Source organism: Monomorium pharaonis, chromosome 6 (assembly GCF_013373865.1).
Source record: "Monomorium pharaonis isolate MP-MQ-018 chromosome 6, ASM1337386v2, whole genome shotgun sequence".
NCBI classification, from domain to species: domain Eukaryota; kingdom Metazoa; phylum Arthropoda; class Insecta; order Hymenoptera; family Formicidae; genus Monomorium; species Monomorium pharaonis.
Window position 1 is genome coordinate 10,275,941 of NC_050472.1, and position 72,089 is coordinate 10,348,029.

At 37.3% G+C, this 72,089-nt stretch overlaps 3 protein-coding genes and 1 long non-coding RNA gene across 4 annotated transcripts in view; 1 reads left to right on the forward strand and 3 right to left on the reverse strand.

The window, feature by feature from the left end:
• Positions 1-210, forward strand: part of LOC118646141 (putative nuclease HARBI1) — a gene marked incomplete at its 5' end in the record, with an annotated part of 1,150 nt that extends 940 nt beyond the window's left edge. The window contains one exon of the mRNA XM_036288449.1: positions 1-210. This exon is cut by the window's left edge and continues 347 nt beyond it. Coding sequence (XP_036144342.1) covers positions 1-178 — 178 coding nt within the window.
• Positions 211-23,708: 23,498 nt separating this feature from the next.
• LOC118646012 lies at positions 23,709-25,466 on the reverse strand. Its single transcript, XR_004963642.1, has 2 exons — positions 25,148-25,466; positions 23,709-25,034 (listed from the first exon to the last, which is right to left on the reverse strand). It is a non-coding gene; the product is annotated as an uncharacterized LOC118646012 (long non-coding RNA).
• A 326-nt stretch (positions 25,467-25,792) lies between these two features.
• LOC105833405 (nose resistant to fluoxetine protein 6) lies at positions 25,793-28,567 on the reverse strand. Its single transcript, XM_036288199.1, has 8 exons — positions 28,536-28,567; positions 28,099-28,264; positions 27,938-28,017; positions 27,722-27,817; positions 27,530-27,659; positions 27,200-27,377; positions 26,941-27,083; positions 25,793-26,867 (listed from the first exon to the last, which is right to left on the reverse strand). The coding sequence occupies exons 2-8, from the start codon at positions 28,246-28,248 to the stop codon at positions 26,730-26,732; spliced, it is 915 nt and encodes a 304-aa protein (XP_036144092.1). The 5' UTR covers positions 28,249-28,264; positions 28,536-28,567; the 3' UTR covers positions 25,793-26,729.
• A 10,065-nt stretch (positions 28,568-38,632) lies between these two features.
• On the reverse strand, positions 38,633-51,307 carry LOC114255062. The gene is made up of 4 exons (XM_036288200.1): positions 51,026-51,307; positions 45,107-45,351; positions 44,833-45,026; positions 38,633-39,023 (listed from the first exon to the last, which is right to left on the reverse strand). The coding sequence occupies exons 1-4, from the start codon at positions 51,240-51,242 to the stop codon at positions 38,903-38,905; spliced, it is 777 nt and encodes a 258-aa protein (XP_036144093.1). The 5' UTR covers positions 51,243-51,307; the 3' UTR covers positions 38,633-38,902.
• Between the last annotated feature and the right edge of the window lie 20,782 nt (positions 51,308-72,089).

Here is a 72,089-nt window from a genome sequence, read left to right on the forward strand (position 1 = left end):
TGTAGCTTGTTGTATTCTCCACAATATCTGTTTATTAAAAAATGATTTCGTAGATATTCCCATTATTATTAATGAACAAAACGTTGCACAACCAGAGTTAGCAAACGATGATGGGCAAAGAGAAGGCCAGGATAAGAGAAACGCTATTATGTATTTATTACAAAATAATTGTCAATAAAAAATATAAAGAAAAATTATTTATTTTTGTATGTTTGATATTATTTTATTACAGTTATACCTGCATAAATTAAACATAAAAATTGTTTAATTTCTTTTTAATATATTTAAATATATCCTTATATTATTACATATATTATGTATTATATAAACAAAAAATACTTTGACACAATCAGTATTATATAAACAAAAAATACTTATCACAATCATATCTATGCTAAACACAAAAATATAATTTTTGTTTAATATTTCCTAAATTTATAACTCAAAATTATGTCAAATTTTTATTTAAAAAAAATAATTTGGAAAACTTGAATAACTATTGTAGTATCACATGCAACGTATTCTCTAAAACTTAATAATATTAACTAAAAATATGTGCCTATTTCTTCTTTTAAAGCAGTTATTTTTTTGTATCAATATAAATTGTATTAAATTGTTATTTAAAAAATAAAATATAATTATAAAAATTTAAATTAATATTTTAGTATCACATGTAATATTTTAAATCAAAACTTAATAATCTTAGTATCACATGTAACATTTTAAATCAAAAACTTAATATAAAGTAAACACATGTATTCATTTTTTACTTTGTAAGCTAATAATTACTTTTTTTGTAGGAAAGTTTCCATTAAATTTTCAATGCGCTTAAACGCATTCATTTTCTCATTATGCCGGTTCTCTCTAATTTCTGCTCTCTTCTTTCTTTCTTCCTTAGCATCTGTTACAAATTGTTCTATAAATGTGTTTAATTTTTTTTTCTTAATACCTAAAATTAAAATTATAAAATTATAAAATGCTCATATATAATGCTATAATAAATTCACTTCATAAATGTATATAACATAAATTTAATTTTACATGTTTCTCGTGGATCGTCCTTTTTTTCTTTAAAATTTCCTAAAATCGCGACATTGTTTTCGTCATCAATTTCTTGAATTTGAGATCCAGCTACTGCTAATGGTTGCACCCATGGCGTATCCGCAATAACTTGTGCATAACCTAAAGTAAAAAAGGAAAAAATGTTAATTTCATTTTACATTTTTATTTTTAAAATAATGTCTATAACACTTTTTAAGAAAATACAATATATATAGCGAGCATAAAAGATTTATAAAAAAATAAGTTATTAAAAATATATAACACCTTATAATATTCCCATTTCCTGTAATTATTACCACTTTTCTTATTGTGATCTAGAACGACTTTGTATGTACGTTTTAAAGTCTGAAATTTCGTGCAGCATTTTACACCTGTTACATCATAACCTTTATCCTGCATTAGCCTTGCAATTTTTTCCCAGTTCTGCTTTACAGTACATTACTGTAGAACTCCTATTTATATTCCCCATATAAATTTATGAGTAATAAAGTCTCATCTTTACCCCAAATGAGTGCCCGTAACAATCAAAAGTTCGTTATTTAAGTAAGCACAAATAACGGATGTTACAAAAACAGTTTTATATTGTAGTCATTAACATAAAAAATCCAGTTGTAATTATGTACATAAATTTATATAATAATTAATTTAGTAACAATAACTACTTTAGTAAATATTATAAATAAAACTGTTTATTAATAACTATATTTACACTATAACAAATTGTAACATCTGTAACATATATTTCTGTAAATATTATGCAACTAATTTAATAATTTTTGATTATGTAATTTGCGACGTAGCTTTCCGTCGGGAATCGCCAGGTCCGAGGGGCTACGCCCAATTAACAATAATAATTTCTTTAACAGTTCGCGGGTAACGTTTTCTCGCGAAATTGGTAACTTTCGAAAACGGTAGCCTGTTGGAACGGTAACTCCAAAATGCTCTAATTTTCTGGGCGCCAGGCGCGGATTTCCGCGCCACACAATAATTAACGATAAGTCGGTAGTCGGATAGGAAGCGTTACTAATGCCGGTGGCTCTTTTCTCGACGGGGTAGAGGGGCGTGGTTCTTTAGTGTCCAGGGGGGGTGGAGAACTCGGATCGAGGCAGGTCGTAGAAAAGAATCGGTACTCAATTGTCAATTAAATATTAAATTTAAAATATATTTCGTTAAAGATAGAGGAGTACGGTGTCAACGACAATCGTGGATCTTACTCCACTTAATAAAATTTCATAAATTCACAGAGATGTGGTTAAGACGGAAGCCGGAAGTCGGCACAAAGAGAATGCGGAAACTTTAGATTTATTCTACGAGGCGAGAGGCCGTCGAGGCTCTCCGCTCGTCAATCACAACAATTATAATATGTTCGAGGTCGGTATTCGCGGTAATAAAGAACGCAATTATTAATTACAAAATGACTGTCGGTGCCGGCTTTGTCCGAGAGGGACCTACTTAATAACTAAATATTCGGGCCGGTCGGTCCGATCTTTCGTGCGGCCACGAGACTCTACTTTGTATTTCGAGTCCTCCACACTAATAAATAAACACAGCAAAACGGTATCGGATTCGGGATCACCGGTAACACGACAAAACGGTATCCCTTATCCGGTCCCGCACGAAATTCGACCGCCTTACCAAATCTTACTAACTCCGCGTGGCTGCCGAGTGATGGCCTTACAAAAATCTTAAAATCCTCGTCCGCCGAAGTCGATAGTAGGGGCTGGTCCTCTGTGATACGCCTTATCGCACCGTCTACCGAACAGTGAGAAGCCCCTGTCCCGCGCCGGCCGGCTCGAGCCGTCGCGCATGCGCGGACGCTCTTCGATTCCCAATAGATGGATCCACGTGACTCGCGTGATCCTCGATCCAGCGCCGCGCTGCTTCATCTCTCGAAATGTCCGTGATGAACACGTGCTTTATAAGTGCGATCCCTTTTGCCGCCGTTTTGGTTGGTCCGGCTGGCCAGGCCGCGACCAATCCGATCTTGGTGGCTGGCGGTTTACATGACTGTGGCCGCTCTTTCGGTCCGCAGTCCGGTGACGCGTGCTCACGGCGTGATCCTTGCCGGGAGCCGTCGTGTCCCCGTGCTGCAATTCGGCGCGGTCGGTACAAAGAGAATGCAGAAACTTTAGATTTATTCTACGAGGCGAGAGGCCGTCGAGGCTCTCCGCTCGTCAATCACAACTTGGCTCAGGGACGGCAACGCGCTGCGGGACCCGACGCATGGCTCGGCGGGGAAACTCCTTAAGGGGCGCTCCTTCCACTGTCGATTGTTCCCAGCAGAATTCCCACGACGGCTGCTCCTCCGTCGCCCTTGGCACACTCTTTAGATGAGCTCACACTCGGCGCCTTTACTTTAAATGATTGTCAACTACAATCGAAAAACGGTATCGCGGAAGCTAAAAATCAAAAGAAAATAAAATAACAGCCGTATCCCCCTCGGCTCAGCGAGGAGTCGCCCCCGACCGACCTCCTCGGTCGGTCTTATGCCCTTGTGACGCGCGCGCCGGACGCGCCACGTCACAACTCCCCCTTTCCTGGGGAGGACCGAAAAAGGTCTTGAGCTCCGGCGGTCAAGGTTGACCACCACTCTGGCAGCCCCCGGGCCCCAGCCCACGGGAGGCATTGCTCCGTCAAACGACACCATAATTAAAACAGGAACAGAAGGAAGTTTCTCTAGTAGTCAAACCTCTTTCAAACTTTACCCAGATTCGACAGTATAGTTTCCAAATTCAGTCAAAAACGTCATAGACCGGTCTTACATTCTCCGCGCGTCTCATAGCGATAAAAGGAAGGGGTGAAGAATCGGGTTGTGACTCCAGCAATATATACAAAATGTGATCTTTACTCGTTTCCTCAGTACAACATAAGGCGACTAGATTTGACTAGATTTAGCTTCGGTAACCGGGAACGAACACAAAAAAAAAAAAGAAAAGGGAGGCGGCACAGCCGGGCGTATTACACAACGAAAAAACAACAAAAAGGAAAAGAAGGAAAAAGCTAGGGGGAGGGCCTCCTAGTTCTCGATGCCCCTGTCCCTTGGTCCCCTGTCCTCGTGGGCCGGTGTACGGGAGGGTCTCCCTATAAATCGGGCCGCAGTTCTGGCATGTCCGCACCGTGACCTCCGGTTCTCCGCAGCCGAAGCAAAATGTCGACGGGCGAGGCGACACTCCGTATACCGGTGGATCTCCGAGCCACAGTTCCAGCACCCCCGCTGGGTGCGTGGCCGCTTCGTTTCCGGAGGTGGCGGGCTGACATCCACCAGTCTTGGCCAGTCCATTTCAACAGGCCCCGGAGTCTCCGTGCTCTCGTCCCTCGTCCGGGGAAACTCCCTCACTACGGCCCTCCGGTCCGTCCACTGGGCCTCTCGCATCTGCCTCGCCGTGTCCTTCAAGTCCACCCAGAATCCTTCGTCGTTCCGACGGACGAACTGCCACACGGCTAGGTGGCGGGCGTAGAATTGACGCCATAGGCGCCTCGTATCGGCGTTCAGCATGGTGACGGTAACTTCTATTCAAGCGGAAACCGGGACAACGTAAGGCTTAAGGTCCTGGATGTGGATCTTTCCAACGGATGATCCCTCTAGGTTCTCTAACTCATAGATTACCGGGGAGATCACTCGCCGTATTTTTAAGAGTCCCTGGAATTTCGGTGCCAGTTTTGCCGCTATATTCTGTGCGGCCGAAGACAACACATGTTGTCGCCTCAAAACCAAATCGCCGACTCTAAATACGCGAGATCGTCTACGCAAATTATATCTCTGTGCCTGTCTCTGATTTGCCCCATCTAAATTTTCGGTAACCTATTGTCGGATGATCCGTAACGTTGTCATTCGTCGCGACCAATCAGCGGTATCACCCGGAACGACTTCGGTAGCATCTTTATCTCGATCGCGTAATAACTCTTTTGGTAACAGTTCGCGTCCCAGATTTAGAAACGCTGGGGATGTTCCCAATGACGAGTGGAAGGCGGTATTATAAGCAAAACGGAGGTCCGCTAGATGTAGGTCCCACTCCCGATGATCCTTCTTAATGAACGCAACTATCATGGTTTTCAAGATACGATTCACGCGTTCCACCGGGTTCGGAAAATAAAATAACAGCCGTATCCCCCTCGGCTCAGCGAGGAGTCGCCCCCGATCGACCCCCTCGGTCGGTCTTATGCCCTTGTGACGCGCGCGCCGGGCGCGCCACGTCACAAATTATACCGTAATTATGTAACATTTTATAATAATAGAAACATTTGAGATATATATAATACTATTAATTATATAATAATTTATTGAATCTTTGTACTTTATGTTGGTAAAAAATAAAATGTACATAATAATATTAACGATATGTTGACGATAATGTTACAGAGATTTATTAAACTTTGTACTTTAGATTATTATATTAATGTAAGTACCAAGTTTAGCTTACCTTCTACATTTTCTGCATTGTCATTGCTACTAGTTGCACTACTACTTGTACTATTATTGGTTATATTAGTATTTGTAGTACTATTGCGTGTAGTACTATTACTTGTAGTACTATTACTGGTAGTACTAGTATTTGTAGTGTTATTACGTGTAGTATTATTACTGGTTGCACTAGTACTTGCATTTGCTAAACCATTTAACATAAATTAATAATATTTATTTTACATATGTACATACAATAGAAAAAATGTTTTATACTTGAAACTACTTAGTTAAGCTACCAATATACTGTAATTCATTAAAAAACTTACATAATTTTACAATCACGGAGCTAATTTATAAAGGTTTCTTATTTTGTCTATTATTATACTTACGTTCATCGATAGTCCGTGCTGAATTACAAGGTAAGTATATAAAAGGTTGCACAGTAACTTTTTTGGCCTCTTCTAATAAAAATGTCGCAAAAGCCATATTTATAATATGCAAAGTAACAATAATATTTTCTCATTTCTAAAAAGATGAAATCTGTTTTTTTACAGCAAAACTGATTGCACTAGTTTTGAGGTTATCTTCCTTTCTCGATATCGGCTATGTTCAGCAGAAAAAGTAGTTCTGCAACTGTTGAAAGATTTTTCAATATGATGATTAATTCTTGCTCTTGATTTATGTTGAATATAAATGTATAAACTAATTATATAAAAAAATTTTACACAGTTACAAAACTGCTTTTTTTGATAAATGTAATTATTGAAAGAAGATAAATTTGACAACCAGTTCAGCTATGAACAAATGTATAGATATTATTAATTATAATTGATACCTTGTTCTGCTCTCCGTGCATTTTTTTTATTTGTGATAATTTTATAATCTTTATTGTTATCAGCATCAATAAGTGTAAGTTCTTCTAGTGCCACTATGTTTCTACGTTTCTACTGCGACTGCCTCACTTCGCGAGCCGCAGTAATGAAAGTAGGAAGTGACGACAAAATCTATGACGTCATATGAACATGAAAACACTTTGAAAGCTTACTTCCATGTATATTGGAACGGACTCGCAGTACTGTCAGTACTGCCAGTGAATACCGAAACGCACCCAATGTATGATTGGGCAAAAGGGAAAAACTATTTCTCCAATAAGAAACCTTAGAATTTACCCACCACACAATCCTGAAAAAGAGTCCTACCAGTTAAAATATTTGAACCACCCACAATCTTCCCTCTGTAAGACAGTGTATATAAAACCAAATCTTGAAGAAGAGTAGCAGTCAACAGTTAGTTAAAGTTCAGTTTATGTAGTAAGAGAATGAGTTGTTGGTCAGTCAGTCAGTTCAGTTCAGCAGTTTATGAGGTAAGAGAATGAGTTGTTGGTTGTTCAGTTCAGTTAGTTAACAGTCAGTTTTTCCCCTAGTAAGAGAGTTAGTAAGAGAGTTAGTAAGTGAGTCAGTTAACAGAAATAATCATGTAGAATCAGTGCGCGAGTAAACTTTAGTGCCGTTCCATCCGGTCAAATCCCTTCGATTCCAACGAATTTATTCGAGAACCAGTAATGAGTTAGGCTAATATTTCATGTGTCGTACGACAAGCTGTTTGAACGTTCTCGATTGGTCATAGACTAGAGAGATTTTCGAGTCTCTAGAAATGCTCTATCTTATTGCCAATCAAAAAGTCTAATTAACTTGTCGTACGACACATGAAATATTAGCCTAAGTCCCACAATCACAATTTCTTTTTTTGTTTTTACGTTACACATTTACTCCCTTCCGTTTAAAATTTTTAAGACACCCTCCTATTATTTATAAATAATTCCCTCACACTCACACGAATTTGAGGCTCCCGTGTGCGAATCTTGAGTTCTCACACACTTACACGAACCTGAGGCTCCCGTGTGCGAATCTCAAGTTCCCTACACTATCTCACAACCTTGAGGAACCTTCGTGCGATCCTCGAGATATCCCAACACCATCAACCATCGTCATCGAAGAACTTCGTGTTCCTCGACTCTCCTCTCCAACTACCACTTTCAAAGAACTTCGTGTTTCTCGACTCTCCTCTCCAACTACCACTTTCAAAGAACTTAGTGTTTCTCGACCCTCCCTTTCGCCTCCAATTACTGAAGGACATAAACACGTTCCTCAGATATCCCTACACCATCTCACAACCTTGAGGAACCTTCGTGCGATCCTCGAGATATTCCTACTGTTCGCGCGTGCGTAGGGTAAACGCGATCGCACGAAGGGAATGCCGGGATCCGTCCCGATAGAGACGCGAAGTGAGCGAGGAGGAGGGCGGTAGGTTCACGGGAGGTGATAGGAGTAAAAAGGAGACGTTGGTGTCACTCACAATTAATGATTTATTCACAAATGAACGTTCGGAGCACGGGGCGAACCGTATCGTTTACAAGGTTTCGGATATCTTGATACGCCCTGATATTACACTGCCTAATCGATGCGGAAATCTTGCAGAGCCTCGAGATCGAGACTCTCGCGAATCCGGAAATCTTGCGCGCGATCCGACGGAGATCTTGTGCGCGAGGCAGAGGACGTTCGCGGGAAAGATACGGCCATCTTCGCACGGACGTAATACACTCACCACATTCACGCGAATACAAAAAACTGAAGAATAAAACAACGTTGGTTGACGGGAGAATTAATTCACGCGCACTATCACGGCGCGACTGATAGGGAAGAAGCGGAAGTGAATCCCCGCAGCTAGGATCGGCGGAAGACGGGAGAGATCTGCTGGACGATCTAATTTCGGTGCCGGGCTGCGAGAGACTGAAGAATTATGCATCGTAAAACAATTACGATCGGAGGCGAAAAAAGGGGCGGTAGGGAACCGATATCGAGACTTATTTGGGTATGGATTTGGACGTGCCCTTTTTTGGGCATGTTTATTTGCATAGTTACCGAGATGCATAGTTACCGGCGATGAGAGCAAACGAAAAACGCGCGTGTGAGGAGCTAGTGACAGCGCCGCGCGACTCGGTGCATCGAAGAAATGAACTACCAGGAGCTTGATGACTGTCAGGAGCTCTTACTACTCGCGGATAAAACAGAACCCATAAAAAAGGAAATGTTAAAACTCTAAAATAATTGTTATAGTCTCGAACACCTACGCTATGCCACAATCTCGAGGAACCCCCGTGTGATCCTCGAGACGTCCCCGTTCCTCCTGTTTCTCCTATTTATCCGCGATCAGTTCTTCAAAACCCGAAGATGTTCCACCCCTACTCTCTCCCCCACTTTTCTTTATCCTCTTACAACTTCAAGCATTTCTGTTTTCTCCATGTAATTATTTAATAAACCCTTCGTTTATTTCTTTGCTCCGCGTTTACCGTTAATATTATAGAATTAAAAAACAAAAATCTCTTTGTTTTCCTTTCTCCGCCCATCACATACTTATATAATATTTGTACAACTCTATGCATACTCACTATGCGTTTTAATTTCAAATATACCATTATTACAAAATTGTCAAACCATGACTTCAGCACTTATTTGTATTTTTCTTTTATTTTCATTTTATTTGTTATTAGAATAAATCCTTTGTTAATTTTACACCAACTTTATCATTCATTTAAGTTTCAACGACCTCGCCTCATTCCGAACAAAAACTGCACCTGGTCTAATCCCGAGTTAAAGCGATTCAATTCGTTGACTCGAAACTTGGACCGACGGACGTACGACTCGAAACGGGTTATAGCGGGCCTAGCGGCACGTTGACTTGTATTTTTGAGTCATAAAAAGTGCGTTCGACCCGAGGCACCTACCCTCTCTTAATCTGTGTGCCTACGGGAATTCTACACGTTTTGTTACGTTCTTCCCTGCCTTACCTGGTCTCTCTGAAATATCCTTCCTACCAAATAAAGAGTTAAATCCTATAAGGCTGGACGTAACACTGACTAACTTGTAAAATATTACTATTTCTGTCTTTACTTGAGCTCTGTTTGATCTTTTTCATTTAGTGTCAAAACTATAAATAAACAAAGGAGTAGATCTGTATATTTTGTAATGTTAAAATTAAGAAAAGCAATTTTTAATTAATATACATAATTATAAATCTTTATCTATTTCTATAGTTAACCAAAATGTTAATATTATTATAGTGATATATAATGACTATAACTAATTAATATATCAAACTTACGTGATGATGAAGGTAATGCTTCATCATCATTTGCCTTGTCATTTAATCTGACAATCTTTGGTGGCGAAAGTTTATGCTTCTCAGATAAAGCCTCGTCCTCATCATCACTGCTGCTGTATATTAATTTTTTCGGTTTATGGATTGTTCTCTTTAATGGCAAAACCTCATCAATTTCACTTTGACAATCAGACGTTATCTGTGCTTGTTTGATTTTACTTTGTGCTTTACTATAATCATCTACAATACAATTATACACACATAAAGATAAAATATTTTATATAAAATTTTGTAATTTACACATTACCAGTTTCAAAAAAACAACGTTTAATTTTTAAAATTTTCCAAGAACATCACATATATTTCTTTTTACATCTGGAATTTTAAAATATAATAGTAACTGAACTGTGTCATTATCAGTAGCACTTTCATCACTGCTTGATATTTTCTTGGCTCTATTTTTCCAAGTTCCTTTTAAATCCTCAGAGTTATCACTGTCTGAATTTATGTCCGATATAAATTCTGCTTTTTTCAATTTCAGTAATCCTTTTTTATATGCGTCTAAACAAATATAATTATTATTATATTTAATGGTAAAAAACTGTTTTTATAATATTTTAAATTTATTATATTAGGTGGTTGTATTAAAACATGCTGTTTTTTTCGTTTTTTAAGCATTTATTTTGTAAAAAGCTTACACTAATCAAAGTATTTTCTCTCGGATGTTACTATTTCCCATTATTACTTTTTCCCATCTATCAGGCAAAAGCTGAATCCCACGTCGAAAGAATGCCCTGTCTTTTGACGCTATCCACTCATATACCCATTTTTGAACTTCCTCGTAATTACGGAAGTGTGTATCTTCTAAGGCGTGTTGCATTGACCGGAACAAATGATAATCACTTGGGGCAAGGTTCGGAGAATACGCTGGGTGAGGGAGGATCTCCCATTCCAGTTCCATCAGTGTTTCTTTCATCGCCAATGCAACGTAAGGTCGAGCGTCGTCGTGAAGCAAAATCACCTTTCGGCGATTTGATGCTACTGACGGCCTTTTTTCCATTAAATTATTGTACAAATGCTTCAGTTGTTGTTGGTAACGTTCGCAGTAATTGTTTGATAGGGTTTCAAGAGCTCATATAGCACTACACCCTCTATATCCCACCAGATGCACAGTATGGCTTTGTGACCATGGATATTCCGTTTTGGCATCGACATTGATGGTTGGCCAGGATCAACCCATGATTTTTTGCGTTTAGGATTGTTAAAATATGTCCATTTTTCATCCCCCGTTACAATACGCCACAAGAAACTTTTTCTGTGCCTCGCAAGCAAAGAAATGGTGATGTTTAGTCGATTTGCAATGACGTTCTCGCTCAGTTCGTGTGGCAGCCATTTTCCTTCTTTGTGTATTTTCCCCATGGCATGTAAACGTCGGGATACTGTTGATTTGTCAACATTGAGCTGTTGAGCCAATTCTTTAAGTGTTTGAGAAGAGTTTTCATCCAGCAAACTTTGCAACTCAGAATCTTCAAATTTTTTTGATTGATCTGGTCGTTGCTTGTCATAAAGATCATAATCGCCATTCTTGAATCGTCGAAACCAATCTCTACACATAGTTTCGGATGGTGCAGACTTACCATAAGTCTGTGTAAGCAATCTGTGAGTTTCAGCTGCACTTTTTTTCAAATCGAAGTAGTGTACACATCGGAAAAACAACTTGTTGCGGTCCATTTTTAACTTGCTCGTTCTAGACACTGTTTGAATTAAATATGGCGCCTTTTGACTGGAAATTAGTGGCAGAAGGTCACTTTTTAAAGTGACATAAGTGACATCTGTCCGTACTAAAGTATAAACATCTAGAGATATTTACAGTTGAACAGCGGGTTTCAATAGCACACAGACGTCCTTAGAACGTCCTCAGGACGTCCAGGACGGACTTCGTGGATATCCTGAGGACGTCCTGCTTCTATTCCGAGACGTCCTCAGGACATTCTGAGGAATAGCAAACGAGCGCCACTTTTTAGTCCTCAGGACATTCTGAGGACAGTCCACCGGATGTCCTGAGGATACCAGGGGATTTCCTCAGGACATTTTCAGGAATAGCAAACAATGACCACATTTTGTCAGATTTTTTAGATTTTTTTTAGGATTTTTGATAAATGTATGGATTTTTTATAAGAATTGAAACGTTTCTCAAAAAATTTAAAAAATAAAAGATTCCGATTAATTTAGAAAATTTTTAAATATTTTTAAGTATTTTAAACAGTTTTTGAGAATTGAAAAAAAACTTTAACAAAAAGTTCAAATTATTTCTACAATAATTTTGTAAGAGGAAGAAGACTCATACATGTTTCAGCGACAGTTGTACCTGTTAAAGCATGTTTAACTTCTGTACCCGAGAAAACGGTCACCCACCCAAGTATCAACCGTTGCCGACGTTGCTTGACTTCGAAGACCATACGCATCCTAATGCTTCGTGATGATCCATGAGTATTTCTTCTTTATTCATACATATTTGTTATAGATTATTACAATAGATGTTGTCAGAAGGATGAAACATATATAGTTAACTTATATTTTTATAAATAAATATAAAGTTTTACAGTTTTCTTAAATCATTTTTACATATGCGCGTAAAATAGCATGTGGAATAACTTATTAAAAAAACTGTTTTTGCTCCGTTTGTATAAAATAAAATAAAAAAATTATTTAATGTTATCTTTTATAATTTTTTAGTATTGTTAAATATGCCATATTGTTTCAATAAGTGTAAACATTCAATCTGACTTTGAAGTCAACATTTTTACACATTTGATTTTGCAATACATTCTAGAAATACGTACGATATATTCAAAGATTTCTCACTTGCTATATTAATTTACCCGTCTTTTTCAAAAATTACTATACGTCCAGAATGTCCCTGAATACTATTTTAGGATGTCCTGAGGACTTTCGTAGGATGTCCTAAGGACTCTCTTAGGACGTCCTAAGGACTGTCTTAGGATGTCCTGAGGACTTTCAGGATATCATTTTCTTGGAACATTCTATGCTATCTAAAATGTCTGGTATTTATAGTATAATTTATACAGTCATTATATTTAAGTTTATCTTCAGACATTTTGTAGCTAATGAATTTTGTAGCTCTTTATACATTATTTTAAGAATAACGTTTTTAGCTAGAATACATATGTCCTTAGGACATCCTAAGGATGTCCTTAAAACATGAGTAAAATTTTAATTTATATTAATACTATTACAGAATCTAACATTCTAAACTTACTTTAGAAGTCAAATTTATACATAAAATATTTATATAAAATATTTACAATAATACAACTATTGTATTCTGACAAGATCCCAGGACATCCCGGGACATATTCAGGACATATTCAGGATGATCCTGAGGACGTCCTGTGCTATCTGGGAATGCAACCTCTTAATAGTAACATTTTATTTTTATATATAATTTTTATAATTAATTTATATAATTATATAATATTTGTTTACTTACTGGCAGTAGCTAATATCTTTTTTATGTTATATAGAGACCAATTTTCTTCAGAAGAAATTCTTTTTTCCACAGCTTTTGCAAATTTTGTATGCGAAGTAAATTGCGGCCAATAAGCAGAATTTTTTTCTTTTATTAACAAAGCAGTAGGAATCATTTGTAAACCATCATCGAATTCAATAATAGAATATAATTGTTCCATGATATAATTCTAGGTATAAACATATTTGAAATTATTGATGTAACAATGGAAAGATTGCAAATTTATTTTCGTTTATTAATACAATTTTACATATTTTACTATACATTTTCTATTGGCTATATTTAAAAATATGGTCCAATTGCACAGTATACATTTTCATCGTGTTTAAATTGTAATTTGTCCAGAATTTATTTTCCCTGTGTACAAAATTACTGTGTCTAAAATTCCTGTGTCGAAATAAACTGTGTCCATTTGAAACGTGTACATTATTTTGTGTCCATTTGCACTGTGTCCAATTGTACTGTGTCCACGTGAAAACCATTCGATTTTGACTGGTCAGAATTGCATCCCCCCCCCTCTGTGTGTGTGTGTGTGTGTGTGTGTGTGTGTGTGTGTGTGTGTGTGTGTGTGTGTGTGTGTGTGTGTGTGTGTGTGTGTGTGTGTGTGTGTGTGTGCAGACTAATAAGAAGTATGCCAGATCGCATAAATGGGGTAATCCACGCACGAGGAGGACATACACACTACTAATATGTGCAACATGCACGCGCGCACACACGCACCTACACCATGCGTACCACACGTGCGCGCGCCTGCGCGCCACAAGGAGGGTTTGGAATCTTGAAATATTGTGGAGTTGACGAACCACGGGGTTCTTATCCTTGTGGAACACACACGCACGCACGCACGCACGCACGCACGCACAGAGAGAGAGATAGAAAGAGAGAGAGAGAGAGAGAGAGAGAGATGCAATTTTGACCAATCAAAATCTATGCGGATCATATTGGGAAAAATTGCAACAATAATTTGAGCTAATGATTTCGGTATCTTAAAACCTAAATCGTATCTTTATTTCGTAATACTCATTGCGAAGAATGAAGATCTTAAATCGAATTTTGTCTTTACTTTCCTGGCCTTTAAATGGAGACATTTTGAAAATAACGAATTTCCAATTCCCAAAATAATGCAAATTATTAATGTAGAGAACATAAATCTGGCTGTTGAAGTTATGGAAGAACCAAACGAATTGCAACACCTTCGAACCCGTTAAGTCTTGATGAATCGACCTTGTTACAAATTCAAAATTGAACATCTCGGCACCTAATTGTTCTAGCACAAAATTTTAAAAACGGTTTAAAAGCTTTGAAACCATACTTTTTGAAATTTATATCGAATTTGTAGGCAAAAATTGTTTACACTGGTGAATGACAAGGAAAGAGCATGCAAAGTTGATAAATAAGTATTCGAGCTTGCGACAACGCGTGGCGTAAAGTAGGTGTCACAGCCCCATGGGACAAAAAGCATCTAAAAGTATAGAGTATTGTCTTTAAAATGCTTTTTTACGGAGCTTGATACGATAATTTTTCGCTGAGTTATGCAAGTTTAAAGAAAATAGCTGTTCCTTAATTCAAATTTTAATCACTCAGCGAAAAATGATCGCATCGAACTCTGTAAAAAAGCATTTTAAAGCTAATGCTCTATATTTTCATTTGCACTTCGTTCCATTGGGCTGTGACATCTGATTCACGCTATGCACCGCCGCAAACTTAGATCTTTATTTATCAATTTTGCATCCTCTAATTTTGTCATCTGCCATTTTGAAAAAAATCGCCACGCATAATTGCTATTAAAATATTCTTAAAGTGGACACTTCAGGCTTTATTTTCTTTTTTTGAGAAAAATTTTTATCTTTATTATTTACCAAGTTATGATCATTTGAAATTTCGTAAAATTTTTCGAAATTTTAAGTGTACCGCTTTTTTTTGCTGCTGAGTGTATAATTATATAATATTCTTAAAAATAAAACGTTTATATGAGTTGATGTTATCAATGGAAACTAATTCTTCCTGCAATAACTCTGTAATACATGTCTGTTTTATAATAGACAATGATATATTGGAAGATGGTTGCAATAATCTTAAGTGCGGTCCATGTTCAAGACAAGAATATATTTTATGTTTTCCAAACATTTTTTTCATTAGCAATTTTCCACGAACCGTACAATTTTGGTTCCCAAAAATCTTACTGCTTATTCTATCAACATTTTTCAATCTAAAATATGATTTGCATATTTGCTGTGGTATTGCTTGAGAATTATGGTATAATTTTCATAGCCTTCCGTTGTAATACTCAAAAGCAAATGCCGAATAAGCCCACAATGCACCAAAAGCAGATTATACTGACTTTGGAATATGCAGTAACAAATGGACATTAAATTTGACAAATTTTGGACCATACAAAGTCTCCGTTTGGAAAACAAACTTTTTTAAAGCTCTTTTGGCTATATAAAATTCATTTTTCGTAATTGTGTCCTTCAAGAAAATATGCATGCTGAATACTAACAGGGACCAATGTTTTATATATGTGCAATACATTAAATTGCGCAAACATACAAGTGAATAATATAAAAGGAAATTTTTATTTTCGGAGGCTTTTCATAATTGCCTTTCAATTATTGATCGTGGAACTCTACTTATTTCATAAGGTGGTTTTATATTGCATAGATTTTGATCAAATTCTATAATTTTTTTAATTTCCAATATACCATGGTCTATCACTATAAGCGCTATCGAACATATTGCATACAAATGTTTTTGTTACTCCTAAAAGCACACTGTGCATGTAATCAGGAACGAATGAATTTATAATATTAAAAACCGGTAGTTTCATTAATATAGTGGGTCCTTTGACATCGTGCACATACGCATTCATTGCAATTGCCTCTTCGCAATCGGCTTCGTGCTGTAATGTAGAACGCAGTACACTTACGTCACCACAGTAGACTCCTAGAGGGTATAACCTCTTCCATATGGTACTCTATCACCTTTTTTTAAACAAAACGAGCAGCCATATTCTTCGTTAAATTGTTTTATATTTTGTAGAGGTGGTCTAGCAACCGAATCTACGGATGCAATAAGAATTCATACAATCAATATTATTTTGTAGTCAACATGGATTGTGCTATATAATCTACAAATAAAGTACAGTAAGAAGATTTTGTAATGCAATAATACAATATATGATATTTTAACTACAAAGTGTAATAAATTGTTCTCGCATAAAACTAACTTTAAAATTAAGATTTTTATATTATTAAAAATTTATAATATAAATATTTTTACTTTTATTTATATATTTATTATAATTATATATACATTTAAATAAATTTTCTTTATTCTTTTTGTCACAAAGATTTTCCCTACGTTATAATAAAATTACTAGTATGAGCAAATAAATTAAAAATGTAAACAAAATAATTAAAATTAAATTTTCTTTCTATACACAATAAATTTGTATACTTTTTATATTTAATATTTTATACAATTGCAACAAATTTTTCCGTCCCACTTTGCAGACTGCGGACTGTCGGATACCCATGATTTATAATATAAATTTTATATAATATCCGGTGTGGTTAAAAAATTTGATGCAAAGCATATAAAGGCTATATTCTAAAATTCACTGTTTGTACTAAAAATGTATAGTATATACCCAGCAAACACAAAATTACATGTAACGTGCTTGTTAGTTGTAATTTCCCACTCAATAATATAATTGCAATATAACACACGTGTTATATTACAATTACATTGTTGAGTGGGAAATTACAACTAACAGGTACGTTACATGTAACTTGGTGTTTGGTGGGTACATAATGTGAACTACAGATTTTCAGTGCTTGCAATGTAATTTGGAATACAGCCAAAATGCAACCACAGCATCATGCAACATTTCACACAATCATTCACACAACCATTCACAATACAATTTTTTACATAAATTTACGTATTATATACATGCGTGTATATAAATATATAATGCATTAGAACATGTAATTATTCACATAACAATTCTCTAAATTTTACACACACGCACACAACTTATATAAATAAAAAGTATCATTTACATCACTTCTCAGATGTGATATGTCCCGCTCTTGCTAAGACTTCGCATCTTTTCCTCCAATATTATGTCAATTTGAAGGCATGCCTTGCTTCTTACACGGAAAGCATGACTTCTTCAGAATTGATGATTTATTAGAGTAGAGAAGAGTCCTGCCTATTTTATGATACAAACACTCATACTTTACAAACAACATATAAAACATACAAAAATATTTACAACCCTAAAATTCTTCTCAGATGCGATATGTCCCGCTCTTGCTAAGACTTCGCATCTTTTCCTCCGATATTATGTCAACCTGAAGGCATGCCTTGCTTCTTACACGGAAAGCATGACTTCTTCAGAATTGATGTTTTATCAGAGTAGAGAAGAATCCTACCTATCTCATAATATAAACTAAACATTCACACTTTTACAAAAAAATATTACTCCATAACATCACACACATACATACAAATTCTGTACATAAATTATATATACACACGCAATACACACACAATACATAATCAATCTATACACATACAGCAATTTTATACATAAATTGTATATATTTGTATATAATATATACGCACATACATCACATATCCAGCTAAGCAGGCCTGTTAAAATCACATATCGTGAAAGCTTTACAGCAAGAATTGTTTCAATTTTGACAACAATTTTATGATAAGTAATAGTATACATTTGAATAGTATACATTTATTATTCTGTTTTTGTTTAGTACATGATGAATTTAGATTTTGTGCATTTTTTGTGCGCAGTAATTGTAGACAAACCGTTATTTTTGAAAACATTATCTTTATGATAATTTTTTTTATTATTAAATAGATCTATCATTCAGGATGTTATAATGTTGTCTGATTTTTGAGTCAACTATCGTTCCGTAATAACATTGATATGAGCGTGTTATGTTACGATTATACAATTTTTGTTGAATAACTGTAACGCTGTATAACAGCTATATCACTTGCGTATAACAAATGTTACGTAACAGGTTATTTCCATATCATATAGCAGCTACATATCACAAGAATAACAATGTTAAATTACATGTAACTTCCATGTTATATTGCCGCTATAAAATGTGTTCACTGGGTATTTTATGCAAATAACAGGGTAAAATTTGCTAGTAAAGCATAACAACAAATTTGCAGCTAGAACAAGACAAACCTTGCTGTACACAATATGATGGCAAATTTGTGGCAAGAATAGAGCAAACCTTGCTGTACATAGCATGATAGCAAATTTGTGGCAAGAGCAAGGCAAACCTTGCTATGTACAATATGATAGCAAATTTGTGGCAAGAACAGGACAAATCTTGTTAAAATTAAAATCAACAGAAATTAAATATTGAATTTTATTAATCCAGTAGGTAAATCTTTTTCACGAAAAATGCGCCATCTCGAGATAGATAGTAAAATCACCCAGAAATAGTTTAAAACCCGATAATGCAACCTTGTTATTTGCATAAAATGTGCATCATACTATTTGTGACAAGCCTTGCCAGCAAAAACTAAGCTGTTTACGGACACACATTGTCACAATTTTGTTGCAAAAGTGTGCTCGGCAAGTTTTATTTTGTTCTTGCTACTAATTTGCCGTTATTCTGTGTTTAACAAGATTTCCTGTTCCTGCCATAAATTTATTGTCATGTCGTGTAGCAAGGTTTGCTCTGTTATTTGTTTAAATTTTTTATTTTAGCGTATGTAAGATCGGAGCAAATCTTGTAATTTCTCTACGTAATATTTATGTACAAGTTTTTCTCTGTTATTTGCAGCATCGTGTGATAAAAACTTTTGCCGTAAATTTGTTCAAAACTTTTAGAAAACAAAGTAACAGACAATTACTTGTCATAAAATTGTTGTCAAAATTGAAACAATTCTTGCTGTAAAGCTTTCACGATATATGATTTTAACAGGCCTGGCTAGCTGGGGAGTAACTCATAATAGCATGTCACTATTTGTCCATGCTTTCTTAGAAGATAAATTAATTGCATTTTAATACAGACGATATACGTATATACATATTTTATGTTTATACATATTTCATATGTTTTAATGTTAAAGTTGATAATACATTATTATGATTCACTCTGTATAACCGTACAATTTAATTTTATTATAATAAATATTTCCAATATTAATAAAATTACTAATAAAAAACAAAATATAATTAGAGGAATAAAACTATTAATATGAACCATTAAAATATAGGTATTTTATATAAATGCGTGTGTTGCATGCATATGTTATAATTTTTTTATTAAATGCTGCTTCCACTTTTTAAAACTTACCAATTAAATTTCTTCGTCCAATTGTTTTTAACCAGTTTTCTGTTTTATGTACATCCTTAGGAAATCTATGTACTGGGATGACCGTACTTGATGTACACTTTGGGACGCAGCATCTGCGTACCATCTTGATAGACTGTAAATGTAAAATCAAAATCGTAATTAATACTTGTTTTATTCATTATTCTTTAATAAAACCTAAATATATGTAGTAAAGTGTATGGGGCATATATTTATGTTTGTGTGTAAATAAATACAGGCTTTTAGTATATATGTGTGTAGTATGTGTGTTGCATGTGAGGAATTAAAATAATTATATAATTTTAAACGTATAACTAAAATTTGATTAATATATTCTTTTGGTTTATACAAAAAAGTTTTAAATAAGTGTAATTTTATCAATATTACTGAGGCAATATTAAATTAATCCTTAACTGCTGGTGTACGTCTGAGATGTCGCACAAAATGTTTTTTGGAAATAATTTTTTGCATGTGCACATGTATTTTTCTAGGATTCATTATTTACAATCCTACGTACGCGAGCATTTATGCTACCAGGGGTTCGATTCTTGAATTTATTCGCAAGAAAACGTATGCGCAAATACCCACACTAACAGAAAAGTTGCAAGTTTATTGGTTAAAAGCTATACGATAGCCAATAAATTTCCAATTTTTCTGTAAGAACAGAATTTGCGAATACGTTTCTCTTGCAAATGAATTCAAGAATCGAGCCCCAGAGTTGCCTCTCTGATTCTATTAAAAAACTCGCCGGCAGTTAAGGGTTAAAAAATGACCAAATATATATAAATAACTAAAAAAAATTAATATAAATATTACTTCAATTACCTTTTTCGTTCAGAGAATTGCTTTTCAAAACTGTAAAGCCTTTGAGAGCCTTTTAAAATATCCAGCACTCGTTACACACTGTTACACTGTTGTTACACACTGGTTAGCACAAGTTATCACAAGTTATTAACCGTTGACCGTTATAGACCGTTAACACGTAGCCAGCACCAACGGTTGAGCACTGGTTGCCTACACGGAAAGAATTTTGTTTGGGCAATGGAGGGAAGAACAATAACGGTGGCCACGAGCAAACTGTTATATCAATATATTTATGAACAGGACAAAAATACAAGCAGCGCACCGACCACACAACTTTCAGCGTGGACCGAGCGAACACGACTAATAATTATAAAAACTGACGCTACTATATTCGTAGGCAGGAGGAGTCTCAATATAAAGAATGAGTAAGCAGCACTGTTGAATACAAAATGATATAAATACCTCTGGTTATGGTTAGTTTTAGAAAGTTAGTAATAGAACATATTCGGCGAATAGGAAATAGTGCAAGTCGTCACCAATCGCTAGGTAAACATCGCAAAATTGTCCTACGGACGACGTGCAGTTGCAAGCGCATGCATCTCTAATGGCGGTTAAGACGGCAGCGTACGTTTCCCTTTCCCTCGCTCGAACTTGCACGCGACCTCAGGAAGTAATGTTTCCGTCGTCCTTCGTTTTTCCTCGAGCTAATCATTTAGCTGAGCACCCTACAACAGAAAGGTGGCCGAGGCCTCGCCGGGGCCTAATGCCCGATCCGTGGTAGGATCGTCCACGCAACGCGTGGTCGCGACCAATGCCGCTGGAATGTATTAATGCGGAGAGTCTCCTGCTGATCCCTGTAAATCGACCACGCGGCGCGTCTACCGCAGTTCGTTTGGACAAGGAGTTGTGTGGTGCTGGTGTTGACGCTATTGCGGAAGCCGCACTCTTTATGTACTCTTTGTTTTGGCTAAGGGAAGAATGCACTCTTTCGGTTATCAAAGACTCGCGATAGGTTATGACTAGCCTCATGCTAGAGCACCCGGACGAGACTGAGGGTGCGGTCCCATGGAGCGGATTATGCGGAAGCGAAACGAGCGGATCACCAATCACAGGACCGTTTCGACGGAATCTTTGAAAGAGTTCTATCAGAATGATCCCGCGATTGGTGATCCGCTCGTTCCGCTTCCGCATAATTCGCTTTATGGGACCGCACCCTGACTCGACCCACGCGTCGCGCCGTAGCGAACGGGGGTGCCGACCAATCAAAACCAGGGAAGAGCTGTTTCTCGATATCGCGCATGCGGTGGTCGCTGCGCCGTCACAGCCGACTCGCGCGCAGCGTCCCTGTCGTCAGGCAATTCCCCCTTCCTCTTTTAACAAATTTTCTCTTATAAATTACCCTGAAAATGGTGGTAATTGTGGGACAACGTAAACCTTGAAGAATTTTATTATACTTTTGACAAAGTTTACTAAAATTTTAGTAAAATTTGGCAAACAACAAGAATAAAATAATTCCGTGAGCATTGCGGTCGTTAAGTGGAACTTAAATGTGATTCTAGAATGACTCACTGTCGTGAGTTGGATGTTGAAAAAGAAAAGAATGTTTCAATGTGAATTTAACAATCTAAGTACAGTGGAACCCCGCGTTAGCGTACTCCGCGTTAGCGGAAACTATCCCCTCCATATGCACTCGGCCCACATGAGTAGCGTGTGTGGGGATAGCAATGCGGTCACGTAGTATGTTAGCAGTTACGACGTATTCTTAAAGATTTGTGCGAGATTTGAGAATTTATTATTTTGTCCACATGGTCATTAAAAATTGTCTCAAAAAATTGTTTTAAAATAGTATTCGTGTAATATAAATAAAGATATATTTTTATATAAATTTTTATTTGAAAAATTCACGCACATATAAATAAAATAGCCAACACTAATTTAAAGTAAATTGTTTAAATGTAATCGCATAAGAAAAGGAACACCGATTGCAATCAAAGCTGGATTTCTAATTTGATAATATTTTATTTATAAATTATATGCTGGAAAATAATAATAAATTAGAAGTGTAGGGAATATAAAATATTTGGGAATGTAATTTATTACAGAGGTACGAGATGTGAGTTTTTCGGACGGCTATAGATACGATTGATTTGATCTGAGACGCTCTGCTTGCAATTTTATGATCAAATACATTTAGTCTTAAGAGGATGCTAAAGCCGTGTGTTTTACCGATATTCTGTTCAACCACTTAGTTTCGAATTGAATTTACAGAATTGATAATCTTTTTACACTTTTAAAGTACGAACACAAATAAACCTAGGGACGATTAGATAAAGAATAAAAATGCAAAAAATTTTTTAAAGTTTATTTGTTTATAAAAATATTTGCTTTAAAATACAAGTTATGTAGCTTATACGTACAAATGAATGGTGTTTCCGGGTTCGGAATAGATTGAGGAATAAGACTATAATCGTCAAATTACGATTACAAGCCGTAAAAAAAAGATATTTATATAATAAAAGCGCTTAAATGAATAAAATTTTTGATCACATAATATGTTTTTTTACGGCTTGTAATCGTAATTTGAGAAATATAGTCTCATTCCTTCTATTCCAAACTGCGAGACACCATTTATTTGTAAGTATAAGATATATAACTTGTATTTTAAAGCAAATTTATGCTTTAGACTAAGCAATAGAAGATAACCTCGCGTTAGCGGACTCAAAGCCCCGAACAGTCCGCTAACGCGGGATTCCACTGTACAACGCTGGCGGAAAAATTTTCTACAAAATTTTAAAAAACTACAAAAATTTACAAAAGTGTTCCAATTCTAGCATTTTTCTACAGAAACTACAAAAAAATGCTAGAATTGGAACATTTTTGTAAATTTTTGTAGTTTTTTAGAATTTTGTAGAAATTTTTCCGCCAGAGAACTTAGCTTTATTTTTTATAAATAACTAGAAAAAAAACAAAAACAACTTTAAATGTCTTAAAATATATTAAAATAAAACAGTACAAAATCAAATGTAAATTATTATTTTTGCATGTGATCTAACATTACTTTAGGAAGAAATTTTTCAAAATAAACATTAACAGGTCTTGCAGTCAGATCATAAACATATTGATCATCAAAAAGCACTCTTTTTAAAACAAAATCGTTTCCTTTCTCTGAATAAACTAAGTAATCACATTCGTTAATTCCACTTACTAACATGCCAATTTGTATCTGTGCATAATGATCAGTTGTTTTTTTCAATTGTCCATATTTGTCCAAAGTCTTTATTGCTTTCATTTCAATAAGTTTGGAGGCAGTTAGATGAACTCCTTCCTTAATAGTTTTTATTCCTATATTTCGTAAAAATTTTTTATTTTCATCTATTATAATAACATCCAGACTAGCGCCAAGCCATGGTAATTCAGGTCGAATTAAAAGACCAGATTTAACAATTTTGCACTTGAACATACTTTCGTATATTTCTCCTGCAAGATCTTCACAGCGAAGGCCCCGAAGCGCATCTTCATTTCCAGTAAAAGTGCTGTGATATAGATTTTTGTATCTCTTGTCCCAGTTGGCGTTGGGATTGACGTAATATAAGTACTGACTGCGAGCTTTTGAGGCTGTCAATCTTTTCTTACGTTCGCTTAACCATTTACTGTTTCTTTGACTACCACTTGCAATTTCAACGCTTTGCTATAAAGTTACTTTAATATGATTTTCATAAAATGTAATTAATTCAGGATCTAAAAGTTGATGTTTTTGATGAGACAAGGTTCGAAAAAAACCAAGAATTCTTCATGATCGAAATGTGAGAAGACTGTGAAAAAATTCTAAATTTTCTGAAACATTGTTTACGGTATCTTCTTCATTATCAGATGATTTAAATCCTTTATGTAAATTACTGATAAATATAGAATATTCGCTCTGTACTGCACCTATTATATAATAAAAAAAAATTAAAAATACACTATCACTTTTTTCTCATTTGATGACATATTGTCAGCTGTCATTTTTGTCAGATTACAAAAATCTAACAAAGAGTTAAGACCGACATAAAATCACGATCTTGATTTTTTGCAGCTTTTCTGGAATAAAATCTTACTTTTATCATATAATGTTGTTTTAAATGTACAATTAATAAAAATTTAAAAAGGTTTTTTAATAAAAAAGTCATAACAGAAACTTGCAAATAGAAATGGTTCAGATAACATTTTTAAAGAAACAACTTGAGTATTTTATTGTATTATTATTAAATTTTTGTAAAATATTTTGCAATAATAGTAAATTAATTCTGAATGATGAATGTTTTAAACATATTAATGCCAATACGGTAGTAAATTGCCAATACAGTCTGCATCCATATAATATAATTGCTGACTTTTTATTTATTTATTTTTTCATTACTTAAAAAAAAGGTCAGCAATTTATTGATATTATGAACAAAGATCCAGCATTATTCAGTATCTGCAGTACGCTTACAATTTGTCAGTCGATTACACCCACCATCTTTGCTCCATCTCTTTTGTAACTTCTGGTAGTTTTGACACATACACATCTTTCTGCAATTTTAAATGGCACAGCTCAGAAATACGTTTTGCTTCATATTCCTTTAGAGTAGCAGATTTTAATGATCCCTATTGTTGCTCAATGTCAGTGCAACTAAGATCGTCTAGTTCTGATTCATCAACTCTAGAAAAAAGATAAATTTAATATTATTAAAACAAATTTCTTTATATTATTTCTTGTAAAATCTTTGTAATAATTATCCAATAATATAATAGCAGCTTAATAAAATAACATACCTGGACAGATACAGCATGATTATTGCAACAATGTGTTTACATTTTTGTGATTGACCAGCTGGGCATTGACAATCCAAAGACTGCTTATTCACAAGCCGTGAACCAAAATCCTTAGATAAATCAACCCAATGAATTTGAAATTAGTTGAATTAAATAAGGATGCTGGCTGTTCAAACCTGAGGTTCTGAGTACAAGCGCTTGTACATGCACTGCAGTAGCTTTTTGCTCTTTTTTGCCAACAGAGATGACTAACCTACTTTTTAACACCTCTTCACCTTCACGTAATGGTCTCACAAATCCCTCTGTGGCTTTTATTACGTCTATTACAGACAGCATTTTAAATAAAATGCAAAGATTCACAAATTTAATTCCTGTATATAATAAATCTGTCTGATTTACGCTAGTTTGACATCTTATTACCAAGAGCGCTCGAGAAATCTTTGCATCGCCAATAAATTTTACTATACTTTTAACAAAATTTACTAAAACTTTGCCAAATTTTCTTAAAATTTTACTAAATTTCAGTAAATTTTATTAAAAATTTGGTAAAATTCTCTAAAGTTTACATTGTTTCACAATTACCATGATTTTCGGATAATTTTTAAGAGAAAATTCTTTTCGTGTATATTTAAAAAAATCTTTAATAAGCCTGATATATGCTGCTATTGCTACTTTCATACAATTCATTTGTGTTTGTTTACAAATATTTGATGTAACAATTAACTTTTTGTAAATGAATTATATAAGAAATTGGCATATCTCATAATAATAAGCTATGCAAAGATGTTAGTCGACACAGGCTCCGGTTTCAGCAAATGTCTTTATTGAGCCTGAGATGTTCATATTTTCTCAGTAAATATAGTTTCTACACGAGACATTTACAATTATAATTTAATAAAAGTTAATGAATTTGCATGATTACTGCAGTCTTCGATAAAAAGATATTTATCTATAGCAGCGGCTATAAGAGAAAGAACTGTTGCAAAATTGATTATTTTCTAAAGTTTATATTGTTTAAAAATATGTTATAAACAATTAAAATGTTTTTTCCTTGCGTTCAACAATCCCTTGTCAAAACCGGATGTAAAAAGGCTGCGCCGAACCAGATCGGGACCAAACCGGGCGTCTCGACCAGACGCTCAATACAATTTTGCGTCAAAACTCGTTTGTATTTCAAGAATATCGGGCAATATCATGTTGGGATCAAGGCAGGCGTCTCGACCAAGCGTATTCGAGAATTATTTCCTAATGTCTAGTTAAAAGGCAGGAATACAAGACAGCACCAGATTGGGGCCAAACCGGGCATCCCTGAACTGGCGCGCCCGGAAATTCCCGACCAGGCCCCGGCCGCAAATCGGGAATATCCGGACAAATTTCCACTTAGGTATTATTACACTATTATTTCTTATTTGCTTTAATTTTTTATTTTATTGTTTAGATCTATAAAAATTTTTTACAAATATAACATTTTCTTAATTCTAAGATGTTTGTTTCAAAGTTTACTTTCTAAAACGTACCTTTGAAATACTTAAATAATTCTAAACTTTTAGCATATGACATTACATAGTATCTGTATACAAAATTACAATACTTTTCTATGCATTTTATTGCGATATGGCATAAACATTTGCATTAACAGGATACAAGGTATTTCCACCATCAAAGACAATATATAAGCACAAACGTAACTGATCGTAATGTATCCCACCCACAGAACAATCTGGACACAAAAATCAAATAAAGTTAATATATTTGTCTATTAATATTATAATTTTTAACATTTATATACTTACCCAAGACATAAATTCAAAATGAATTGATGTTTCACTATAATATCTAATCGATCGTATGATGATAGGATGTATAAGATAAGCACAGTAATTGAGTCTGCTAAGCGGAATCCAGATTTGAAACGATAATAACTTGTTAATAATGCCTATAACAAAGATAAATAAATATATATATGTATATAGTGTTTGTGTGTGTGTGTTACACATTAAAAATATAAATCATTTTAATGAGATAAATTTATATATTAATAAATAAACAAACCTCCGTGTTTAGTAGAACACGCTAGTACAATCCATGCTATACCTATGGCCCAAAGTGTTTTGTGAAAAGCAACATAGATAGCAATAGATAACACGGATTCAAGTCGCTTGTAAAATAATAGGAAAACGTTACAAGCGCTACCAAGACAAAAAATGCACCAACACGAAATTACAACTTTCTGAAATTAATGTACAAAATTATTAAAATACATTGTTATTTATTCATTACTATATTAAATATTAAATAATTTAAAATTAATAAATAAATAGTTTATTTAATTATTTAAATATCTATTTCTTTTTAATACGTTGTACTAAAATAATACTTAACTCTTTTTAAGACAAAATTATTTTTTAATTTTATTAAAATATAGCCCGCAATTATCCCAATAATATATGAATTTATTCTCGTCCATGGTGGGATATATAAAACATCTCGTAGTCTATACATTTCATCAGGTCTGTAACAATAAAAAGTTCTTTCAAGTAATTTCTCGATATAAAAGATGTTTCAATAACTTACGTTGGTACATATGTGTAAATATATGAAATAGAACCGCTAATAACGATGGAGCTTAATAAAAGTGCACCCAATATCATAACAGCAGCGTAAAAGTACCTGTAATTCACAATATATATTTATTTAAATATATATGCAAGAAACACATTATCCGCAATGCAGCATCAAACACATACACACACATACACACAACTAATTATAATGTAATAGATTACTTACACAGTCGATAAAATTAATGTTGCCACAGCGATTACAAAAAATTGCATTTCATTAGCTAGATACCAACTCCAACTCATGCACTGTAATAAAAATTTCAGGAAGTTTTAGATTTAAACATATTATCAAGCCAATTTTAATTAAACGTGTTTATAGTTTTATACCATTGCATCGACATCAAAGAAGTTATTTATGTACAGTAGATTTCTCCACCAATACTTCGCGCAGGTTTCATGCGACCTCTCGTACATATATATTTGTGATACCTTGTCAAACCAAGCGGAGCTTAGTTGCAATATTCCTAATACCATCATGTATGCGGGTGTCAACCTTAACAAAATTTTAATTAATAATATTAAAAAACAAGCAATTGTTTACCCATATATTAGAATTAAAAAATCGATTTTATGAGTGAAGTATGAGTGCAATAAAAGTTAATTTTTATTTTACTCATACAATAATTCTATTATATCGATTTTATTAAATATAAAAAAACATACCGAAAAAATCTTCTTATTACATAGATAAAAAATTCAGTTAATTTCTCTCTGCATCGAATCGGATTAATCAATATTTTATCTCTTAAATAGTTATAAGTTACCAAAAATCCACTTGAAAAGAAGTAAATATCGACTGTTACGAGTCCAATAAATACGTCACATAAATAACCAGTATAATTATCCATAGTTCTCCACAACACTACCTTATTATCTGTGAATAAATACAATTTTCATTACATGAGAAAAATAAAAAAAACAAAAGATGAAAACATATTTTAAATTTTACTCGCCGAGAGAGTCCAATGTAAAATATATGCTGTGAATTAAAATTATCACACACATATTTAAAAATTTTAAGCTGTGAATGACTGGTATTGTTTCAGCATCTAATTTTGTATTAAACATTTTTCTTGTGTTTGTATAAAAGGAGAAACATATTAGTATTTTTCCAATTACGCTTTTCCAATGCAAAGACGAATTTAATTTTATTTCCTTTTCTTTAGACATGTTTTTGATACCTAAATCATATTTCGAAACCGTTAGTAATACATTAATATAAAATTAAAAAAATTTTAAATTAAAAATAATATTAAATAAAACAAATTTATAATACACATACGTATAAACGTACATACAGCACACAATATCCAATATACATCCGTTTTTTTGCTTTATTTTGTTCAAATGTCCGTGGACGTACAAATGTTTTAAAAACATACATTATATTTTGCATCTCGTTCTCGATGATTACCTGTAGTAGCATCTCGCGCGCGAACAACTCCACAACATTTAGAGCTTGAGATTTGAAATTCCCTCCACTTGTGTCGAGCACCACGCGTCATCCGGGTTACACTCATATTGTTTCGTTGTGCGTGGAACTTCACAACTAACCCAGATAGCACATAGGTGAATACAAGTTCATAGAGAATTTATTTCAAAGAATGCATACAGATTTAGAAAAATGAATGTCTGAAGAATTCATGAAGAATTAACCATAATCAGTTCGTCTTGAAGTATTCCTTAAAAGTTTATTATAATGAATACTTTGCGACTCAAATTTTGAATACTTTTTGAGGAATTACAATTCGTGTGCGAGTGCCGTGCCGCGACTGAATCCATGATCCATCTCGTCCTCGTGCCATGTGATCGTGCCTCGTGCCGCTCGTGCGTCGTATATTTCGTAGCGATATATACCCAGACAACACGCATGTCTAAAAGACATCTTTAAGACGTCTTAAAAGAGACGTCTTTGAGACTTTACCAAAAGACGTCTTTATGACGTCTTAAAATCGTCTTATTTTAGACGTCTCTCTTAAGACGTCTAAAATACGTCTTTTTTAAGACATTCTTTGAGACGCCATTTAGACGTCTTTACGACGTCTGAGAAAGACGTTTTTAAGACGTCGAATGACGCACATAACCAAATCTGCCGTGTGATGCGATCAAGTCGATCGACGTGCTTATCCCGTATCAATTTTTGAACTCTTGCACGTATCGCGTGTGTGTTGGGACGTTTTGTCCTGGTTTGCTGTGTAACGCAGCCGAGTGTGGATACGTTAATACAACACAACTTTTTAACTCTCGTACGTATCGCGTGTGTAGGCTGTTATTGGAAATAATTAACCTTTCTGACAACAGTTTTTGACAATTAATAAACCGGACGATAATAGTGTTGCGCTTAAGTTGCTGTAAAATATGTGACTGAATCCAGTATCTCTGTAAAATTCTGTAATTTCCAATCACGAAAACATAAAATTGAAATATATAATATAAAATTTTGTATTTATAAAAAAAACTTATCTTAATAATAAAATAAAAATAATGAAATATAAATATAAAGTATTTTGTTTAAAATAATAAAAAATAAAAAATAATAAACCTAGCTTTTGGAATCCTTGGCGGAAAAATTTTCTACAAAATTCTAAAAAACTACAAAAATTTACAAAAGTGTGTTTCAAATTTAGCATTTTTCTGTAAAAACTACAAAAAAATGCCAGAATTGGAACACTTTTGTAAATTTTTGTAGTTTTTTAGAATTTTGTAGAAATTTTTTCGCCAGGGATGTCTAAAATAATTTTTATATAAGACGTCTCAAAAACGTCATAAATAAAAAAAATTAGACGTCTTTTAGACGTCTTAAAAACGTCTTAAATCGGGTCATAAGACGTCTTAAAGACGTCTAAAAGACGTCTTTCTGATAGTTTTATAAGACGTCTTATAGAAATATAAGACGTCTTTTAGACGTCTTTAAGACGTCATAATGTTCTCTGGGTATTAATTATCCAGCAATTAAGTGCGTAAAATTCCTGCAGGATTATCGTATCCACGTTTTATTGAATAGTAAGTATACGCGGTTGAAGATACATTTCTACAAATTGCTACCATATTAAGCTGAACATCAACTAACAATAACGTTACGTCTATATTATAATTTACCATTCAACAGTATTATTATTGTGTACAACATGTATATATAGTGCATGTATTCTGGTGAGTGAGAAATTATAATATTGGTGTAATGTTTGTTAGTTGGTGTATTTTTTGGTTATTTTGCAATTTTTTATCTATTATATACACTACTCCCCTTGAATTCATAAAGTATACATCTGCTGAATACCGTATGAATACTTGAAGAAGTTCTCAAGAATTCGAACTTTGGTGCATGTAACTTCCTCAGTCATTCTTATAGTATTCTTCTATGAATTCCTAAAGAATTACAATTCAGGAAAGAAGAAAACTTGAAGAATACTTTAGGAATTCACTGTGCTATCTGGGAAGGAGATCATTTGAGTAAAAATATTTTCACAATTTTAATTTTACCATGCCGAGAGAGAAGAAAAGGAAGAAATCGAGATCCTTTTCTCGAGATCGTAAAAGATCAGACACAGAATCTCGAAAGAGACTTCAAAACATGGAAATACAGCTACATAACCTTTAACAGCCATTGTGTCAAAGTTTATAGAAGGAAATATGCTGGTCAAAGAACCAGACGACAACAAAGACACAGAAATAGCATCGCCAATAGGTAAGCAAATAATCGCAGAACATAATTCCACACGAATTTGTTTTTGCAGATGGTCCACACGACCGCTGCGGGCAACAAGCCATTGAGTCTGATACCTGACGAAAAATTTCTGTCACAGCTGTTCCACACGAACACTGTGGGCAATAAGCCTTAACAGTTAGTGCTTTTAAGTTTGATAAATCACTTTTCCCATCGCTTTCTATCAGAACCCCACAGACAATAAGCAAAATAAATGCTAAATAAGACAATAAGTCTCGTTGACAATAAATCCATGTCACGCTATCAGATGTAAAATGTAGTCATTTCCCCCTTTCAGAACTCCTAGACTTGACTGATAAAGAAAACGATAGAACCTTGCCAATGAAAGCGTAGAAGACGAAGAAGAAGACACCAATAGAGAGGCTGATATGGAAATCTTGAATCTAGTCGGAAAAGAAGTAGAAACCACTTCCGACCTAAAGATTCAAGAAGAAGTCAAAGTGATCTGGAGAAAATTTATGTCGGAAGGTCTATCAGAAAAAACTAAGGAAGCTATAATTTCAAAATATCCTAGAGAGGGCAATTTCTATACGGAAGCTCCAAAGATTAATTTGGAAATTCAACCAGCCCTAACGGAGATTGCTAAGAAACGTGACCAACACTTTACGGACACTCAAAATAACGCTGGAACAGCCATAATGGCATTGACGGCTGCAGTCTCCATGATAGCTGACCAACCGGATGAAGGCCTAGATTATACTCATTTCACGAGCTTTCTTTGTGACGCGGGAAAATTGGTAGCAGATATCTTCTACCAACAGTCGATGACAAGAAGGGCATTCATTACACCCCTACTTAACAAAGCTATCAAACCTACAGTCGAAGCAACAAAACCAGATGATAAATGGTTGTATGGTCAAAACTTCGCAGAACAAGTAAAAGAAGCCAAAGCTGTAGAAAAAGCTTGTTTACAAATAAAAGCTGTCGACAGATCAAGGTTATTAAAGAAACCAGCTTCGGAAAACTGGAAAACCCCACCTGTCAAAGCCAGACAGGTGGGTGCACCTTACAATCGTCGAATATTTCTCAGAAACAAACAGAGAACATCATCAACGCATCCATCAATCAGCAGCTCCTCATCCCGGTTGAAAAGCCACTCGTCTCGAACGTCGACTCGCAGATAGAAGAGGTAATACCGCTAGCAGGAAGGCTGTCACACTATTTAGACGCTTGGAAAAAAGTATCAAGCGATAAATTTGTTTTCAAATGTCTTCAGGGATACAAAATCCCATTTATAAAAACACCAACACAAAAGATAGCTCCAAATGAATCAAATTGGAACTTAAAAGATTCACTAAATATTGAAAATGAGATTAACAATCTATTAAATAAGGGAGCTATCGAAGAATGCAGGGAAAGTAAAGATCAATTTATCTCTCCATACTTTCTAGTCTCAAAACAGGATGGTTCTTATAGATTTATTATAAATCTAAAAAAGTTAAATGAATTTATCGATGCAATTTATTTTAAAATGGAAGACATAAAATCAGTTAAAAACTTAATGTTTAAGAATGCATACATGACTTCCCTTGATTTACAAGATGCATATTTCTTAATTCCAATAGAAGATACTAGCAGAAAATTTTTAAGATTTAAATTTAAAGGTTACACCTATCAATTTAAATGCCTACCTTTCGGTTTATGCACAAGTCCTTTTGTATTTACAAAAATTATGAAACCTATAGCAAACCTTTTAAGATCAAAGGGTTTCCTATCAATTATATATTTAGATAACTTATTACTAATGGAAAAAAGTTATTACACGTGTCAAGTCAACACTACCGAAACGATTAAGTTACTCGAAAGTTTAGGCTTTATTATTAATTACAAGAAAAGTTCTTTAATTCCCAACCAAAAGTAAATATTTGGGCTTCATTTTAAATTCAAAAAACTATACTATAGAATTAAAAGAAAAGAAAAAGAAACAAGTTCTAAATTTATTAGATTGTTTTAAGGTCGGTAACAGTAACTATTCGGGATTTCGCTTACTTTTTAGGAATCCTAAACGCTTGTTACTCAGCAGTCGCATATAGCACAATACATTGCAAAAGTTTTGAAAGAATAAGATTCATACAATTACTACTAAAAGATAACAATTATGAAGCAAAAATGTCTATTGATAACATACTAGAAGAGGACTTGCGTTGGTGGAGGAAAAATGTTCTAAAAGCTAATCCTATTAGAACAATGATTTTTAAAATTTCCATAGACTCAGACGCCTCTCTGACAGGTTGGGGGATCTTCTCAGAAGGAATTAGAATTGGAGGGTTCTGGAGCTCCGAGGAAAGAAAGCATCATATAAATTTTCTAGAGTTATTAGCAAGAAGTACTAGAGTACTTAGCACTAAAATCCTTTGCAAAGAATCTAAGAAACTGCGAAATTCTGTTACGAATGGATAACACAACAGCTATTTCTTATATTAATAAAACAAGGAGAGTACAGTTTCCTCATCTCAGTAACTTGGCAAAAAGAATTTGGAACTGGTGCGAAGCAAGAAAAATTTGGATTTTTGCGTCTTACATTTCTTCCAAGGAAAATATAGAAGCGGACGCTGCATCACAAAATAAAAACATTGATACAGAATGGGATTTGTCCCCTGAAATATATAAATACATATCCCAGAGATTTGGCCCCTTTTCTATCGACCTATTTGCATCAAGAGAAAACAAAAAATGTAAGACCTTTTGCTCACGATTCCCAGATCCAGAAGCTACTTTTATTGATGCATTCACAATTGATTGGGCTGACAAAAATTTTTACGTTTTCCCCCCTTTTGCTCTAATAGCTCCTACCCTAAAAAAAAAAAAATATTTTGGATAGAGCACATAGTACCATGATTGCCCCCGTCTGGCCATCGTAACCATAGTACCCATTGCTAATGTCTCTTGTAAACCACCACTGGTCTTTAAACCTAATATAAAATTACTACTCTCTCTTTGCAGGAAAATATTACATCCGCTACATGCAAGCCTTTCCCTGGTTGCCGTGCAATTATCAGGGAAGCATTCTTAAAAAGAAAGTTCCTGAAGACTCTCTGGATATTATTATAAGTTCAATAACAGAATCAACTATCAAACAATACGAAGGATATCTAAAACAGTGGTGGGAATTTACACAGAGACAAAAGACCGAGCCGCTTAACCCTAATGTAACAACAATTATACAATTCTTAACCATGAAATTTAATGAAGGAAGCAGCTATAGCTTGATAAACTCCATGAGATCGGCTATCTCACTCATCTCCATGGAGGATTTCTCAAATAATAACACGGCAAGATTTTTGAAAGGCATATACAAAAAACGTCCAAGTAAACCTAGATACTCTACAACTTGGGATACATCGATCGTTCTCGATTATATTGAAAAGCTAAACGTCCCTAATAACCTAAAGATCTTATTGGAAAAAACCTCTACACTACTAGCATTAACGACAGCACACAGACTCCAAACACTGGCATTAATCAACATCTAAAATATCTTAGTTTTAAAAGACGCGATTAAAATAAAAATTCCTGATCCAATAAAAACATCAAAACGAAATAGTTTACAACCAGAATTAATACTGCCAAATTTTAAGGAAAATCCCAATTTCTGTGCTGTTTCCTCTATTAAGGCATACTTACAAGCGACTAAAACCCTGAGAGGCGAGGAAAGGAATTTGTTTATTTCAACAAAAAAACCTCACAAAGCCGTTACATCTTAAACCATTGGTCACTGGATAAAGAACCTGCTAGAAAAAGCAGGTATAGATACTGATCAATTTAGTGCGTACAGTACGCGACATGCTTCAGTTTCAAAAGCCTTTAATCAGGGTGTCGATCTTAGTATTATAAGAAAAACCGCAGGCTGGTCTCAGAAATCAGAAGTTTTCGCAAAATTCTACAATCGCCCAATTCAGACTTTAGATAATACTTTTGCGTGCGCAATACTATATAAATAATATTCTTTATATTTATATTTACATACAAATAAATCACTATTTAAGTTTAATTACAATCGCTTACCTGGTCATCTAGAAACAGCGTAATAAACATAATATTTACATCACAATTCATGAGATGAAATTATCAAACTCTAAACACCTACAGGTAATCATCGAGAACAAGATGCGAAATATAACTGTAAGATCGAACGAGCCCAGCGAAGGTGGGCGAAGTTCAATCACAATTATGTGAGCATCTCGTTCGAAGATGATTACATCCTCACCACCCCTCAAAAAAAAAAAACAATCCGTAATCATCTTCAAATCGTGATAATTTTATCCACTCTCTAAACAGTCTAAACTATATGAGTGTAACCCGGATGACGCGTGGCGCTCGACACAAGTGGAGGGAATTGCAAATCTCAAGCTCTAAGGCCGGAATTCATAGTCGAATCTTATTCAAGTTCCAGCTTAAGCACGATCTTGAGACGTCAATGCTGTTATTTCATTGGTTAAGTAAGTCTCAAGTCGGCTCGAAGCTAGACTTAAGACAATGCTTGAGCTTAAGATCGATCTATGAATCCCGTCCTAAATGTTGTATAGTTGTTCGCGCGCGAGGCGCTACTACAGGTAATCATCTTCGAACGAGATGCTCACATAATTGTGATCGAACTTCGCCCACCTTCGGCGGGCTCGTTCGATCTTACAATTATTTGACGTTCAAAATATATTTATATTTAGTGATTTAGAGCCAGTTGTTCCTTGATAAATTTATCTATCAGGTAAATATGTGTCTGTCTTTATTTATTTGAGAAAAAAGTTATGAGAGACACACTTACCTCTTAGGTAAGTATATCAAAAAGTTGGAACAATACCCAGCGAGAAACAATAATGAATTCGACATCAATTCGACGTCAAATCGACATCGAAGTGATGATTTCGATGTCGAATCAATGTCGATTCGATGTACTATTTCTCCCTAGGTAGGCCCATAAAGATGTTTATTTTACGTACGTTTGAAAAAAATTCTTGTATAAAATAATTGTTAACTTTTTTTGATATGCAATAAAAATAATAGCATATATGAGAAAAATATTTTCTTGAGAAATGGCGTAGATCGAGTTCAAAATTCTACGAGCTTACAAACTTTAGCTATATCATATTTTTCTATTACTTTCTATTACTTTCATAAAGTGAGATACACAAAAAGGATAGATCCGTCACTTAATTTTGAATAATAATATAAAGATCATATTAAAATTATTTAAAATTATTTAAATAGAATTTCAAATTATTATTGCACATTTCTGTGATTGACATTAAAACACCAAAAATACCAAAATAATTTGTTTTTTTTAATTATTTGTTTTATTATAGGTGGAGTGTTTTTAATGCTATTTGAACTTAATTAGTTAGCAATTTATTAATTGTACAAAATATATTAAGATAATAGTATCTGTACAATTACAAACAATAATATAAAGTTTAAATACAGTAAAAAAATAACTACTCATTTTTTTTCCGACCAAAAGAGAGGACTTCGTTTGCCTACAATCCCAATTGCCTACAGTTTCGTTTGCACACAAATTTGGCAAAGCTACTCGATTGCCTACACTCCCGATTGCCTACAATCTCGATTGCCTACAGCTTCGTTTGCACACGCACAAATAATTAAGGTACAGAAGTGGGATTGGGCACACATGATATTATTGCGCCCATACACATTGCACACACGACAATATTGCGCGCAGACACATTGCACACATGATATTATTTCGTTTATACACATTGCATACATGACATTATTGCGCACATACACATTACACACATGATAATATTGCGCACACGCTCATTGCATACATAATATCATTGCGCTCATACACTCTGAAGGCACGATTTCAATAACTTGGGCGCCTTGATTTAACCGTGGTTTTTGACAGTATTTTTTATGCTCAACAAAAAATTGTATAGATCTTATTATAGAGCTACTTGCTTTAGTTGTCAAGATATATCATATTAAAAATAAAAATAAAAGTAGATAAAAAATAAAGAGAAAAAGTAGATCTGGCTTTGCATGGAAAATCGCAAACCCATGTGGAACAGTACGAAGCGTGGGCACTTCTTCGCTGTGGCCACACACACACACACGCGCGCGCGCCGGTGTAAAGAGGCCTCCCTCCCCCCTCCGGCACTCACCCCGTCGGTAAGAGTGCCTGGAAAGTCGTAAACCCATGTGGTAATTGTTATGTGTGCAATGTGTATGTGCGCAATAATGTCATGTGTGCAATGTGTATGGATGTATTAATATCATGTGTGCAATGTGCATGAGCGAAATAATATCATGCGTGCAATGTGTCGACGCGCAATATTGTCGTGTGTGCAATGTGTATGGGCACAATAATGTCATGTGTGTAATCTTACTCTTGTACCTTAATTATTTTCGTGTGTGCAAACGAAGCTATAGGCAATTGGAATTGTAGACAAGTGGGACGCGCCCCCCCTCCCCGATTAAAAGCCTAATATTAAGCGATGGAGCAACCCTTACGGAAAAAACACTCTAATTTTGAGAGTTTACACTCAAAATTGAGTATTAATACTCGATTTTAGGAGTTTACTCCCAAATTTAGGTGTATACGCTCAAATCTTGAGTATTTACACTAAAGATTGAGTGTTTATACTCGAACATTGAGTGTGTACACCCAATGATTGAGTGTTCATATCAAAGTTTGGATTTAAATATTGAATATTTGAAAGTATACTCTCAACATTTGGATATGACACTCAATAAATGAGTATAATTCCAATATAAAGTGTGAACACTGAAACGTACACTCAACATCTATCGGTTGAAGGCATACACTTAATATTGAGTGTGCACTCTCAAACATTGGATTAGAAAATGTTAAATAAAAACAAAAGCAAGAAAAGCAAGTTCAACCGAGATTAAAATTAATTTGCATTGGTAGAAATGGACACAAAACGAATATCTAAAATAAACATTCAACTATAGAGTGTTCAGCTGGCTTTGAGTATTAATTTGAGTATTACTTTCAACTTGGATGTTTGCCATATCTAATTGAGTGTTAATTTCAGTGTTATTCTTAAATTTAGGATTAACATTGAAATTAACACTCAATTAGATGGTGAACATTCAAGTTGAGAGTAATAACACTCTAATTAAAAATAAATTAAAGAGCGAACACTCAAGTTGAGTGTTGACACTAAATTGAGTGTTTACCCTTTGTCCCAAATTATACTCAACTTGAGTATTTTTTTAAGTGTTATTTTTAGTGTTTTTCCGTAAGGGAATGTCGTTTTTTTCGTAGTTCAGATCACTGACAAGGACAAAGTGTTCCAGCATTAAAACTAAAAAAAATCGTTCAAAGAAAGCCAATCCTCCAGAAGTTAAAATTGTGAAAGATAAAATCTGTGGTACATTAAAATTGAAAGTAACTTATTAAAATAAAAATATTGAGCGGTTTTATATAATACTCTTACCGTTGTAAAATTTGTTCTTTCCATTATCCTTTACTTTTCTTTTATACAAGAGTATATCATATATTGTTCCGACTGTTGTCATAAAACAAAGCCCTAAAAATGCACTGTAAATAAAATATTTCTTTACTTATTTTTTATACTATATAAAATGTATAAAAATAGATACAAAAATTTAATAATATTGTAGCGTGCGCGCCGCGGAAATGAAAGACACTTTTTATAATGTAAAACCAAGCAGCTTTATTCACACGTCCGACCAGGCTCGAGACCGAGATTCAACTCGTTGTTTACACGCGTTGTCAAGCGCTCGCCAGCTGACAACGCTCGGTCCAGGAAATCAATAGTATTGATCCGTCTTCGAACAGCTGAGTCGCGGTCGCGGAGTATACCGGGCGACGCATGCAACACTGCCCCCCTTCTTCTAGATTGTCGTCCCGACAATCAGGGAAACAGTTTTAGCGCTTTCCGCAGAAGACTCCCTCGGTTCCCGGACGATTTCCCGCTCTTCCCGAGCTGCTGCAACGGGTTCCCGAGCCACGTCCACCGAGTTTTTTTTTTTCGCCTCCTGCAAGGACTACCACGGGCATCCTCTCACGCCGAGCTCATCCAGCTCTCACGCAGGATCTCCCGAATCCTTCCGCGTCCCCGTGCTCCACTCCCCTTGCGACACTGTCCCTCGACGTCGGATCTTGTGCACTTCCTTCTTCTCTTTTCAGGATCGGGGGGGGAACTTATCTCCGTGGACCCAACGCTTTAAAAAGCTCCCCGTCCTCTGCCTCGGCATTTGCCCTAAGTTCCACGGGAAAACCACGGTCAAAAACCGTGGATGAGGCAGTCTTCTTCCCTAAAAGCAGCGACCTCCTTCCGAAAGAGATTCCCCTTCGTCCGCCCTTCTTCTAAAAAGAAACTGCTCTCCGAAGAGCAACTGAAACACACAAGAAAACAAACAGAACAAAAACACAAAAACATGAACTAAAATTAACTTCAAAACGGTGTTAACATTAGAATAAACCCCCCTATTTCGTATTCGGGCTCGGATTCGTATCGGTTCGATTTAAACTCACATCGGCTTCACTCCCTCTCCATGAAAGGAGCCAAACGGTTTGCATGAACGACTTTATTTCTATGAAATCTCCGAATACAATACAATACATCATTTAATTTGTTGACTATCTTCCACGGACCGTTCCAAGAACTCTGCAACTTAGGAGCTCTTCCAGGAACCCGTCGAGGATCGAAGAACCATACTTTCTGCCCAGGTTCGAAATTTACTTGTCTAGATCGTTGGTCATACCAAAATTTAGCATTTTTGGAGCTAATTGAAAGACGCTCTCGAGCGAAACGATGCATCAAATCTAATCTCTGCCTCAATCTGAAAATGAAATCAGTCCTCTCTTCTTTCTTGGAAGAAGGAGGGTTGCCTCTAAGAAGATCTAGAGGCAAACGTAAATCTTGTCCCAAATACATTTCCGCAGGAGAAGCTCCAGTTGCTTCCTGCTTTGACGAACGAAAAGCCAAAAGATAAAGTGAAATCCAACGATCCCAATCCTTCTGGTTTTCAGAAATGAATTTCGCCAAATAATCAAGAATTGTGCGATGTTGACGCTCGACTTGTCCATCAGACTGTGGATGAAGAGGAGTCGTACGCGTCTTCTTCATTCCTAGAAGCAAAGACATCTCCTTGAAAAGACTACATTCAAAATTCCTTCCCTGATCCGTGTGAAGCTCCAAAGGAATTCCGTGTCGAGAAAATACTTGATCCACAAGTGATCTTGCAATGGTACTAGCTCTTTTATTCTTTAAGGGAATAGCTTCTGGCCATTTAGTAAAACAATCCACAACCACTAGGAGATACTTATTTCCTGAAGAAGAAACCGGCAGAGGACCCAGAATATCGACTTGTATCCTCTCGAAAGGTGCGCCCACATTGTAAATTTCCAAGGGACACTTTCCCTTCCCAATGGGCCCTTTTCTAGCAACGCATACCTTACAAGAGGCACACCATCTCTCCACGTCCTTCTTGCTGGTAGCCCAATAAAAATGCTTTCGTATTTTCTGAAGGGTCTTATTGACACCGAAATGTCCCCCTGAAGGTGAATCATGGGCTTCTTCAAGAATTTCCTGAACTTTATGCCGTGGCACCACAATTTGAAAAATATCTCTCCGCAAGTTCGGGGAAATCCATTTCTTATGAAGAACTCCGTCAATCAAAAACAATGAATCCCAATAAGACCAATAAATCTTCAAGGAAGGTTCGCCTGAAGCAACTTCTTGCCAATTAGGGCGAGTCTCAGCCTCCTTAGCATGAATTATCATAGAAACAACAGAATCCTGAAGCTGCTCTGAACGCCATTCCTGAAGTTCCTTATTTGAAAAGATTAAACGTCCCAAAATCTCTTCCTTTGAAGATTCCTCATTTAATTCCACCTTTATGCAGTATCGACATAAAGTCTCCAAACATGGTCGTCTCGAGAGTCCATCGGCGTTTTTGTGCACCTTTCCGCTCCGATAAAAGATATCAAAATCGTACTGCTGAAGGCGTTCTACCCATCTTGCTAGCTGTCCTTCCAAATTCCGAAAGGACATCAGCCAACGAAGAGAAACATGGTCGGTCCTCACTAAAAACTTTCGTCCATAAAGATAGTGATGGAAAGACTTCACTGAATCCACGACAGCAAGAAGTTCACGACGGGTAACGCAATAATTCCGCTCTGTCTTACTGAAAATCCGACTGTAGTAAGCGATGACTTTTTCCTCTTCTCCCTGCAACTGAGAAAGAACAGCCCCGATGCCATGATTCGAGGCATCGGTATCTAAAATAAATTGTCCTTCCCCCGAAGGAAAAGACAAAACCGGAGGACATGTTAATACACGTTTTAAATTCTCAAAAGCCTGTTGGCATTCAGAGGACCAAAAGAACTTAACGTTTTCCTCTGTTAAATTATACAAAGGCTTTGCTAAAACAGCAAAATTTTTTACAAATTTTCTATAATACGAGCAAAATCCAAGAAAACTTCGTACCTGCTTCCGATTTTTCGGAAGAGGCCAATCTTTAACCGAAGAAATCTTTTCAGGGTCAGTTGCAACCCCCTCTGCTGAAATAACATGACCTAAATATTTAACTTCTCTTTTAAGGAAACTACATTTACTAGGATTAACTTTTAAATTAGCTCTTTTCAACTGAATAAAAACTTCTTTCAAATTGAGCATCATTTCTTTAAAATTTTTTCCGAAAACAATTACATCATCAAGATAAACAAAGCACTTCTTTGAAATTAATCCTTCCAATACTCTTTCCATCAAGCGTTCAAATGTAGCAGGGGCGTTACAAAGACCAAAAGGCATAACTGTGAATTGCCACAAACCATTTCCGATAGAAAAAGCAGTCTTTTCACGATCCTTAGGGTCTAGGCTTACCTGCCAATATCCACTTTTAAGATCCAATGTACAGAACCACGAATTCCCCGTTAAACAATCCAAAATGTTATCAATTCTTGGAAGCGGAAAAGAATCTTTTATGGTCACAGCATTTAATTTCCGGAAGTCGACACAAAACCTTATTGTACCGTCCTTCTTTTTGACCATAACTGCTGGAGAAACCCAAGGACTATTTGATTCCTCTATTACTTTATGGGCTTTCATATCTTCCAAAATTTTATTCACTTCCGCCTGTAAATGAAGGGGAATTCGTCGAGGTACCTGCTTAATAGGGCGAGAATCACACAATTTTATATTATGCGACAAAACATTACAATTACCAGCAATAATCTTTTCAGAAAATACACAAGAAAATTCAGACAAGAAATTCGAAAACATTTGTTTTTGAGAAAATTCAAGTTCTTGAGAACTTTCTTCAAAAATCCGCAAAAGAGGATCGGAGAGCCGAGCAGGGCATTCCTCAATCCGAGAACAAATTTGCCCGCGCTTCTCCGCCTCGCTGCCCGTTAAACCGAGGGCGCTTTCAAACAGACCGTCAAGAATTCCCGCCTCAGAGAGAAAATCCACTCCGAGTATACATTCGTCGCTTATCTCCGCGACATAACACAATAAATTAACACAAAATTTACCTAAAGAAATTTCAACAGTAATACGAGAAATTACCGGAACTTTTTCTCCGGTAGGATATTTCAAATCACAAGAAATAATACGCTCCTGGTTAAAAGAAGCAGCCATCTTAGCACTCACGACCGATACATCCGAGCCCGTATCGATTTTAAAATTGCATACTCCCCCATTTAAATATCCGGTAAAATAACAACGGCCGCGCGCGGCCGCACTCACACCGTCAAGTCGCCGAACCAGAGCGGACCCGTCGCGCGCGGGAACAGGAGCCCGAACTCCGCCTGCCGAGCCGGCCCCAATAAACCCGACAGAACTTAGTTTCCCGATTTATTTGCCGGACACTCCGCACGAAAGTGCCCGGTGGCCCCACATTGCCAACATTCTTTCCCTTTTCGCTCTCCGTTTCCTTCCTTTCCTTTAAAATAATTTTTTTTTCCTTTGTCCTCCTCTTTCCGTTTTGAAACTCCCGACTGCTCCGATCGAGAATTTCCGTCTCCCTTACGTTCCGAACGGAAATTATTATTCCATCTCCCCCCTTTTTCCGAAAAGCTATTTAAATTAAAAGACTTTAACATCTTCGCGCGCTCAACCGCTACTCGTAAAGACGTTACCCCTTCAACTTGAAGGGAGCGTTTGACAAACCCGTCCGACAGCGCAGCGATAAACTGCGAACAAGAAATTTTATCGCGCACTTCGTACGAGCACTCGGGATACGCTTTACGCGATAGGCGCTCTAAATCCGCGCCTAACGTCGCGAAATCTTCCCCCGTCCCTTGCTTCCGATTCGTGAACTGCATATAAAAATTTTGCGCAAGCTCACTTTCCCCGAATCGAAGTTCTAACTTTGACTTGAGTTCCGCAAACGAAATGGAGCCCTCGTCAGCCGGAAACGAGTCCAAAAGTGAACGCGCCCTCCCCCGCAGACAGGAAGCAAGAACTACCGCCTTCTCAGACTCGCTCCAATGATTCGCACTCGCGATAAGCGAAAATTGAGCGAGGAACTCGCGTAACGGAGCCGTCCCGTCGTAGGTATCGGGCTTTAATTTTAGACCGACGGACATTCGCGCTTCACTTCGCGCATCCTCCCGCCGCGCGTCCGCGTCCGCACCGAACGCGTCCTCTCGCCGCGCGTCCGCGCCCGCCCCGGACACACGCGACTCACTACCCGCGTTTCCGTTTTGCGGAATATTATTCAAAAGACTCAGCTGTAAAAAGCGCAGCTCCTCCTCGTGCCGTCGCAGCGTCGCGGCTTGTTCCTCCTCCCTTTGAGTCAGGCTTTCGCGCAGCAACCGCATCTCCTCTAGGAGCGCCTTTACGATCCCCGGCGTCTCCTGCTCCGAGTTTCGAACATCCGTTCTGTCTCCCTCCGCAGCGGCAGAAGCGTGAGATCGGGTCATCACAGGAGAACGGTGGATTGACATCCTTCGAATTCTCCGCTCCTTCTCGTCTGTTCACTCCGCGCACTTATCACTAGATCCGCGCGCGTTCCTCAAGGTCCGACAAGCGGACGAGCCCCCAAAATGTAGCGTGCGCGCCGCGGAAATGAAAGACACTTTTTATAATGTAAAACCAAGCAGCTTTATTCACACGTCCGACCAGGCTCGAGACCGAGATTCAACTCGTTGTTTACACGCGTTGTCAAGCGCTCGCCAGCTGACAACGCTCGGTCCAGGAAATCAATAGTATTGATCCGTCTTCGAACAGCTGAGTCGCGGTCGCGGAGTATACCGGGCGACGCATGCAACAATATTATTACATTCTATTGCTACTTAATATTACTATTATATCATAAAATATACTATTATATTACAGTATTATAAAATAATTGTAATTTTCTTCCCTGAGACATACCAGATAAAAATTAATGCACCTCCGGATAGCCACTTGTCATTGTTTTTTAGATCTTTAACCTGAATTAGATAAAGATCCGCAAAATAAATGTCGTACATTAAGATTCTTTTATCCTGTAATATTCTTTTCAAGATAAAACTTAGATTATTTATAGAGCACGATGCTGGCAGACAGAGTCCTAGCGTTATCACATCCTAAATTAAAAGAATAGTTTTAACCAACGCCAAAGTATTCTTTTATTCTTTTTATTACATTAACAATTTTATAAACTTACCTCGCGAAATAAATTTATGTGATATTGAAAAGTACTATTGTGTTTAAAATAAGCGACAAAATAATTTATTTTGAAAGGCGGAAATTCTTGTTGCGGATCACGATACTGCTTGTCATTTAATATTTTTTGTGGTGATTTCAATAGAGGACTCCTATTCATCGTATCGAGACATTGACTACGACTGCCTAACCAATAATTATTTCCATAAAGAAAACCTGGTTTATATCCACCACTGGAATCTAAAACTAACAATAAAAATTAGAATGTCGTAATTTACTTAAAACAAATAAATGCTACCTTTTACTTTTTATTGCAGTTTTTATAATGTTTTTACTCTTAAATAAAAGTAAAATTCATGACTATTGCAAAAATAGAATTGCAAAAATTTGTAATTCTTAAATGTTTGCATTTTATTAAATTTTACTTTATCACTGTACATCTTCTGTAGCTTGTTTCTTGATCTTATTCTTATAATGTAATTTTCATTAATTAGGTGGAAATATACGAGGAATGATTTTTGTATGATATTATGCTATACAAAAATTGCTAAATGTTTGTTAATATAAAAAAAAAGAAATTGTTTTTATATGCTAATATTTATATATTTTACGACTTGGCCAATCATATAATGTTTCAAAGCGTTCGTAGCATCAAGTGGATCATACCATTTACTTGAGTTATCGGACAGCGTTGAGTTATCAAAAAGATAATAAATAGTTATATCTATATCATAATACATTTTGGTTCTAGTGGAATTAATTTAAACTCGAATTATTGTAAACACTCAAAGTACTAAAGTTAAAGTGCTGTTTGCAACTTTACTCATAGAAAAGTGACGCGAAAGGGACCACTTTCGATACATGTACCAAAAAATTAAGAGATATATCTAACATAGAATATTTGTGGCACTGCTTTCTACGAACATAAATTTCATCATTTTTAGTATCTAAAATTCGTTTAATTTCAAGCAATGCCACAAATGTATATGAAAGACATGTAATGTAATAATTCGTAAACTTGTTTGATTCAAAATTAATTTTTGTAAAGTGCTTTTTATGTCAATAATAGTTTCTCATGCCCCATTCTTATTATTAATTTTATTATTTTTTTGCTAACTTTACTGATCTAATTATTAATGTGTTAATAGATTCCCAGATAGCACAATTCGAAAAGAATTCTTTTTGAACACCCAAATTTTGATATAAAGTCCTTTGTTAATCCATTTCTGCACCAAAAGGATTTTTAAGAGTTCAAAAAATTTTGTATGTCACCAATTCTGAGTTTCTTTTTTAATGCATATAAAGTTCATTTTATGTTTTGTACGAATTTGTATTGAATTTAAAATTATTTTTTAATAGTATTCTGATGGAACTTTATCGAAATACTTTTTTGAATTTATTATGATTCTTTTTATAGTGGAAAAAAAGTTTTTTTTTAATGTAAAACAAAGGATAATAAAGGATTTTTTGAAGTATAAGAAATGTTAATTTAAAAATATATTGTAACAAAAATAGAGAATTTGGTATATTATTATTATAAGTGAGAAAGTCTCTTATAATTACATGTATAAATTATGTATAAAATTTTCTCATATTTTATTGCAGTATATTATTAAATTAACATTGGAATTGAAAGATGGCGTCGGAAAGTACGGAAGGATTTGTGTGAGTTCCGTAATTAAAAGAGTGGATAGTGAGGATTGAGTGTGGAAGGAGTGCCGAAAATCAGACAGGGGTGAAAAGGAGACAGAGAGGAAGCCGGGGAAATAGAGGGAAGTACAGGTGTGAGGAATTAAAGATGCAGTGAAGGAATGAAAATCGGAGTAAAGAAGAGGATGAGTAAGCGAAATAGCAGAGGAGATCGGGAGGAAGGAGAGAAAGAGAGGGGAGAACAGATAATGGAGCGGAGATGGAGAACGAGCATCGCTGGCAAGGGTGTGTAGAAGGCGCATGAAGTGGCGAAAACACAGGCGTGGAACCGAGCCGGGGAGATGGCGCGACCGGCGAGTCAAGGTTGACAGCACTGGTAACTGATAAGGACGGCGGTAGCGTGTTTAAGAACGCACGGTGTATAAACACGTGGTCCGCCGGCGGTACAGTAATCAGCCAGCAGTAAAGGAATTGCGAGTGAAAGAAGGGAAAAAGGATAAGAATGAATAATTGGAAGGATTTCAGGGAAGATTGGAAGAAGTTTAGGGAAGACTGGGAAGGATTGAGGAGGGGAATAAGTGTGATAAGGGATTTGTCGGAAGAAATGAAGTGCATGAGAAGGGAGATGGAGAGGTTAAGAAGAGTGACAGAGGAGACAACGGAACGGATAAGAAGAGGTAAAAAGAGGAGTGGAAAAGTTAGTGGAGATATGGAGGAGAGCAGACATGGAAGGAGGAAAAGAAGGAAGAGAGGAGATTAAATCGGAGGCAGGAGACAGGAGACAGGAAAGTGAACAGAAAGAGCACTGGAGAAACTAACAAGAGAGAAAGAAGAGGAGGAAGGTGAAGAGAAGAAACGGGCAGAGGAAATGCGGAGAGAAAGGGGAAAGGAGGAAATGCAAAGGGAGAGATGAGAGGATGGGAAGAAGAAAGTAGTAAGAAGCAGGGAGAGAAAGACACTAGCAAAGGGAGAGGAACGGAAAGAAAGAAGAAGAGGAGGGAGATAGAGGAGAGGCACAAGAGGAGAAAAGAGAGAGAGAGAGCCAGCAAGGATATCAGACGAGAGGGTTAGAGAGAGTGGAAACAAGCGAGGAACAATACAGGAAAGACGGGCAAGCGAGATGAAAAGAAGAGGAAAGGGAGAGCGAGTGGAAATTGAGGAGAAGGTGAAAGAAGAGAGCGAGTACGTGGAGGATCTGGAGCTCAGGAGAGGACAATCAAGGGGAATCAGGAGGAAGCGGAAAGGAAACGGCTTGGAAGCGATAGCAAGGATGTTTGAAGGAGGCAGCGAGAGGGGGCGGAGAAGATATGGAAGAGAAAGAAGAAGAGAAGGAATCCGAAAAGGGTTGGGGGAAAAGGGGTTTAGAGGGATCGTGAAGAGGAGGAGGGGTAACTGATTGTAAGGCTGCACAATAGCTAAGTAGGAGGGGAATTTATATGTATGTAATAATTCTTATAGAGCTAAGTTCCGATACTGTTGCCGAATCACGCTTTCAGGATCCAGCGAAGGCGCACGAGGCCGGTGTCCTGACGGGGCGACTTCAAATCCGATTTCGCACAAGTTTCGACGGAGATCGCGACAGCTTACAATTAGTGAACGCCCTCGTCGAGGAGGAGATAATGTCCCGGTGGCGGAGGATGCGCCGGCAAGGAGAAAGGAAACTGCCGCAGAGGAAAGCGCAAAAAATTCCCGTGCACGAGGCCCAACAATATCGCCGCGCTTGGATCAATCAGCAAGCGACGGCGTGCACGTTGCGCGTCGCGCGCAAGTCGATTTTGGAAAATCGCGGCCAATAAGGGCCCGGCTAATCAGAGGCAAGATGGAGTGCGTCGCCGAGCGGCCCCCGCAGAATCCAGGATTCCGCATTCGAACTGCGGACGTTGTCATTAGTGTGTACGATCCGGAATCCCGAGCTGCCAATTTTTGTAAGAGGACGCAGGAACCGGGGATTATCCCGATCCGGACAAGGCAGACGAGAGAAAGGCGACTTGGTGAGACGAGCGTCACGATAACGTTGTAAAGCCGCCGATTTCGCGGTTGGGCGAGTCACGAGAAAATCGCGAATTTATTGCCGTATTTTGCGACGTTCAAGTAAGATTACGAGCTCGCGAAATTATTAGAATATCGTTACTTCGCTCGATCGCGCTCGCCCGCGTGAATTCGCTCCGTGCTGTTCGTCCTGTATTATGCTAGCGCTACACTATGCGCGTATTCGCGATTCGTACGATTCGTAATTCGTAATTCGCGATTTATCTGACGTTCATAAATAGTATGGTGAGAAAATTCGTTGATTCATCATGCGCGATTCGTCATTCGCACTGATTGACATTCGCTGGTCGAGTGGTCAAATAAATCGCGAATTATGAATTACGAATCGCAAATACGCGCATAGTGTGGCGCTAGCATTACAATTACGTTGCGTATGCGTCCCGATCCGCAGCCGAGTCACCTGTATTTTTGTAGCGTGATCGTATCGTAAGTCACTGTCGTTAATTCTATTGTAGATCGTCGCGCATTTATAATTTTGTAAAATCTAATTTACTTTGTCACATTTGTATCGGGAATCTCTTTGTAATTGCGCTCTCGTCAGATTTAATGTCATTATCTTGTACCGCCTCGTTGGCGAGCTAATAATAATTATCGCGCATATTGCTCGCGGGATCTTATAACGTGTGGAAGAGCACGAGTCCGTCACGTGCCGCGCGGGCTCTGAGTTACTATTCGTCCCGATCGCCCTTGGTGAAACCATTATCCTATCGGGAGTTTGGCGTCCACCAAACGACACAGGGTAAAGCGTAGACAAGTCGAAGAATTCTCGCGTACGTAAAATAACTTGTCCGTTAATTGTCCCGTATTTGCGAAATTTAATTTCAAGCGGTCATAAGCTTGTAACGCGAATCACCATTGCCGCTCAACAGAGCCGTATAATTCTGTACCGTTCATGGTTAAATATATTCATTAATTTTATTGTTAATTTTACGTTGTCTTGATAGTTCTCTCGCCTTCCCGATTCCACCCGCCCGTGCCGAACCTCCCCCTCTGCCATTTTAGGGCTGAGTAGCTGGCTATCGGAGCCGCCGAGGCCCCGGTCATCTAAAGAGCGCCCGTCTTTTCCACGATTATATCGGCCTAACGTTGATTTACTGTTCAGTCTAAAAAGAGTGGTACGCTCAACGTACTTGGCGCCCAAGTTCGAGTTTAGCGAGAATATCGGAGTTTGGTCGCCCCGACACCCAAACGACGCAGGGCCGTGACTAGGGGCGGACACGAAGTTGGTCGTCGCTCGCGAGCGCGGTTACAATATATATATAATATACTATTTTATAATATATTTTATAATATATTTTATATGTATAATATATAGTATATATATAATATACTAGATAATAATAGTATTTATAACAAATAACAAAGAGATATATATTTTTATGTTCCTTTTATTAAAATAAAAAATGTCTCATAAAATTTCTTTGCTTTGTCAAAAAAAAAAATTAAAAAGACACTTATATTTGTTATATCTTTCTATAGTCTTATACGGCTCCTTATTAGAATTTTTATATCGACTAAATTATATAAATTTATAATAAATTTGTGGTATTCTTTTTGAATTAATTTCGAAACAATCATGTGAATTCATAATGAATTTAAATATGGTACTTTTCTTGAACTCATTTCGAACAAATTACGTAAATTGTTAAAGAATAAAAAAAAATTAATTCTTTTTTAACTTAAAAGGATCTGTGCTATCTGGGTTAATATCAATATGACTACACTGGAACCCCGCGTTAGCGTACTCCGCGTTAGCGGAAACTATCCCCTCCATATGCACTCGGCCCACATGAGTAGCGTGTGTGGGAGATAGCAATGAGCAATGCAGTCGCGTATTTCACGGAGTGGGAGTGAAACCAAGCAATAGGAGATAACCCCGCGTTAGCGGACCAAAGCCCCGAACAGTCCGTTAACGCGGGGTTTCAGTGTATTAGCGAATTCGGTTGCTTGCACTAGTGCGCACTAAATGTATATTAAGGCTTGTTTATAGTCAATTTTTATATTTAAGAATCATTTTAAATTCTTCTTAAAATACTTCTTAACCAGTAAAATGATCTGTACAACATCCATAGAATTATTTTTTTGATTGAATAGTTTTTGAACATGTATTCTTAAATATAAGAATACTGATGTAAAGTATGTAAACAAGCCTTTTAGTGCGCACTCATTGTGCACTAGTGCAAGCAACCGAATTCGCTATATGATTACAAATTTTACCTACTTCTTAAACTCCACAATAGTCGTTGATTAACAGCGTCTCGGAAGTTCTGCAATTCTTTTCCACATGTTGTTAAGTTTAAAAGATCAGCTTTTAAAGCAATGGCATAAGCTGGCGATATATGAATACGATCACCATTAAATTCTTGAGTATATACAGAAACACAGCATAATACAATTAAGCAAATGCACCAAGTAAATTGAAATTGTCGGTGCAGCATCTTAGAGCTTCTGTAGCAGTTATTTTTATACCGGTTTATCTTTAATACCGGTAAATACCTGTATAATATATAAAATTAATTTTGAAATAACCAAACTTATTTTTATTAGAATAGCGTCTATATATAGACGTTCCTATAGGAACGTTGAGAATTGTAATGCATAAAAAAACTTTTGATTAGAAATCAGAACGATGACAGATTTTAACTTCTTAAGACAAACATGTTAAGTAGAGAAAATTACGTTCTCCCAATAAACACAATAATGTTTGAAAAATATTTTTTTTATGTTTGAGAAACATTTTTAAAAATATTTAAAAAAACATTTAAATAATGGGATAAATCCCCTTTTTCTCATGAAAAAAATGTTTATTTTACATAAAAAAAATATTCTGTTATCATTTAATAAACATTTATTTAACGTTTAAACAACTTTTTTTAAAAATATTTACTGAACATTTGCTTAATGTTTTAAGAGCAAAAAATTGTTTGCATTATTCAATTATTTTGATAAATTCAACATAACCTCAGCAGTCCAGTATCGCTTAATTACTACAATAACTTAGGGGAGAAGACTACATGTTTCAGCCAACCCACAGTCGTACTTGTTAGAACATGTTTAATTTATACGCCCGAAAAAACGGTCACCCATCCAACTATTAGCCACCATCGACGTCGCTTGACTTCAAAGATCGTACGCAACCTAACACTTTGTGATGATCCATGAGTACTTCATGTTTATTCATACATATTTGTTATAGATCATTTCAATAGCTGTTGTCAAAAGGATGAAACAGTATAGTTGACTCATGTTTTTATAATTAAACATAAAGTTTTACAATTTTTGACTAATTTTTACATGTGCGAAATAGCTACATGTGGAATTACTTATGAAAAGATCTATTTCTGCTGTGTTCGTTAAAAAAATGAAGGATAGATGTCATTTTTTATAATTTTTGAGTATTGTTAATATGCCATATTGTTTCCATAATATATATTGTCTTAATCTTCACTTTCTTTATGTTCCGATGTTTTAATTTATGTCTCTTAAAGGTTTTATTTATACGCTTTTAATACTCTCATTATATAGATTCACTGTTCCTTCACTCCTTTACACTTGATTTATGCTCCATAATTAGTAACGCTTCCTAACCAAAAGTCAAATATTAAAAAAAAATAATATTTTAAACTTTTTAAATGTGAAATAATTACTACATAAACATTAAATAAATGTTACGTAAATATTATTTTAAACAATTTATTAAAATGTTAAGTTAATATTATAAAACATCAATTAAATATTATATAAATATTTGTCCTAAATTATTATTTCAAATAATTAACTATTGTAACGTAAATATTAAATCACTATTAAATTAATATTTTTAAAAATATTATTTTAAACAATTTTTTGAATGTAAAATAAAAATTACATAAATATTAAATAAATGTTATTTAAATAATTTTCTTAAATTATTATTTTTAATAAAAAATTAATAATTTATAAATATTAAATAAACGTCAAATAAACGTTTTATAAATATTTTTTCTAATTCATTATTTGAAATAAATATGTTTGAAAAGCCTGCCTGCCCGCTCACTAGCGGACAAATTAAGTCACTAGTGAGTAAGAGTGAGGAGCAAGCGAGGCGCTGGTAGTCGTTAGAGATACTATAACAGAGATTCGCTAATGCGTTAACGATTTCTGATTGGCTCCCGTCGCTTGGGGTATAACCGGAAGTATGAGAGAGAAAGATAGATATAACTGACAAAGAAAGCCTAGCCGACCTAACCTGTCACCTGTCAAAAGAAAACAGAGTGTCTACGTGTCTATCAAATAGAATATAAAATCAGAGAAACCTGAGGTTGCATATATTTTTCTACGAGTCTAAATACAATGCTTAAATTATATTTATAATACATAATGTGTATATAAACATAATATGTATTTATATATAATAATATATAATTTCTTAATAATCAATTTATATTACTTAACCTTACATGGAAAAATTAATGAAATATGCCTAAACCTTTTTTTTAAATATATTGTGTTTTAATATTTATTTTGTTCACGATTATTAAATATCAATAACTACAAATAAAAATATATATATATTGTATTCTTGCATTTACAATCAAAATAAACCGCCATCGAAAACGTCATATCCGATATCCGGTTTTACCCCAAGACGGCACATTGGCGAATCTCTGTTATAGTATCTCTAGTAGTTGTCACCGTGCGTTGGGAAGGAAGGTGGGGATGTTTTAGATATAGCGTCGAGGAGACAAAGAGGCAAGAGGAAGGAGACACGGCCTTTGGCGGTAATAGTACAAAAAAAGAGAACTGGAACCATACGGGCATTGGGTCCATAAGGTTTAAAGGGTTGCTTGAGGACGCATTCGCCACAGGGGCGGTAGTCATTGGTATATGGTCCGCAGGTAACATTATCGTCTATCATTAACGACATATCTCAAGTAGTCAATGGGACTTACGAGAGATTGAAAGTGGTCAGAGGAACCTTGTGCCCACCCCTTTGTTTGGTTAGAGGGACCTTGTGCCCCCCCTTTTGTTCCTCCCTTTATTCGGTTTCAAACCACTTTCATTAATTGCTTTTAATAAACTAAGACTTAATTACAGTTCTTTTCTTTTTATTTCTGTTTGTACGTAATCCCTTTGTCTGACCTGCTTGTGAATTTTGTAGGACACTTAGGAGTGTTAGCTCTGTGAATACGGAACTCTAATTTTCCAAACAAAATAATTAATGTAAAACAAATGTTTAATAAATATTAAATAAATATTATTTATACATTAAACGCTAATAATGTAAAAATAATAAATATTTAAAATAAATATTTAAAAAACGTTAAAAAAATATTGTGTGTTCCTTAGGCTGATATGCATAAATCATGTAACTTGTAATACTAAAAAATTATAAAGGACGTATTCTAATGTACGTTAATTTATGTCTTTACTGCTGGTAAATATTGGAATACGACCCTAGTAAAATTGTTATCATACAATAACAGTAAGTTAATAAATACCTAAATAAATGTTTCAAACATTAAAATAATGTTAAGATTGTCTGTTTTTATCTGTGACGGATCTTGTGTAGCGTTGAATATAATTCTTCTATTAATTTGTATATTTTCTTAGTTTATGTAAGTCTCACGCTCACAATTTTGCCAGTCTTTGTCTTGAAACACAGTTACTAGCTAAATATTAATGTTCAGAAGCAACTTTAATAACATTACTGTTTAAATATTTTTATAGTATTTTAAAAACGTGAATTACATTTTTTTAAATTTTATTGAACGTTATAACGTTATGTTTTATAAGTATTCTTAAATTATTATTTTACTAATATTATTATTAGTTAATGACACATCATTCTTATATTTTTAAAAGATTTTACATACATATGAGTCAAAACGTTTTTTCATATGTTATTAACTCGTTTATTCCCGTGGGTTGAATGCCCAGCGGGCGCGCTCCAGGTGGCGGATAGGACGACGCCCGGGTGGGAAACCCCGGTCCGGGCCTAAACCCCCGCGTGCCGGGGCGGACCGCCCGAGTAGTAACAGTTATAACCTGCCTGCCTCGGCGGGCGTAAAACCCTACCCAGGAGTGGGGAAAGCCGATACCGTAGACTAACTCGACCCAAGCCAAGCTGGAAGCTATCGTAGCGAGGGCTGCGTGTCACTGGGGGAGCAGTGTCTCGAACGATGCCTCTAGGGAACCAGGCGAAACCCCAGAGTATTTAGCCTTACTCACGCATGCGGGGCTCTGCATGGGTGGACCGTATATTTCCCTAGCTGCTCGTGGGAACAAAATGGAGATGAATAATTTTATAAACTTAAAACTCACTGAAGAAATGGAATGTTCGTCCCCGATGGAGGCTTCGTCCGAAGATTCCGGAAGGGTGGAAGAAGCGGGATCGGGAGCCGAACCGACCCTTAGGGACGCGGGAAGCATCGAGACCGCAGAGGAGGGGGTGGGACGGTTTTGAGTGCCGAGCGGGTCCCCGGGGGCACGGAAGGCACAATGGACGAACCGGCGAAGGAGGAGGATCTTTGCAAAAAGAAACTCTTCGGAGCCGCAAAGAGGAAGAGGGCTCAGGAGCGGAAGGAGGGGGCTCAGGCTGGGACTGGGATTGGGCCACCGCCAGCCGTTCCGGGGATCTCTTCTTTCTCGTCTTCAGCTATCCCCCGACACTGGTTGGGAGGCCTCAGGGGAACTCCGGAAATAAACGTCGAAAGGACCCCAATGGGACGCCACAATCGGCGGAAGGGGCGAAAAAGAAGCAGGGGGTCCAGGGGACCCATGCTTACGTTAACGCCGCGGACCCTCTAACGAGGGTGATTGTCGAGGAGGGGTACCCTCATGCTGTGATGACTGCTGAGCAGTTGTCGCAGCTGAGAAGTACGGTCTTTAAGGAGATCCAAGGGATCCCAGAGGGGTCCCCTATTCTGTCAAGATTCGACAGCACCACTCTGAGGGGGGGTTGTGGTTGTAAAGTGCGCGGATACGGAATCGCTGAGATGCCTCGAAAGCCGGATCGGTAGCATCGTACCGTGGGAGGGCGTCAGGCTCGAGGTGATGGGACTGGAGGTGCTGCAAAAGCAGTGCAGGGTTGCGGTGTGGATCCCGGGACCTCCCGTTGGCGCGGCTGCGGTCCTGGGCTGCTGGAGCGGCAGAATCCGGGGATCGTCAGCTCGGACTGGCGCGTTTATGTTGAGAATGTGGAGGCTATCTGCGAGGGTAGAAACTTCATTCTCGGCATCCCCCAGTCCAGCGTCAATAGACTTAAGGCGCTGGACTTTAGGCCCCATCTTGGGATGGACCGGGTCACTTTTAAAGTGGCCGGGTCCATCCCAAGATGGGGAGAGGGTAAGGAGAAGCCCGATTGAAAAGTCTTGTCTTCGTAGTGGGCTTGACCGGGATGGGCTTCACCCAAATCAACTTGCACCATAGCAAAGGAGCCTCGGCTGTTCTTGCCAGGCGCCAAGCTGGAGTGCACACAGCCATATCACTAATACAAGAGCTTTGGCTGGTCCGAGGCTGTATTAGGGGTCTGGCGGGGTGCGGTAGGCTGTTTAAGCCACCACACGAGGACTAGCCCAGGGCCTGTGTGGCCGTCAAAGAGCTGGAGATTCAGCTGCTGCGAGATTTCTGTTACAGGGACTTAGTAGCAGTTGTGATTGAGGATGCCAGCGGGACTGAGATCAAGAGGAAGATGGTAGTGGCGTCGGGCTACTTTTCACACAAAGAGGACGATCTGCTGCCATCGGACCGGATAGTACGACTGGTGGAGTTCTGCCAAAAGGAACGATTTCCCTTCATACTGGGGTGCAATGCGAACGCGCACCACACGGTGTGGAGAAGCACGAACACCAACAGAAGAGGCGAGAAGCTGTTGGAATTTCTGGTATCCACAGACCTAGAGATGCGGGGAGCCTACCTTTGTCACTGTGGTGAGAAATGAGGTTCTGGACCTAAGCATCTGTTCCAGACAGGTAGTGCAGGACGTGACCGGCTGGAGGGTCTCTGACGAGCCCTCATTGTCGGACCACAGACAGATTACCTTTAGGCTGGCCAAGGTGCAAGCGAGAGTGAGAACAGTGGGGACCCAAGGAAGACGGACTAGGACTCATTTTGAGAAGATCTGGCTGTTGGTCTTAGGGAGTTTTTTAAAAGACATGGAACCCCGCAAGAGATCGAGCTGTGCGTCGAGCACCTGCAAAGGGTTCTTGTAGGCAGCTTTGAAGACAACTGTTTAGAAAGGACAGTGAGGAATACTAAAGAAGTCTCCTGGTGGAACCTCAAGCTGCAGGAGCTTAGAAGTGCTGCATGTCGTGCCTGGAACAGGGCCAGGAACACGGGCCGCCAAGCTGACTGGGACCTTCACCGAACGGCTTAAAAGGCCTATAGAGATTCTGTAGTAAGGGCTAAAAAGGAAAGCTGGAGAAGGTTCTGCGAATCGGTGGAGGGGATACTCGAAGCCGCTAGGCTCGGCAAGATCTTGACCAGAGATCGGGACACGGATCTGGATGGCATTCGGCTCGACGATGGCGTCTGGAGAGCGATGCCTAAACCACCTGCTGGAGTCAAACTTTCCGGGCTTCCGCGGAGGCCTGGAGGAAGACATCCATCGAGGAATCTCGAATCCACATAGGGTACGAGGAAAAGATTGGTCTCTTGCAGCAGAAATTGTACGGAGGTCGGTGATTCGTACCTTCGAAAGAAGGTACAGGATAAGCTTCCCCGGGCGCTGGGAGTGGAACGGCTCTAAGGGACCGGTCCCTCGGGACGGGGACGTCTGGTTCACGGACGACTCCAGAACGAGTACAGGTTTTGGAGCTGATCTTTACTGCCAGCGCGACCGGGCAAGAATCGTCGTTCCGCTTGGCGAACATGGTTTTCCTGGCGGAGGTGTTAGCCATCATGAGATGTGCCCAAAACCTATTAGAGTCTGATAGGGTGGGAAGGCGCATCCGGATTTGCTCGGACAGTCAGTCGGCGCTTAAGGCGCTTGAGGATACAAGAATTAACTCGCGACTAGTCTGGGATTGTAAGTGCGTACTGGATGAGTTGGCGAAGAATAATGATGTTGGCCTAGTATGGGTCCTTGGGTACTCGGGGATCAAGTGCAACGAAATGGCGGACCTGCTTGCTAAGGAGACGGCCAAAACAAGGCTGTTGGGATCTCCTTCTGTCTGGACAGGCGGGGGGGCGGGGGGGTCAGGAGCTGGCTCCGGGACCAGCATCTTGAATACTGGAGAAATGAAACAGAGGGCAAATGCAGACAGGCTAGGGACTTGCTGGGGGAGTACCCCAGCAGGGACTTGGCCAGGAGCGTGAGATTTCTAGGTAGGAGGAATGCCAGGCTTGCAACACAACTGCTCATGGGCCATTGCGACCTTAACTACCACCTGCATAAATTGGGTCGCAGCGATACGCTCGACTGCAAATTGTGTGCTGAAGAGGAGGAAACTAGCCTCCACATTCTTGGGGACTGCCCAGCATTGGTCGAACCAAGAACACGCCTGCTGGGCTCAGGTTTTCTGGAACCAAACCAGGTGAGACAGCCGCCTGTGAGGGATCTGCTCCACTTCTGGAAAGAAGCGGGGCCCTGCTAGGGCAGCTGATAACAGAGGCACAATGGACCCAGTCTAAGTGCCAAAGTGGGCTTTGTAGGAGGACCGCCCTATAACATTATTATTATTATAATTTGTTTATTAAAACTAAAATAATATCAATTATCATTTCTGACCAAAAATTTGGATACGCTTGTAATTTTTTAACATAAAGTTAAATATTATGGTAAAAACAACATTGTAAAGGATTTTTTACGCCTTAAAAAACAAAGATAAAACTTTAAATCATTACTTTTATTTTGTCTCTATTATATTTTATTTTTAAATTAAGGAATCTGTGCCCAATATAGCCATGTACCCAATTTGGTTCAACCCTAATTTTTAAACAGTTACGCAATGGAGTTTACAGATAACGCTAACATATCGCTCAGGAAGTCGGTATTTGTGCTTGTTAATTGGTCAATATCTTCTTTTGACGGCTTGTAATTACACTTTATTCAATTTGTGTTTTTTTGAATCTAAAATTTCAGAGGTACGTTTTTGTTTTATGTAACTATCATGTAACAATTATAAATATCCACAATTCATATTATTAATTGTAGCTCTTTATTTATGCTTTATAACACTGTATTTATTTTTGGTTTTTATTAAAACATTTTGTTTATAATTAAAGAAAATTCATTGTATTATGAATCCATTATAGCCAAGGACACTGGGAACACAATATACCTTAACATACAGAAGTTAAAATTTTGTTTCTTTATTTAATGTTTAATTTTTGATTAGTATTTCTTATCTTTCTCTAGTTAATTGAAACTTTTTGACAGGTAAAAGTTAAGATAACGTTTCTTGTAGTAAATAAACATAGTTTTATTTTTTAATGGATAGCTGTATGTGTAATTTTTTCCATAAGTTTGTTAATAAATGCTTAATTGAAAATGCTGATTCTGTTATTTTGCATTTTTTCAGAAATATTTACGAAAAAGAGGAAAATCCATAGCTGAGCCACATTGAGTATATACGTAATCAAGATGACCCAAGTGTTATCTTTTTAAAATCTTTACTTGTATAATAGAAACAAAAACTTATATGATAATGAATCCGTGAATTTATCCCACATAGAAATTGGCATCTAGTGGATGTCCAATGGACGTCTATTAAACCTCCATAGATCCATGGGACGTCTATGTCCATGGTGGAAGTCAGATGGACGTCCATTAAAGATCCAGGAAACTTCCATGGCTCCATTGGAGGTTTACCTCCATGGCGGAAGTTAAATAAACGTCCATTAAAGATTCAGTAAACTTCCATGGCTCCATTGGATGTTTTCTTCTATGGTGGAAGTTGAATAGACGTCTATTAGAGATCCACTAAACTTCCATAGCTCTATGGAACATTTACTTCCATGATGGAAGTTAGACAGACGTCCATTAGGGATCCATTAAACTTCCATAGCTGTATGGAACATTTACTTCCATAGTAGAAGTCAGATAGACGTCCATTAGGGATTCACTAAACTTCCATAGCTTTATGGAACATTTACTTTCATGGTAGAAGTTACCCAGACACGCTTGTCAGAATGAAAACTTTAAGAGAACTTTTTTAAGAAAACATTTATATATCTTGGAATGATGTCAAAATGGTAACATTTATCAGAGACGTTTACTAAGAAAGGTCTTTGAGATATCTCATTAAAGAGATTTATTTAAGTTTCTTGAAAATGTTATCCTTATGACATCAGCTAAATGATATCAGCTTAATGTCTCATAAAAGATATCACAATGCTGTCCGATTTTTGAGCCGTCCATGCGCGTCGTAGTTGACTCAGAAATCACACAACATTATAACATTCTGAATGAGAGATCCATTTAATATTTAAAAAAATTATCATAAAGATATAATATTTTCAAAAATAACGGTTTGTTTACAATTACTGTGCATAAAAAATGCACAAAATCTAATTCATCGTGTACTGAACAAAAACAGGATAATAAATGTACTATTCAATTTTTCTTAGAATATATGATCTATATAGTTAACCATCTAATTAACCATTTGAACGCTTCAAAGTATTAATGCTAAGTAGATCGCAATTTTCATCAAATTGTTAAGGTTATGGAAAAAGATAAATTTAACAATGAAATTAATAAGTAAATAAATTAATGCTATTTATTTCTAATGTTTTGCAAAATTTAATTGCTTTTATAAAAAATAATATAATTGCGTCAGTTTATAACATCTGGGTATATGTAGACAATAACAAGTACCCAATATCGATGAGTCAAGTTGGCGTAGCAGATAGAGTACAAGGTTCGTAATCCTAAGGTTCCGGGTTCAAAACCCACTAGCGGCAAGTAAGAATAAAATAAAATAATAAAATTTAAATTTAATTAATTAAGAAAAATTTGTCCTAAATTTAATATGTACTATTGATAAAAATAATTTAAAAAAATGAAATTTTTATTTTAAATTCTTATTTTGTCAATCATTTATCGAGGCTCCATGAAGCCTCTATTAATGATCCACAAAACATCCGCCAGTTATACACCGAGGTTTCGTGAAGCCTCTATTAATGATCCACGAAACGTACGTCAGTCATCTATCGAGGCTCTGTGAAGCCTCTATTAATGATCCACACAACGTCTAATAGACCTCTTTGACGACCTCTAATGGAGGTCTAATGGACGTCCACAATGCGGAACTGTGGATTTCTAATGGCTCTATATTGGACGTCTATGGACGTTCACTGGAAGTTTAAACTTCCATGGCAGACGTCCATTAGACGTCTACTGGAGGTTTCATTTCTATGTGGGACGTGTCTCATTGTCAGAGAAACGAATAAATGTATAAATAAGTTGCAAGGCATACAAGTCAGTAAAATATTTTAAAAAGATGTTACAGACGTGATTTAAAAACGTAATTTAAAAAAGTGTCAAGCATAGTCAAAGGCAACAGAAAGACTGTATTCCCCCTTATTATTAATGTCAGAATCCTAATAAAACTAACATTATACCAAAATTTTTAATAATTTGAGGAAGGCCTAATTTCCATAAAAATTGTGCGCGGGGTTTTATAGTAAAACATTTCAATGGCTTTTTTACTCAGTTTTTCATATAATACGAGAAAATCGCAAGTGTTTCCAAACTTTTGACGAGTGTATAGTATATAATTTCTTTATATGTAACACAGGCACATAAAAAAAATTTGTTGTCCGGCGGATTAGCAATAATGTTCGTTCTTCATTAAAAAATATTTCAAATATTTATAATATTTCAAAAATATTGTCACGTGCTTTATTTGTATTATATTACATTATATTTATTTGTATATATTAATCTCGTTTTCTTCGATGCACATCATTCATGTACGAAAAATCTATACATATGTTTAAGAAATGTAGAATGTCGCTGAAGTGGATCTCGGAGATCATGTGTAATAGCGAAAATTTACGACCCAATCAGCAATAAAATGTTTAAAAAATGGTTTTTTTTAATGTTTAAAAAAAGTTTTAAAAAAAAATATTTTAAAATGTTTTGAAAAAACATTTTTGAAAACGTTTTCAAAAACGTTAAAAATAATGGGATAATCGCTCTTTTTTGATTAAAAAAAACATTTATTTTACCATTAAAATTAATGTTTTTTAAATGTTGTGTTCCGTCCGGAGGACTTAACTTTTTCCCTACCGCTGACCTTTCTAAAAAATAATTAAGTAAGAGAAATTGTATTCTGACGGTTGATAATAACAAAAATGTTTGCATAGGATCGCTCTATTATCATGCGCAAATTCGTGAGATACAGCGACAATTTATAATTTTATTTCCAAAAAACGACAAATACATAAAAGTATAGCCATCAAACGAGGGCTCTAGTTTCCATCCATAAATAATTTCTAAAAACGATCGTCAGATATGATTTAACTCCTTCTAAATCTAAGGCAATGTTCAATTTAAAATAGAGATTTGAGAAGTATTGTAACAGCTATCTTTATCACCGAACCATGCTCAAACAATGCCTTAGATCGGTAACGTAAAGACAGAAAAAAAGAGGAAATATTAAAACTTAAAAAGGAAAATAGTTAAAACATATCGGACAAAAGATTTCCGGAGCTATGAAATTTATCACTCAAACAAAAACGCGGTTCGGGTTCAACTAACAACCGAAAGCGCAACTTTTTACAAATAATTTACAGACAAACATAAATTCCTTTTTGTTTCTGTCGCTTGTCCCTTAGATAGGAAAATTGTAAATTTCCCACCTCTATACTCAAAACCAAAAGTAATTCGGGCGGAGACCAGGAGAGATGAGCCAGTGATTGATCATTTAAGTAATCAGTAACCCAGACGAATTTTCCAATAGACAAGCTTCAAATTTGGTGGCTTTAGAAGGGCCTACTAATCTAAAATGAGACCGCATACACCTCAATCCTTTCCTTCGGAAAATTTTCTATATAATCGCGATCCTAAAGACCGCGAGCAGTTTTTTCCGTGCGTCAAGCTTATATCGGATATTGAACTAGTCCGCGACACTTCGCATCTCGCCGAGTTTGGGTGATAGAAATCTGTGAGAGTGTACTATTAAAACCAAGTGAACTCAAGTAAAAACTTCAACTCCTCTAAGACTGCAAACCGGCTTCGAGCGACTCATCCACCATCTGGAACTCCGAGTCTGACGACCCGAACATTACGTGCTGAACATTTTGTGCTGAACATTCAGTCCCGAACATTAAGTAAAACCGAACGGCAAGTGAAGTGAGTACACCTGGGTACCCCCTGTGACTTACCGGTCCCACCAGCCTCGAGCCTGACGGACTAACTTGTTGCGGCCAGCCAAGAACCGCCCGCTAATCCTGAGATCAGAAGTCCAGATCACACTCAGCCAGTAGTACCGTCTCAGCAAGTAAAGTCAGCAAATTTTAATTAAAATCGAGTTACACCCTCCCCCCTTTTTGTTGTCTTCTTCGAGTCACCTATCATTTTATTCGTAGTTAATACTGACCCATCCGTCCAAAACGGAGACACTGCGCGGCCCGGCGTTGGCGTCAGAGTCGGAATCGGCAGGCTCAGGAACATTTAAATCGCGCTTTACAAGACTACCTCGAGTCGCTGCATCAACCACCGTCATCGAAGAACTTCGTGTTCTCTCTAACTCCTATTTATTCCCCGATCAGTTCCCCTGAACCCGAAGACATTCCATTCCTATCTTCTCCTGCATCGTTAATAGAAATAATAAATGAATTTGATCGATTTCCATCCCGGCCGCGTTATTATCACTATGACGGTACTCAGACGTCATTAAGGATGTATCGGACTGAAGTTCAAAATAGTACAAAGTTGCTAAAAAAATATGAAATTATTCTTTTAGTTTTCCTAATGTACTGCAAAAAATTGAAAACGCATCCACTAAACGGTTACTGAGTTATAACTATTTTCATTTTCACTGATTTTACATGGTATCCTTTTTTATCTTATGGAAAAAGACGATCTTGACGGATAAAACAACTAAAAAAATATAAAAGAAATAGTACCAGTGTTTTGAATTTTTTTGTACATCTAGTATATTAATAGATGAAAATATCTACCAAGTTTCAATTGTCTTCACTACACCGTTTTAAAGAAATAAAATATAACTTGAGATAATTGTGCATTTTCACTGTCAAAAGTTTAAACTTATAAGTGAAAAAAATTACAAATACGTGAAAAATATCTTTGTAAGAGTAAAAATAAGACTCCAACTATCGTTCAAGTTTCTTACATTTAGATTTACTATGCGTTAGGCGTAGATATTTAAGTATTTCAAATTTCATGCACTTTTGTCTAAGATTGTATATCCGATACACCCTTAATAGAACTATTGGAGCAATTCCCGCTGAAAACAGACTTACTTCAACATTACCGCGATTTTACTATTAACCCGGACGCAATAAATCCGGAAGTTTTACTAGATATCCTACCTGCACTCACTCCAACAGATCCAATCCTTGTTTTCACCCCTCACTACCACGACCCTTTTGCCGTCACCAGTGATTTCTTCTATAACTTTTTTCTTCCATCTACCGTTATTATAGAGGAGCTCGCATAACGAAGCGAAATAGGAGTAATTCAAAAAAATGACAAGGATCATCTTTTCCATCTTCCTCCGAATCACTTTAGTAATAATTTTAAATAATCAAGTCTTAACTCTATTATAAAATCAATACATATGTATATATTTATATTTATATTTAAAAGCATTGTTATTCAAACCAAACCCATGTTAAAGATACATAAAATTGTTTAAATTATACAGACTTCAGCTCTATTTGTAAATCTAATGCTAAAATAAATATTGTTAATTTTTAAGTATGCTATTGTTCATTTAATCTTAACGACTTCTCCTCATTCCAAACAACGATAGCACCAGGTCCGATCCCGAGTTAAAGCGATTCAATTCGTTGACTCGGAACTTGGACCGACGGACGTACGACTTGAAACGGGTTAAAGCAGGCCTATTCCATAGGGAAAAATTCCATAAGGCTGGACGTAACAGACGCATAAATTTTGGGGGCTCAGCCGGGATTTAAAAGGTGCATTCTTTGAGAAGGAATGAATACGAGATCTACTTCCGATAAGGCTGAAGTCAATGAGTTATATAAAACTGCTTTAGAAAATGAGGACAAACCTAAACGTAGATTTATACAATCAAAATTATATATTTCCACCCCTTCTGGATCCTCTCAACCCACACCCAGACAAATTAACTTCTCTCCAAATGAATTCGAGACCGCGAGTGATCAATCTGAAACTCTTTGTAACCCGCCTGATTCCGATTCCGACGATTTCGAAGATCAAACGGTCGAACAAATATATGAAATTAAATATAATTTAGATAAGATTATGGCGAACTTCAATCTATTTGCGACTTTGAAATACGCGGTCGAGGCCGTCCCATTTTGTTCAGTCGGGAGACCGTTTGAAATGACTTAACAAAGAGCCAATAGGTAGCAGCACAGATTGCCCCGACTACCGATCTCGAGCTCGCTAGACTTGAGGAGTAGTTCGGGGCAAATCGGTCTCGTTCGGGTGAGATCGAGTCGCGAAGCGGTCAGACCACGGGAGATGCGCGCGCATCCACTTTCAGTTGCTTGAGACGTGCTAGCGAGGACGGCAGTCTAACCTCTCATCTCAAACAGTGTTTAGAGTCGTAGAGAACATTTCGGGGGCTCGTAAGCCCACAGCATTGTTTGAGTGGCTCATAAGCCAATCGATTTTCATCTTGGTTAATTTTAACCATTAGAGATTGATCTCGACGGTCTCGCGGAAGGACGATCGTGTGGCCACACGACTCGCGCCTTCCATAGTGGCTGCTAAGCCAATTCGCACATAGGGGTTAATAAACCCAAAGACCGACCACGTGGCGAGGAACAGCAGCATAGAGTGGGTCTACGGGCGTATGCCTGTAGCTGTTGCTCATACGAACGTTGAGATATCAGAGGCTGTTAAGCCTGATGGAAAGAATAACTCTGCGATTAACAGAGTTTCTGGTCATCTCTCTTCGAAACTTCTACGTGAAATAGTCACGTGTTGCTGGCGATAGCGGCCATCGAGTGAACGATCGAACGTGCCGACATTCGTACTCGTTGAGTATACTACAAAAAACATTTATCACATTACGCTTATTACCTTTCTGTTTGTATCTTTAAGTTTTAATAATATATCTATATAGTTTTATGGTTAACGTAATTTATATGTATTTTATGTGTGGTGATTGAGCCTCATCTCAGTTGAATTTTGAATGTCTACGCATAAATTTAATATTTCTTAAGTTTACTAACAATAATTACTTTACTTCAGTATAATAAAATCGTAAATCAATTATTTAGTTTATCCTGTTATTATTTTTTTTTACTTTTAGCTATACCTCATATTTAATAAGAATAAACAATTTATGGTCCTTCGAGCCGGATATAAAAATATTATAATTAAACAACCAGGATGAGACTCGAGCACATTTACAATCATATCGAGCTGCAATTCTCTCTTTCGGAAATTGTAGCTCGATCATTTGAGAATTTCAACAAAGACGGATTGAATAGTGTGACCACCCCGAGAGTGCATGCACGTCTCTCTACCCTAAAACGATTGGGAGCAATTTTCTATCGAGCATAAGGCAATCACAGTTGCAATCAATGAATTAACAGCCGAAGATAAAAGGGAGATACATTCGCATCCTTATTTTTCAAACAATCTTTTCTCAACAACGCACAAACTATATGTTGACACTGTAGAGAGATTAAGTTCTTTAATTGAACCAGACCAAGCAAGTACTTCTTCTCAACCAGCTACATTAACCACTACTAATGTACCAGCCTTTTTTCACCATGCTCGGCTCCCGCGACTCGACCTTCCCAAATTTAATGGCACTCCTTCTGATTGGCTATCATTCAAGGATCTTTTTATTTCTCTTGTTATTAACGATCCCTCTTTGTCTCCAGTGGAAAAATTACAATACTTGAAAACAAGCCTGACTGGCTCAGCCTCGCATCTACTGAAAAACACTATGGTGTCTGCAGACAATTTTCAAAAATCATGAGAAGCATTAATCTCATTTTACGAAAACAAGCGATTGCTGGTGGATGCCGCTTTAGATTCATTATTCTCTATCAAGCGTCTTAACAAGGAATCCGCGGCTGACTTGGAAAGGCTATATACGCATGTCACGGAAACTTATCGCACGCTAGACAATTTACGTCGTCCGGTTTCGACCTGGGATGACTTCTTAGTTTTTCTTACGGTACAAAAGCTCGACTCTGAATCGGTAAAAGCTTGGGAGCAGCATCTTGGCTCATCCAAAGAGGTACCCACTTGGTCACAGTTGCAGGAATTTCTAGTGTCGCGACTTCATTCTTTAAAAGCTTACGAAAAAGCCCGAAACGGAAGATTTAATTCCCACTCGTCCGGAGCTATTAAAGCACATCATGGAAAGTCTCAAGCTGGAAGTACAAAAGCTCAAAAAACCTGTTTGATCTGTAACGAATCACATGCAGTCTGGACTTGTCCTCAATATACTGATAAGACAGCCCAACAGCGACTAGACCTTTTAAAGAAATACAGACTCTGTTTCAATTGTTTGGGGGCTCACCGTGCCCAGCAGTGCAAGTCCACGAGAAGATGTCAGAGTTGTGTTGCTAAACATCACTCCAGTATTCATCGCGCCTACCAAACCAAAGGAAAGTCAGACTCAGGAGAGAGTGAGACGCCCGCGTCTAAGCAACCGGAAAAGCAAGTATTACACTCACATCTTGACAAAAGGAACGTACAAAGTGTACTTTTGGCGACTGCTCAGGTCACAATCATCTCATCCATGGGAATAACTTATAAAGCGAGAGTCTTAATTGATCAGGGCTCAGAAGTATCACTAGTAACCGAACGACTCGTTCAGCGTTTACAGTTACCACGAAGACAATCCAACGTCCCTCTCTTGGGCATAGGAGCTCAACAATCTATTAAAACCAGAGGAGTGGTCTCCGTCACCGTGACTTCGCACTTTAAATCGGAGTTTCGATGTACGGTATCCGCTCATATTTTACCCAAGTTAACGACCTCACTCCCGTCGGTTAACGTCGAAACACGGACATGGAAACATCTAGAAGATCTACAGCTAGCCGATCCAAACTTTCAAACTCAAAACTCAATCGACATGATTCTAGGAGCGGATGTTTATGCTCAGCTTATAGAAGAAGGAGTCATTAAAGGTCCAGAAAACACTCCTATCGCTCAACGAACAAAACTTGGGTGGATTGTCTCCGGACCAGTTAATTTCTCAAGCACTTTCAGAACAGCCAGAGGATTTCATGTAGTCGCTAACCAGGATCTTTATGATCTGTTACGCAGATTCTGGATCTTAGAAGAAATCCCTGGCTCGAGTAGTAAGATCCTTTCAGCCGAAGAACAAAGATGTGAAGATTTGTTCAAATCAACAGTTTCTAGAGACGAAAAAGGACGATACGTAGTAAAGCTCCCTTTCAAATCTTCACCAAAACTCCTTGGTAATTCATATACGAAAGCCAATCTCTTAGTAAAAAAATTAGCTAATCGATTTAAGAACAATCCCGATTATGCTAAAATGTATTCAGAGTTTATAAAGGAATACGAAAAGCTGAACCATATGCAACCACTCACCGCCAATCGATCAGCACTTCCTGAAGCCTATTACCTCCCTCATCATGGAGTGTGGAGAGAGTCAAGCACCACAACCAAATTGAGGGTGGTATTTAACGGATCCAGTCCCACTACCACAGGATATTCCCTCAACGACTTATTATACACGGGAGCTAAACTACAGACCGAGATTTTTGATGTTCTCATCTGGTTCAGAAAATTTAGATACGTCTTTTCCACAGACGTAGAAAAGATGTTTAGACAAATAAAAGTTCACCCAGATCATTGGGCCTTTCAGCGGATATTGTGGATGAATCCATCTCAAGGACTCCTCACATACGAACTGACAACCGTGACTTACGGCTTGGTTTGTGCTCCTTACCTAGCTCTTCGGGTTTTTCAGCAACTACTAGAAGACGAAGGGAAGAAATACCCGCTGACAGTACCTATATTGAAGAAAGGACGCTACGTCGACGATATCTTCGGTAGAGCCGACTCGATTGATCAAGCCTACGAATCAATCAGTCAACTGGAGAGTCTCTGCAAGGCGGGCGGCCTCGAATTACAGAAATGGACTAGCAACGAAATGTCCTTATTAAGAACGATCCCTATGGAGAAGCGGACTTCCAAAGTAGCTATATACCTAGACGAAAGCCTTGTTGTTCCCACACTCGGCCTATGTTGGCAACCAAATTCGGACTCTTTTCAGTTTTCGTCTCAAATTACCGTTTCGACAGTGCTTACAAAGAGAATCATTTTGTCTAACATGGCAAAATTGTTTGACCCCTTAGGCTTACTCTCTCCAATCATCGTTTCAGCCAAGATTCTTATGCAGGAGTTGTGGACAATCAAGCTAGGTTGGGACGACCCCCTGCCGGAAGCAATCGCCGAACGGTGGCATCAATTTGTAACTAATCTAAGGGAGCTTCACGTAATTACTATCCCGAGATGGATAAATTACAAGGCGGATTACAAAACAGAAATACATGGCTTCTGCGACGCTTCACAAAAGGCCATGGCAGCGGTGGTATACTTGCGGACCACAGACGAAAAGGGAGAGATCTCTGTTAGACTCTTAGCATCAAAAACTAAGGTAGCGCCACTCAAAAGACTCACCATTCCTCGTTTAGAGTTAACAGGAGCATATTTGCTTACCAAACTTGTATTGACGCTTTCGAAAACCTTGGAACTCGAACATGCACCAATGTACTTGTGGACGGACTCTTCGATAACGCTGACTTGGATAACTCATCACCCTTCGAGATGGAAGGATTTTGTACACAACAGGGTATGTTATATTCAAGACACTCTGCCTCAGGCTACCTGGAAATTCGTCAGAGGCGCTGAAAACCCAGCAGATTTAGCCACAAGAGGGCTGACACCGGCGCTTTTGTCGGATCATGAAGAATGGTGGAAAGGTCCACAGTGGCTCACTAAACCCGCCACAGAGTGGCCGTCTCTCGTCAGCGCGACTCCTCAAATAGAGCTTCTTGAAGAAAGACCCCCTAAGGTGAATACTACTCGACAAACCTTTGACTTCTGGGATCTGATATATAAATATTCCAATCTAAGTAAGCTCTTTCGCATAACCGCTCAATGCCAGAGAGCAGTCTCCAGATTTAGAGGGAGCTTCATCCCCCACGATAAGACGCTTACGACCCAAGAACTAGAAGAAGCCAGACTTTTTTGCGTAAAGACGATTCAACGCATTTGCCTCCAATCCGAATTATCAATCATCAACAAAGGTCAGACGTTGCCTCCATCGAATCCCCTACGTAAACTCACCCCATTCATAGATGCCAACGGATTGCTACGAGTAGGAGGACGGTTACAAAATTCATTGTTACCATCAGCCACAAAGCATCCGTTAATTCTTCCAAAGGAGTCACCGCTGACTAGTCTCATTATTTCAGATGCACATCTACGCACCTTACACGGCGGTACCCAACTTACCCTTAATTACTTGAGAAATGACTACTGGATACTCGGAGGGAGAAACCCAGTAAGAAGCTTCATCCTTAAGTGCGTGCGATGTTCTAGATATCGCCAACAACGAGCACAACAGTTAATGGGTCAACTTCCCATCGCAAGAGTTACACCCAATAGACCCTTTCTACATTCGGGAGTAGATTATGCTGGCCCATTCGATATTAAAACTTGGAGAGGCAAAAATACTCGCACTTACAAAGGATACATATCACTATTTGTCTGCTTGACCACCTCCGCAGTCCACCTGGAGTTGGTGACGGACTATACCGCTGATGCCTTCATAGCGGCGTATAAAAGATTTACGGCTCGCAGAGGTATTTGTGCTACATTGTCAAGCGATTGTGGCACGAACTTCAAGGGCGCTGACAAAGAATTAAACAGACTATTTGACTCGGCAAGTAAAGAATCACAGAAGCTAGCGATTTGACTAGCCAATGATGGCACACAGTGGAAATTTAACCCTCCGCACGCTCCACATTTTGGTGGAAAATGGGAGGCGGGGGTTAAGTCGGTTAAATACCATTTAAACCGAGTAGTGGGTCGGACCCTGCTTACGTATGAAGAGTTCAGTACTTTATTAACGCAGATAGAAGCCGTCCTGAACTCGAGGCCGTTAAGCCCTCTCACGGAGGATCCGGAGGACCTAAACGCTTTGACCCCCGGACATTTTTTGATGGGGTGTACCCCTACAATTGTTCCTGAACCTTCTATCGAACAGGTCAACAGCTCACGCCTTTCACGCTGGCAGCTAATTCGTCAGATGCTAGAAAGCTTCTGGACCCGATGGTCTACTGAGTGTCTGCAGCGTTTTCTTGAAATGCACAAATGGAACAAATCACATTCTTCAATGAAACCTGGTACGCTGGTACTTGTCACAGATGAGCGCTACCCGCCCTCAAAGTGGCCGCTTGGGCGTGTAAAACAGGTACATCCCGGAGCTGATGGTCTTACTCGAGTCGTTACTATACAAACCTTAGAGGAATTCCCAGGACGGATGAAGACCTTTCAAAGACCGATACATAAAGTTTGTCCACTCCCTAATCAGCAAGACACTCTCTAATTTATTCGTTAATTATGATTAACGAAGGCGGGCGGTATGTTCAGTCGGGAGACCGTTTGAAATGACTTAACAAAGAGCCAATAGGTAGCAGCACAGATTGCCCCGACTACCGATCTCGAGCTCGCTAGACTTGAGGAGTAGTTCGGGGCAAATCGGTCTCGTTCGGGTGAGATCGAGTCGCGAAGCGGTCAGACCACGGGAGATGCGCGCGCATTCACTCTCAGTTGCTTGAGACGTGCTAGCGAGGACGGCAGTCTAACCTCTCACCTCGAGCAGTGTTTAGAGTCGTAGAGAACATTTCGGGGGCTCGTAAGCCCACAGCATTGTTTGAGTGGCTCATAAGCCAATCGATTTTCATCTTGGTTAATTTTAACCATTAGAGATTGATCTCGACGGTCTCGCGGAAGGACGATCGTGTGGCCACACGACTCGCGCCTTCCATAGTGGCTGCTAAGCCAATTCGCACATAGGGGTTAATAAACCCAAAGACCGACCACGTGGCGAGGAACAGCAGCATAGAGTGGGTCTACGGGCGTATGCCTGTAGCTGTTGCTCATACGAACGTTG

Excerpts from the sequence above, each read along its gene's own strand:
- LOC105833405 (XM_036288199.1), bottom strand. The coding sequence starts at position 28,248 with ATGATGGTATTAGGAATATTGCAACTAAGCTCCGCTTGGTTTGACAAG. Across the intron at positions 27,818-27,937 it reads ACATTAATTTTATCGACTGT|GTACTTTTACGCTGCTGTTA; the intron begins GTAAGTAATCTA and ends TGTGAATTACAG. Across the intron at positions 26,868-26,940 it reads ATTTTGAATTTATGTCTTGG|ATTGTTCTGTGGGTGGGATA; the intron begins GTAAGTATATAA and ends TTTTGTGTCCAG.
- LOC114255062 (XM_036288200.1), bottom strand. The coding sequence starts at position 51,242 with ATGCTGCACCGACAATTTCAATTTACTTGGTGCATTTGCTTAATTGTA. Across the intron at positions 45,352-51,025 it reads ACTATTGTGGAGTTTAAGAA|TTTTAGATTCCAGTGGTGGA; the intron begins GTAGGTAAAATT and ends TTTTATTGTTAG. Across the intron at positions 45,027-45,106 it reads ACATAAATTTATTTCGCGAG|GATGTGATAACGCTAGGACT; the intron begins GTAAGTTTATAA and ends CTTTTAATTTAG.